We start from the raw sequence: 69,410 nt of genomic DNA, 5'->3' as shown, positions 1-69,410 counted from the left end.
TAGTCTTCGGAAAAATCCCCCTCATTTGGTGGTACGAATTGATACTGCAGTGCCATAACCAAGCCTAGGGGAGAAGGAGAGGCAAGAAGGACAGTATTGTACACCAGGCGAGTTACGTAACAGAAATGAGTTTAGGTAGCAACCGAGCAAAGTTCCTTCCACTGAATTCACGTGGCACGCTAAGTCTAACTTTGTTTGATTTAGTTGATAACCCGGGGTAACTACGGTACTGAAACTTTGTCGAAACTTCTGTGGGCTCTTTCTCCTGAATTCTGCTTCTTTTAGTACCACAGCAGCCATTTTACCCCAAATATCCGAATTAGACTGTGTTGTTTCTCTGTGTCATAGAATATAAGAGGGTATATGCTTTCTTTTTTTCTCTTTCTTTCTTTCTTTCTTTCTTTCTTACTCCTTCTTTCTTTCTTTTTGTTTCTTTCTCTCTCCCTCCCACTTTCTTTCTTTCCTCCCTCTTTTTCTTTTTTCTTTTTATTTCTTCCTTTCCCTCTTTCTTTCTTTCTTCCTTGCTCCTTCCTTCTTTCTTTATTTCTTTATTTCTTTCTCTCTCCCTCCCACTTTCTTTCTCTTTTTCTTTCCTCCCTCTTTCTTTTCTTTCTTTCTTCCTCTCCCTTTTTTCTTTCTTTCTTGCTCCTTCTTTCTTTCTCTCCTTCCCTCTTTCTTTCTTTTTGATTCTTTCTCTCCCACTTTCTTTTTTCTTTTTCTTTCCTTCCTCTTTCTTTTCTTTCTTTTTCTTTCTTCCTCTTTCTTTCTTTCTTTTCTTTCTTTCTCTTCTTTCTCTCTCTTTCCTTCTTTCCCTCCCTCCCTTTCTTTCTTTTTCTCTCTCTTTCTCTCTCCCTCTCTCTTTCTTTTTGATTCTTTCTCTCTCCCACTTTTTTCTTTTTTCTTTTTCTTTCCTCCCTCTTTTTTCTTTCTTTTTCTTTCTTCCTCTCTTTCTTTCTTTTCCTTCTTTCTCTCTTTCCTTCTTTCCCTCCCTCCCTCTTTCTTTCTTCTTTCTTTCTCTCTCTCTCTCTTTCTTTCTCTCCCTCCCTCCCTCCCTCCCTCTCTCTTTCTTTCTTTCTTTCTCTTCCCCCCTCTCTTTTTCTTTCTATTTTTATCATGTTTACGTAATGTATGTTGGAGGTGGTGTCCCTTCCAGAGCTATATGTAATTTTAATGTATGCCGATTTGTGTAAAGTGACAATAAATATCCTAAGTTAAGTTCTAATTTTGCACCAGGCTAGGACAAACCCGCTCCCCTGTTACCCTTCCTCCTCTCTTCCAGTTGGGATTCCAAGAGGCGACAAAGCCATTCTCTTTCCCCAGCCCGCTTTTCATCCTTCTGTTTTCTCTGCCTCTCTCTCTCCCCCCCCACCAATCTCTCTTTCAGGGCAGCCTTCCTCGTAGGGTTGTTGTAGGAAAACGGAGGAAGAGGAGCGAAGCACGACGTTTGAACCGCTGAGCCAAAGGCAGGATAGCAAAGGCTGCTTTCTCTCCCCCCCCCCTCAAATTCTCTTCCCCCAACGCGATTTGCTTCTCCTTTAATCTTGCAACGTACCCCGCCCCCCCGGTCCCCATTTGCCTCCGCAACCCCCAGCTGCATTTCCACCCCCGGTTCTCCCTGCCCTCGAAGCTTGAATCGCCGGAGTGGGAGCTCCCAGGTCACCTGCGGGCACCCGGTGCGCCCTTTGGGAATTTGGACAGGGGTTTGTGCGCTCGGAACACACGACGCCCATTGCCAACAAGGCCGGGAAACCTTCGTGCCTGGAGCGGCAGGGATGCTCCGAAAAATCAGTCCAAACAGCCGCCCCGTCCCCCAAGTTTGACTAAAGCCCCGGGGATTGGGGGGGGGGGGAGATCTCCGAGGCGGCGGAGGCTGTTGGGATGCGCTCTCCCCGCCGCCCCTCCTGTCCCTGGGCTGACGGTACCTGTGGCCGGAGAGTTCGCTTTCTCGTCGCTGCAGCTTCCAAGCGGCGCTTCCTGCTTCTAGCCTCTCGCCTGAATTGGCTCGGAAGTTTTACAGATGGGGCGGCGCGGCTGCCCTCTTCTGGAAAGAACGCCCCCGTCTGAAGGCCAGGCGGGTCTCCTGCTGAAAAGCCGAACGCTCCCCTGGGTTTTCTCCGGTTGGCATGACATCTGGGATGGAAGAGGAGGGAGGGAGGGAGAGAGAGAAAGAATGAGAGGACAACACACACACACACACACACAGGTGGGGGGAGGAGAGATAGAGAGAGAGAGAGACACAGAGAAAGAGAGAAAGTCAGAGAGATCAAGAATAAAGAAAAGAGAAAGAATGAGAAAGAATGAGAGGACAACAGTGTGTGTGTGTATGTGTGTGTGAGAGAGAGAAAGACAGAGAAAGTCAGAGATCAAGAACAAAGAAGAGAAGGAAAAAGAGAAAGAACGAGAGGACAACAGAGAGAGAGGGGGGGAGGGAGGGAGGAAGGGAGAGACAGACACACAGAGAAAGACAGAGAAAGTCAGAGTTCGAGGACGAAGAAGAGAGGAAAAAGAGAAAGAGAGGATAGAGAGAGAGAGAGGAAGGGAGGGAGAGAAAGAGAGAGACCCACAGAAAGACAGAGAGAGAGAACACAAAAAGAAGAAAACGGGGAAAGAGGGAAGGAGAGAAAGGGACAAAGGAGAGAGGAAAAACAGAGAGGGGGGAGGGAGACAGAGAGAGAGGGAGGGAGATAGAGAGAGAGAGAAAGAAAGAGGGAACACAAAAAGAAGAAAAACAGGGAGAGAGGGAGAGTGAGAGGACAAAGGAGAGAGGAAAAACAGATTGGGAAAGAGAGAGAGAGGAAGAAGAAAGGAGAGAGGGAGTGAGAACACAAAAATTAAAAAAAACAGAGAGGGAGAGAGGACAAAGGAGAGAGGAAAAACAGAGAGAGAGGGGGAGGGAGAGAGGGAGAAAATAGTGGACTATTATATTCAACAAATGACCAGAGTTGGAATTTTTAAAATGCAGATCTGGGTATTTCGATCTTTGACTTGAGTTTCAAGAGTTCTTCCCTCTCTCTTCAAAGGTAATGAAATCCTAAATGTTTCTATACCTTGCATGATATTAAATGGACAAAAATAATGTAAGCTGAAACGATTGTGTGTGTGCTTTTTTTCCTTCTTATCTGGGGGAATTTTTTTTTGCAGTAGAATCTGGCAAGAATTTGAGCACGAAACCGAAACCTTCGGGCTTTTAGGAAACCCTGTAGCACCGCCTCTTCGCTTCTCAACCAGGCATGAGGTGCGGAAGAAGGAATTGAGCGACTGGATGGCACTCGGCCAAGCCACATAAGTTTCCTCTGTATAAAGCAGGGGGGGGGAGGGAAGGAGGGAGGCCACCTGAGGTGGTGTGTTGCATGCCACCAAGTGCCCCGATGACAATGGGTATCACTGTTACATGCTTCATCCATAGCTGTGTAATTTCGATGCCCAGGTCGTGATATTTCATGATTTTTTTCTAGTTCTTTTTCTTTGACTCTGGCATCTCCAGGAACAGCGATATCAATAAACTGTGTGTGTGGAATGATTGTGGTTGTGTTTAAGAGTCTGACAGCCCAAGGACAGAAACTATTTTTAAACCTATTATTTGTTCGGCTGGCTCTGCTTCGATGTCTTCTGCCCGATGGTAGAAGGGCGAAGTGACACTGACCAGGATATCTGAATGATCTTTCCCAGAGATGGATAGCAATTAACATCCTGGGCAGAGTTATGTTAAGAAAAAGTTTTGCTCAAAGTGAAGGTTTCCCCTGAATCTGCCAGCAGGAAATAAAAGGTTTATTTATTCCGTTAGAATACCTCCTTCCTGGTTTCCCTTTTTGTTTACCTTCCATTGTTATTTACCCAGCCATTAAGAGGTAGTTATTTTGAGTCCACAGATGCTTTGCAGGAGATTAAGCTAATGCATATATATAAAAAAGCGGTAATTTGGGGATATGTGGGAGGGGTGGTGGTTTTCATGTAAGGGAAATTCCTGTTATATGATGCCTGTAGGTTTTGCTGGGTGAGCAGAGCAGAGCAGAGCTCAAGACGGATGATTTTACGATTTTACTTATAACGGCTGCGGCATCTCCATGGACACGTGATTTGCATTTGGGTGCTCGATAGCTGTCTCACATTTATGACGGTTGCCGCGTCCCGGGGTTACGTGACCATCTTTTGTGACCTTCTGAAAGCAAAGTCCATGGGGAATCCAGACTCCCTTAACAACTGTGTTGCTAATTTAACAACCGCAGTGATTCGCCTAACAAATGTGGCAAGAGCATTTGTAAAATAGGGCAAAATTCACTTAACAGCATAAATGTTGGGCTCGATTGTGATCGTAAGTTGAATACCTGTATTCATCCCTTCCTTTCCAGGACGTAATATGCTACCTCTCTTCCACAGAATGTAGGAGGATAACAACAACAAATTATAAATACTGGAGCATCATTTGAACACCAGTTCAAGCATTGACCAAATACCCATCAGTCAATTGCAGAAGGCAGCTTTGCTTGGAAAAGTTTACATCTTATGATAACAGCTTTAACACCATCAAGTGACACATCTGCCTATTTCAAGTCCTTGGGAAGGACTTGATAGTTGGATAAAAATGTCAACTCCAGTCTAAACATCTGGCTGACTGTGAGTGTGCCACAAACCATAATCATAGAATAATTGAAGGCCAAGACTAGTCTAAAGGCCTGGTAGCTGTGACTTCACATTCTAGTCAATAGCAATAGCAATAGCAATAGCAGTTCGACTTATATACCGCTTCATAGGGCTTTCAGCCCTCTCTAAGCGGTTTACAGAGTCAGCATATGGCCCCCACAGTCTGGGTCCTCATTTCACCCACCTCGGAAGGATGGAAGGCTGAGTCAACCTTGAGCCGGTGAGATTAGAACCGCTGAACTGCAGATAACAGTCAGCTGAAGTGGCCTGCAGTACTGCACCCTAACCACTGCGCCACCTCGGCTCATGTCAACAGATGATAATATTTTATTGATTAATCATTATCACTATTACAATTACTACAATGGCATGACAAAATAGCAATGATGGCGTATTGGGAGATCTGCAAGAATTTCCATTGGCCTGTAAGCAGGAACCGATGGGACCGCTAATTCGATCCAGAAATAGAAAACGAAGAGTGCTCTGGAACTTTAAAATTAAAATAGACAAGCACTTGTCATATCACAAGCCAGACTTAACAATTGTCGATAAGAAAAATAAAAAAAAGTATGCCTAGTGGATGTGACAATACCTGGAAACAGCAGAATAGAAGATAAAAAAATGATCACAAAGGATCACGAAAAGACAAAATCCTGCAAATAGAAATAGAATGATGGTGACAAAGATAGAATCAATAGTAATAAGTGCCTTAGGTGCAATCCTGAAACATTTGGAGCACCACTTGAACACTGTTGGCATTGACACAATCCCCATCAGTCAATTGCAAAAGGCATTTTTACTAGGAACAGCTTACATCCCACAATGATACCTTTAACACTCAAACAACATCTGCCTGTCAGAGACCTTGGTGGATAAAAATGCCAAATCCAGTGTAAACACCTGGCTGACTATGCAACCAACTCTGATACGAATACTTTATTGATTAACCATTAGGCAAATATACAAAATACAAATGAACAGTAATATGAGAGTATCTTTGAAAATAAAGGGCATAAATAAAATAAAATGGAAATCGTATTTCTGTGCCACTGCTACAATTTATAACAATCAGACCCACATATTCTCAGTTATACTGTTTCGTTCAGATAAATAGCAATAGCAATAGCAATAGCAGTTAGACTTATATACCGCTTCATAGGGCTTTCAGCCCTCTCTAAGCGGTTTACAGAGTCAGCATATTGCCCCCAACAACAATCCGGGTCCTCATTTTACCCACCTCGGAAGGATGGAAGGCTGAGTCAACCCTGAGCCGGTGAGATTTGAACAGCCGAACTGCAGAACTGCAGTCAGCTGAAGTGGCTGCAGTACTGCACTCTAACCACTGCGCCACCTTGGCTCTTATAAAGGGCCATATTATATGTAATTTTTGATCAACTGGAGAGGGAGGGGGCAATATTTTTTTTCTGATAAGATGGAAGCAATTTGTGCACGTTATGAGTTTTCCGATCATAGAATCTATATTTCATTTAATCAAATTTCAGCATTGCAAAATTTTGTTCCAGCTAAGAATTGAACTTGGTTCTTCAGTGATTGTAGCGCCTATGCTATGAATCAAAGGTTGGATGGGATTAAAAAAAAAACACCTATATTTTGCTTATTAAATTAAATTAAAACTAAATCTAATGGGGGATCCCGTCTGGTCATGGATTTAATAATTTCCCCTCCCCCCATCGGTCACATTAAAAAAATATGTCATTCCTAAAAACAACAATCCTTCAATTTGCAGTAATTTTTGGAACTGCATCCAACGATTTGAAAGCTGCCATTTTTTTTTTTTTACATTGCCGGGCCAATAATGATTTATGAGTTTTCAGGGTCTGTCTTCTTCGGCTTGACAGCTGCAATTACAATATTCTGGGTGTCTTTCTTAACATCTGACGGAAGTTTCTTCAGTGTGAAGAAAGAGGAAATAAGCGAAATTACTACTGACAAAATGCAGCCGATGATGGGGAAACGATTCCAATAAAAATATTCGGCAATCATCACTGAGGATCCCAGGAAATCTGGTAGCCTCCGTAAAACCATTTTCTTTTTGGACTGGGAGGTCATTATTGATTTCAGATGTCGGAGTACTACTTTGATTCGCTTGGCAAGTTTGGAGAGAGACGGGTCGTCCACGCCAAATTTATGGCAGCACCAGGAACCAAACATGATGAGAATCACAAGGCCCCCCAAGAATGCAATTCCTGGGACGGGGATCCCAGCTATAAACCCGGAGAAAATGGTGAGCACCCAGATCATTTTCTTCATGTTGCCTGCCTTCACCTCCAAAATAGGAGAAATGACAGCAAGAATCTTCTTCCACAAGAACTCGCTCATCAAAGTTTCCCACAGATGGGGGAAATCAAAGTGGTGGGGATCCATGTTGGACACGGCAAAGACGTGAGCTTCTTTCACCCATTTATTTTTCAAGGACTTCCTGAAGGTGAGCAAGAGGCTCTCTTCACCGTCCTGAGATGGTTGTCGCTTCTTAGCTTCCTCCAATTGCAGGTCTGCCTTGGTTTGAACCAGACAAAACTCTTTGTCCATTTTTTGGATCTTAAGCGCAAGCGGCAAAGAAGTGGCCTGGCAAATCTGAGGGTCTACTATGATGAAGTAATGGAAGTCCTTTAAGTCTACCTTCTGGCCATCAGCATCTTTCCCCTGAAGTAATTCTTTGTTCCAGGTGATCTCTGAAAACTTGACCCCAGCAAATTCTAGATTTGGGACATTTACTTTTGTAGCAACCTCAGTTGCAGCTGCATCGGGATGCAGGTTCTTCAGGTTGTCAATGAGGGAGGACTTCCCAGACTTTGGTTCTCCTACCACAGCAACGTTGAGAGTAAAATCTTCAAACGACTTGCTCGGTTCGTCCACAATGAGAGAGAGGGCCTCAGTAAGCTTCCCTTCAGAAATAGCTGCCTCAAATTGTTCCCTACATGAGGATCCGAATGTACCATAATCATGTCCAGAACTGCAAAAGGGGGAAAGTGAAAAGGTTGTAAACCTCAAACATTTCCATTGTTTGGAGCAGAACCATGTTCGGGGGACTCAGAAGAGTCAAGATGGCGGCCATGACCATTCCATCAAAAGCTTCCCCCCCTTTTTATATATGCGTTGCCTGGGCTAAGCCTGTAAAAAAAAAAAGGGGGGGGGGCTTTGATCACATGATAGTAGCCGCCATCTTGACTTTCTGAACCTCTCCCTGAGGATGAATGCTCTTGGCTTGGTGATGTTATAGGTCATGGTTGCCCAATCCTTTGGCTTGCCTGGGCCTTATTGAGTGAAGAATTGTCTTGAGCTGTATACAACACACGCACACACATAAAACATTTATATATATTATATATAAGTATATAACACACACACACACATATTATAAAGATATGTGTGTGTACACACACACACACACACACACACACAGAGATATGTATAGCAATAGCAATAGCAGTAGACTTATATACCGCTTCTTCATAGGGCTTTCAGCCCTCTCTAAGCGGTTTACAGAGAGTCAGCATATTGCCCCCAACAATCTGGGTCCTCATTTTACCCACCTCGGAAGGATGGAAGGCTGAGTCAACCCTGAGCCGGTGAGATTTGAACCGCTGAACTGCTGATCTAGCAGTAGCCTGCAGTGCTGCATTTAACCACTGTGCCACCTTGGCTCTTGTATGTATGTATGTATGTATGTATGTATGTATGTATGTATGTATGTATGTACGTACGTACATACGGGAACTAAAATGTCTGATTCCCCCTCTCTCTCATCTCTCTCTCTCTCATCAAATTTGTCTACATCTACCTATTCATCTCTTTCTCCAATCTTCCTCCCCTTTCTCTTCCTATTATCTATCTATCTATCTATCTATCTATCTATCTATCTATCTATCTATCTATCTTTCTTTCTTTCTTTCTTTCTTTCTTTCTTTCTTTCTTTCTTTCTTTCTTTCTTTCCTTCCTTCCTTCCTTCTCTCTCACTCTCTTTCATCTATCAATCAATCATCTATCATGTATATCTTCTATCTATTTATCTATCTATCTATCTATCTATCTATCTATCTATCTATCTATCTATTTCTTTCCTTCCTTCCTTCCTTCCTTCCTTCCCTCCCTCCCTCCCTCTTTCATCAATGAATCTATCTATCTACTATCATGTATATCATCTTCTATCTATCTATCTATCTATCTATCTATCTATCTATCTATCTATCTATCTATCTATCTATCTATCTTATCTATCTATCTATCTATCTATCTATCTATCTATCATCTATCTATCATCTATCTATCTATCTATCATCTATCATCTACAGTATCTATTGCTTTTTTTATTAAACAATTGAGACTCTGAGACACATAACAAGTGATTAATACTGCACAGTTAAAAGCAACAACAAAAAACAATAGGCAGCTGGGACCCTACATGCCAATTGTCCCACTCTAGGTTGGAATTCCTTTCAACCTGGCCTAAGGAAACTCCATAAGTAGGCAAGCAAGTCTGGAAATAAGCCAAAGAAACTCAGTTCAAAAATTATCCTTTACCTGCTCCCAGGTAGAAATATTTCGGAGTCACTTTCAGCCATGGTCTTTTTCTTTTTTCTTTTGGTCCCTCCTGCTCTTTTTCTTTGCTTTCTTTTTTTATCTTCCCTCTATCCAAAGTTGTGCCTCCTTCTTTCTCCTCTTTCAATTCACGTTGTTTCTGCAGAAATTAAAAGGGCAACAACACCCAGAGGCAATAAAAGGTTTTTTTTCTTAAAAAAAAATAAGATATTGTACAAGTACAGAAAAGTACACTTATTTGTCCATTGGAAAACTGAAATATTTGTTTCGCCAAGATGCCATCAAATCTGAACAGACCGTGTTTGGGTGCCACTTGTTTCCCCTCCAAGGATCTTCAGAAAACCCTCACAATTCCTCAGGCCCCTAGAAATCTAGAGTGCCTACGACAACCTGAAACAAAAAAATGATGCAACGCAACAAATGACAGATAGCCATGTCTTGTGTATCTAGGCCAACCATCACCAGCTCTGAATCAGAGCTCAAATTACCTGGGCCAAATCCATGGGTTGCATGGAGGCCATGGAATCCCATGTCAACTTGGACCCAATTCTAAGATGGGATGTCCTTCAAAACCAAAAGACCTAGAGGGAAGTCCCCCCCATCCCCCAATCAACTCTATACACCAGCAATAGTCCAGGTTTCTCCTCATAATCCAGATTTAAGCACAGACCCTTACATTAATACTTACCTCCAGGGCAGTGTTGTTGGTCACTGGTTGGGTGTCCCAAATGGTCTCATCTACACATCCTCTCCAGTCCTAATGCCTTGGCTGATGTAAGTTTTCAACTCTGGATGGGCAGGTTTTCTTGATGTTTTGTTCTGAAATCATCATGAAATCTTGCAAGATTTGTGTGTGTGTGAAGAAGAGAGATACCTGAGCTCTTGCATAAAGTTGTTGATAGCAAACAAAAAAAAACGGTTGATGATCTTTACCCAATAGAACATTTGGTTACTCAAGTCTTCCTTTCTCCACCTCTGACTATTTTCTTCTTTCATTTCTCAACTTCCCTTTTTTTGGGTTAATATAAAGAAATATAGCATGATTGTACCAGAGGTGGGTTCCTACCAGTTGGCACCTATTCGGTAGAACCTACCGAAACTACCAAACCTACCGAACCGGTTAGAAGAGGTTCTACCAGTGGACCCGGAAAGCAGGCCACACCTACAGAAGAGGTTCCAAATTTTTTTGAAACCCACCACTGGTCCTTGGATATGATTATTCTACACTATCATGCTCCTATTTATAAAACTCAGTGCCTCTGTGAAAGGTAAGGATGACTACTGCGTTTGTGGTGCAATCAGAACATTCCGTGTGTTGAAGTTGTTTTAACGCAAACCAAAGATGCCTTTTAAAAAAACAAGTTGACATCCTATTCTTATGCAGGCCAGGGCTGTGTGTGAGGTAATTTAAGGTGGTTCTGACAAGTGTCGTCGGCATCTTCATATCCGGTCACATGGGCGGCAAGCCACTCCCATCCAGTCACATGGGCGGCAAGCCACTCCCACAAAGGAGGCCACACCCACAAAGTAGGTTCGAACAATTTTTGAAACCCACCACTGGATTGTATGCTGCCCAGGGTCACCTGGTATGAAAGGGACAGCTATATTTAGCAATAGCAATAGCAGTAGACTTATATACCGCTTCATAGGCCTTTCAGGCCTCTCTAAGCGGTTTACAGAGAGTCAGCATATTGCCCCCAACAATCTGGGTCCTCATTTTACCCACCTCGGAAGGATGGAAGGCTGAGTCAACCCTGAGCCGGTGAGATTTGAACCGCTGACCTGCTGATCTAGCAGTAGCCTGCAGTGCTGCATTTAACCACTGCGCCACCTTGGCTCTTAATAAATAGCAACAGCACTTAGACTTATATACCGCTTCCATAGTGCTTTATAGCACTCTCTGAGTGGTTTATAACACCCCCCCAACAACCTGAGCTGTCATTTTATGTGATTAATAAGTGAATAAGTCAATAAAATATGTGTCTTCTTTTCCATTCCTTTTGGCCTTTGTCCAAGCTACTATACTTTTTCCTGGCATCATCAGAAGTCTTTCTGAATGACATTCCTCTTCTCTTTCCCCCATTTTGTAATGTTATCGTTTTAACTTCTCTATCCCTTGTTTCTTCTCCTGAAGGCTCCACCTCCATCTCTCTTATGGCCTCTGTGGTGAGATCCGAGGTGGCGCAGTGGTTAGAGTGCAGTACTGCAGGCCACTTCAGCTGACTGCTATCTGCAGTTCGGCGGTTCAAATCTCACCGGCTCAAGGTTGACTCAGCCGTCCATCCTTTCGAGGTGGGTGAAATGAGGACCCAGACTGGGGGGGGGGGGGGCGATATGCTGACTCTGTAAACCGCTTAGAGAGGGCTGAAAGCCGAATGCAGAAAAAGAGTGGCAGCCAAGAAAATTAATAGAAAGTTATAAGAAAAGTGGGCATGGAATCAAATTAAATATGGTTTATGTCAACTTTAGTCCCTACTGTGTCACAGTTCACTCTAGGGTAGAAAGAGGAGAGGCCCTTTCACACTCAGTGCTGTTGATAATGTAGATTGGGTCATCCATCCTTGGGGGACGGGATATTCTTACCCTCCCAGGAGTACCAGAGAGACTCAAATCAATCAATCAGAATAGAGCTGGAAGGGGCCTTGGAGGCCTTCTAGTCCAATCCCCTGCTCAAGCAGACCTTATACCATTTCACCCATCCCAATTTTGTCTACTCCCCACAAGGTGTTTCTTATTCTTCCGAAAGGTCGCTTAGCATTCATAACAGTAGATCCATCCTGGAAGTCTCAGGCATGGAGGTGAAGGAGCTGGGTGCACAGAATACGGTCTAACTATGCCTCTCATTGTCCCTGTAAGAGCCGTGGTGACACAGTGGTTAGAATGCAGCATTGCAGGCAAACACTGTCAGGAACGCAATGGGTTAATTCAGCCTCCCAACCTTCCAAGGTCAGTAAAATGAGGAGCCAGATTGTTGGGGCAATGTGCTAATTCTCTAAACCACTTAGACAGTGCTGTAAAGCATTATGGAGCAGTATATAAGTCTAAACGCAATTGCTATTCTTTACTCTCCTGAAAGCATCTTTTTCTTCCACAACATCCATGCACAGTTTCATTTGTGGCCTATGAATTCTTTAACCACTTCTCACCTCATTGTTTCCGACATCTCACCGACTCTATCCAACCACAACTTTATCAAACCTTCTCTTCCACTTGACCAATCCACCCTTCCCTCTCTTAGATGTCTTTTGTGATTCTATTTATCCTCATCCATTCCCTCTGTAGGACTAACTGTGCAACACGCATTTGCACTGCTCGTTCAGTTTTGTAGTGTGGTACACTAGGACCACAATTCTTTCTTGAAGACAGTCGTATAGTAGAATTGTAGCCATCAGAGGAGACAAGTCCAAATATTTCTGCAAATTTTGTAAAGGGGGAGCAGAGTCAAGACTAAATTGGGTCCTTTGTACAAATTAAATACAATCTGAAACTAGGGATAATTCCCTCACTGAAAATGGGTGATCTCTGGGCAGGTTTTACCAGCTCAGGTGTCAGGCGGCCTTGTGTCAGAGGTAGATTCCTACCAGTTTGGACCGGTTCAGCCGATCCAGTAGTTGTTTGATGGCCTGTATGAAGGACTGGTCCCTGGCCTCTCCAGCTGCTGCTGCTCTGGCCCACATGCCCTCCAGGGTCCTTCACTTCAGGAACCCTTCCTGCCAAACCTAAAAGACGCACCATCACTCTCTCTCCTTGCTCTGACTTCCGTTATACTTTATGTCCATAAAAAGCCCACATGCTGAACTGGAAGTCATTTGAAGGAGTTTTGCCATGTTCCTCTCCAATTGCCTATGTGCCAAAGTTGTGTAGCCAGCCATGAGACCTAGGAAAAATAAGCTCTGCCCTTGTCATTTGCACACAACACACTTTCCTTCTCCTCTGGCACTTCATCCTTCTACACATCCCTTCCATTCCTGTCAAAGGCACCTGGTCCCATGTTTCCCACTTGCAACCCAAACCATTTTTGTTGTTGTTGTGATGTGCCTTCTTCCTGTCTTCAGAGCAGAGAGACTCCGGCCCTTCATTTCAACTGAATCAAGCCAGGATTGTGGGTGACCAGGAAAGAGTTTTTCGACCTTGGTAACTTGAAGATGTAGACTTCAACTCCCAGAATTCCCCAATCAGCCTGTGCGGACTTCAACAACCAGCCTGCTGGCTGAGCAATTCTGGGAGTTCTTTATTATAATAATAACGAATACAATATCCCAAGCAGTATTCATCGAGTATTTTAATGATATTTTTAAAACAATTTGTGAATTTTTGAGCTTAAGAGCAAAACCACCATTTAATTTATAATTGTTAAAATAGAAAGAAATAAGAAGAAAAGAAAACAGCAAAAGGAAACAATCTCCTGAAACAATAGAGAGAAACATTTAGTTTGCGACTTCCTTTAAAAACATCTATTGATAGAGATGCTTATTTGCTCTTAGGAAGATTAAGCAAACGCTTCAGTTGGAGAATAATTAAAACAAGCCGGACAATGGGTGATTGGAGAAAAGGACTCTAACTAGACATTGAAATATATTATTATTTGCTTCCCCCTGTTCTCATTTGGAAGAAATGCTCTTCTTCATAGGAGGCTGGATGGCTCCTTGTATCTTTCACTGGGACTTTCACCACTTAAGAAACTGTGCTCGAACGTTTCGGCTATCTTCCATAACACGGTCAAGAAATTTGTTCAGGAAATAATATGTAAAAGCAAATGAACTCACTCCACCAAACAAACAAAGATATTTGGCAGATGATGGCATTATCCAGAGACCAGACTTCGCCAAGAGACAAAGTACCAGCTGTGCATTGACTGTACTGACTAATGGTCTTTTCTGGATCCCCGATTTCAGCTCTTCAAACCCTTTTCCCGTCTGAAGTGCCAGGAAACGGAGGGAGCTCTGGTCTAAGCCAAACACTTTCCAGAAACATTTCAGTGCAACCATCAGGATTCCAAGATCACAAGCTTGAGAGAGACCCACAACAGGAACTGCTCCACAAATGCAAGATACCATCGCCAACTTCTTTATATACGGTTGCATTTTAATCTTTTTGTCCATCAAATTATTTTCTGAAAAAACCTGCCCAGCCAGGGTTAAAAGGTGTTTCTTGTAATCAGGAAGTTCGGCGGCCATTTCTTCTCGCAGGAGAGGGAATTCATACATGTGTGCATGCAGGTTGGATACCAGAAAGACTCTCGCAGGGAGCTCAGCTGACTCTTTCAAATTATCTTCACAATAATTCCTGATGGTCTCCAGGGTTTTCTCCATGTTGAAATTCCTTTTCCTCCTTTCACTTTCGATACTGATATCCATTTTGCTACGTACATAGTAAAACTTCTTTCTCATTCTTTGTATTTCCTTTGCCAGGAAAGCATCGTTTTCAGTAAAGCGGTCGGTGACAATCATGATAAAGACATCATATCTTTCAAACTGGACCTTCTCGAAATATTCAGCTGCCTTTGAATTACGCGCTCTGATCTCTGGTAACTCCCATATCGTAATATTGGGAAAAGAGGGGTGGGGATATGCCCTTAGCACTTTGGTTTCCTCTAATCTCCCGACCTCGGCTGCTTCAGCATCACCATCATTTATGCCCCGGAAGGCATTAATGAAGGAGGATTTACCAGCACCTCCTTTTCCAACAACTGCAATATTGAGTGGCAGGTTTTGCATTTCATTTAGCGATCCTTGGTATTCAGCTGCTGCTTGGGGGATATTGCCTTGATTTAAATCACTCTTTAAATCTTCAAATTCTCTCCTTACATCGTCTCTTGGAAATATATTGCCCATAGTTGCATTTATTCTGCGCAGGTTATCTGGAAATGAAGAAAGAGACTGTGATTCTCCTCTGTTGTGTCATCCCTGCACATTCCCTATAGTCCCTAATAAGATCACCTCATCTTCTGAGTTCATTCTGTCCATAGGGGATTAAATTAAACCTGGGGTACATTTCTGCACCATCTGCATATCATTGGCTTTTGCAACTGCAGGAAATCAGGAGTCCAGGCGGTATAGATAAATATATCTATAAGGATCTGAATTACTACAGGTCAAAGCGAGTTGGTGGTAGATAAGATTCAATATGGTGGATTATGTTTACTCCTCAGTTATTCTTGTTAGGTATAATTACAGACTGTACAGTTATAGAGCCTAATTTGATTCTGAATTTAACAACGGCAGCAAGACTGTTGGTGGCGCAGTACTGGAAGAAGGAAGAATTGCCTACTATTCAAGAATGGACGTTAAAAGTAACAAACCTAGCAGAGATGGCTAAAATATTGGCATATCTTAAGGACCACTCAGATGAGAAATACAAGCTGGAATGGAGAAGATGGATTGATTACATTCAAAATAAATATGGGATTAAGAAACTCCAGATAGCTTATGAATGACTGAACAAGGAATGTTACAACTCATCTAAAGTTAGCTTTACAAAAGGGGAGTTAAAAGTGCAAGCGAGGGATGATGCTAAAGTTAGTTAGTTTATTTTAGTATATGGTTGTTAAATGTTTATACCCTGTATTTGCTATGGGAGGTTGTGGGGGGGGGGAGAGGGGATGTGGGGTTGGGGGGAGGGAAGGTATATATTTGTAAAGCTCTTTAAAACTTTCAATAAAAAAAAAAGATTCAACAGAATTCGAGGTGGGCTGGACTTAGGTCTATTGTGGGCATGAAGGGACTCGAGGCTGATAACTCACGTGACATGCCCCCTCCCTCAGGCTCAGCCTGGTCATCTCCTTCAGGTTTTGTCTGAGGATTGCCAGTCTGGATGGGGCACAAGATCAACCTTGTGAAATTGCTTCCAAGGCCATTCGTGTTGTTGCTTATGACCTCTTAAGCCCTATATGGCATGGGGTTGAGTTACCTCCAGAACCCTCTTCATCTTCTCCCATCAACCCATCCCACCCAATCAGGCACGTTGTAGACCTGCCAGCTAAAGAATGTCCCAGAGGTTCTTTTCAAAGGGCAACTGGGAAGAAGCTTCTTCAGTTCTGACTGAATGGTGAGGAAGGGAAGGATTGATATCCTTTGCAATCATCTGGTTGTTAGTACTCTGAAGTTCTCATTAACTCAGACTCTTTGAGAGCACTTGGGGGTTTATCTGTGCCCTCAGGTTCACCTGAAGCAGGCCAATGGGTGTGGAACCTCCTTGGAACTGCTAAAAGGATTGTGTTGTAGATAGGAGATAGGTGATGTCACATCCTTCCTCCTCTGTTGGCCGACTTTCCTCTGTATCCAACTTATGGTCTACTGACAAGAGCTGTTAGGGAACAAACACCCAACCTCCATCAACCATGAGTTTCCAAAGGCCTGGCTAGCGTGTCTGGAGCAGAAACATATCAGCCAGCCTGTAATTGGGTTGATGTACCTGGCCACCTTTCCCTGCTTGATTTGAATAGGAACATTGGCAACTCAAGAGGGAGGACCATGCTTCCAACCCACAAACCCTCCCATCCACCCCTCTGGCACCTGCAACATCAACAGTCCCACATGAGCTGTGAAAGTGGCAACCTGAGAAGGAGGTCAATCACACGACCCAGCATGGGACACGAATGATGAGTTTTCCTCCTGCAGTGGCAGTGGAAATCTTTCCATTGTAAGTTGCAGCTGCTATTCTGGCAAACCCCTTGCTCATAATTGAGTCCTTTGATCGGCCACTTTCCAGGTCAGCTGGAAGGATTCTAACAGACCTGGCTGAAGCCCCCCAACAGCAGAATCTTCTCACACCCAGGAGTCAGCTTAGGGATGGATACCTCTTAGAAGAGGTATCCTATCACAGATAGAATCCTGGTAGCCCAACCTGTAGCCACCTCACTCTTGTGTGCATCTGAATCCCCAGAATGCATGCAAATCCACCTCTTGCTTCGTTGGGGGATAGTTTTGGGGTTATTTTGTCAAAAAATAACTCAGCTGAGAGATAAAAAATGGGGAGGGGGGCAAGCTGGACTTTCACCCATCTGTGTGCCCCATCCTTCATCGTACATGGGCAATTTGGGGCTGGGAACGTTCAGTTGGTCAGGTCAGAAAACAGATTTGACAAGACTGCTGGAAACTCTGCTTGGTTTAGCTACTGAATTTTGGAAGCCTGTTGGAAGCTTCCCTCCCTCCCTCTTGCACCTAGGACAGTGGAAGTGAGATTAATTTCTCTGCTGCTTCAATAATCCCTCCCCTGCTTCCTATCCAACCTGTGATTCCCATTAAAGCATCCCTGAGAAATGTAATCCCATTCACAAGAACCTTTGGGATTCAAGCTTATTTCCTCCCTGCTTGAAGAGAGCTCTTGCTGTTCTCAGCCAAGGGACATTCAAACACTTTTGTCTCACTTCCACAAAGTATTTGTTCTTCAGTTTGTAAATGACTTGACATGTGTTACAGTGGATAAATTGCAATTTAGTCCAGTGGCTTTTAGCAGCTTCTCTAGCATTCCGCCATCAATTTCATTAACCAAAACCTGCATTCAAAGCTTTATTTAAAATTCTTTTTTATTTAAAGAAGAGATGCAAAAACAATTTGTGCATAGACAGATAATAACTGAAGTTATGGAATTAATGGTTATAACATTAATGAGACATATCAAGCAGAGCATATTGTTTCTTTCCATGATATTTTTCAAAAACCGCTGTGAAATAGGCAGCTTCAAATTCTCATCAAAATCTCTTATTGTTTTGGTATTTAGAATTGTTACAAATAGAACAGAAAAGAAAGAGAAGGAGAAAAAAGCCACCACCCTCAAGCAATACAGATCAATGTTTAATTTCTGAGTTCCCAGGGAGATACGCGCAGGGATACTCCTGTGCCCCCTGGAGGATCAAGCACACATTCCAATCAAAGGAATTCTTAAACACAAGAAAACAAGCTTTCCTAAAAGGGGATTGAAACATTATTATTTTCTCCCACCAGTTTCGTTTGGATGAAATGCTGGATTGTTTCCTTCAGAGGAGGTTTTGGGAGGTGTCTTTAAACTTTCTCTGGGATTCTGGTTGCTGAAGAAGTTTTGCTCGAACATTTCGGGCGTCTTCCACAGCATCATCAAGAAAGTTGTTCAGAAAATAATACGTGACTACGTATGAACTCGCACCACCAAACACAGACCCGATAAGAGGTATAACATCAAGAACCATTTCCACCATCGATACGGCGACCCAGAGAGATGACTTCATCAAGAGAGAAAAAACCAATTCTGCATTGATTGTGTTGGCTAAGGGGGTTTTCTTGATAGCCGACCTCAGCTCTTGAAATTCTTTTCCCGTCTGAAGTGCCAGAAATCGGAGGGACTGGTCATCTAAGCCAAACACCCTGCAGAAACGTCTCAGAACATCTATCAAAATTCCGACATCACAAGCCATAGAGAGACCCGGAACAGGCACCGCTCCACAAGCACAAGATATCAAGGCTACCTTCTTTATATAAGATTTCATTAGCTCTTTTTTCCTCATCAATTCATTTTCTGAGAAAATCTGAACAGCCAGTGTTAAAATATCTTTCTTGTGGTCAGGCAGTTCAGCGACTATTCTCCCGTGCAGGAGAGGGAAATCATACATGTGTACCTCCCGGTTGGATACCAGAAACACACTTGAGGAAACCCCAACTGCCTTTTCCAAACTATCTTCACAATATTTCCTCATAGACGCCAAGGTGTCTTGCAAATTGAAATTCCTTTTCCTCTTTTCATTGTTGATAGTGACATCAATTTTGCTACACACATAGTAAAACTTCTTCTTCATTCTTTGGATTTCCTTTGCCAGCATAGCATTGCTTTCAGTAAAACGGTCAGAAATAACCATAATAAAGACATCATATCTTTCAAATTGGACGTTCTTCAGATATTCCGCTGCCTTAACCTTATAGGTTCCGATCCCTGGGAGGTCCCATATTTTTATATTAGGGAATGAAGGGTGAGGATAGGCCTTTAGCTCCCTGGTTTCTTTCCCTGGCCCAACCTCGGCTGCTTCATTATCATCATCACTTACACCTCGGAAGGCATTGACAAAAGAGGATTTCCCAACACCGGCATCTCCAGTAACTGCGATATTAAGGGGCAGACTCATCGTTTCATTTAACTCTTTTTGGTATTCTGCTGCTACTTTGGGGATATTGCCTTGATTCAAATCGCTCTTTAAATCTTCGAATTCTCTCCTTACAAGATCCTTAGTAATGTTATTGCCCATCGTTACTCTTTGTTCTGTGCAGATTATCTGGAAAGGAAAAGAGAGAATGGGATGTTTCTCAGCTACTTCAGGCACTTTGAACTTTTGGTTCTAGAAGACCCCTGAGAATACCATGAAAACAAACCAATGGATCATAAAAAGAATAAACCCAGAATTCTCAATGAGGCACAAAGGTCCAGGTTCAAATTATCCTGGAAACATGATGCAACGAGCCAGCTCTCTGCTGATGGCTCTGATGCTGGGAAAAATGGAAGGGAAGATGAGAAGAGGACAGCCAGCAGCCAAAGACGGAATTAAATTACAGTGAAGAATTAAATAGAATAAATTGCTATGAAGAATTTCATAGATCTTCTCTTTGATGTCTACGCACCTTTAGTTACCAAATCTTGGCAGCCTGGTGGTGATTTCAATCCCTCCCTCCCTCTTGCACCCAAGACAGTTAAGGAAGAATCAGTTCAAGTTTCTTTCTAATGTTTTCTTCCTTTCTGAAGTACTCTGGAGTACTTTCAGACTTGCAAGATTACTATATGTTAATGTAACGTTACCGTGAAATAGCATAAGCCATTTGATCATGTTTCCTAGCTGGTCTAAATCCTAAAGGTCCTAAATTTATCCACTGTGCACTGATGTCACAGTGGTTAAAGTGCAGTATTGCAGGCAAATTCTGCCCACAGCCTAAAGTTGAATTCTGACTGCATTCAAGGTTGAACTCATCCTTCCATCCTTCCAAGATCAGTAAAATGAGGACCCTGTCAGGGTTCCAAGTAACATACCCATAGCAAACAAACCTCCAAGGCAGGTAAATTCCTCAAAGAATAGGTTTATTGGATATGCCATATTGGCACAGGCAGGTGAAAACCGACTCTGAATATTCCCATGGTTTTCACCTAATTAAAAGCGCCCCTTTCTCAAAACAACCAGCCACATGGTCCAATCAGGTTACTGTCCAGTTACTAGGTGACTCCAGTCCCTTCCTTTTGAGCATCTGCAGGAATATCCTTGGTTTTCAAGAGAAAGTGTTTTGCTTTGACTAAAACACCCCAACTATCTCTATTCCTCCCCTTCCTCTCCCTCTTCTGCAGTGTGTCAGCACTGAAGTCCCCAAATGGCCTCAGTCAGGCCAGCTTCAGGGTTGACAGACCCACAATTATTGGGGGCACTTTGCAAATAATGCTTCTACCTTGTAAACCGCCAAGAGATCTAAACTGCTATAAAGCTCCATGGGGTGATAAATAAGCCTAAATTCTCTTGCTATCGCTGAAGCTGAAATCAGTCTTGGAAATCTGGAAGTACTTCACTTCTTGCTCCCCTTTTTGCCAAAGAACTAGAGAGGGTCCCTCTTGTGCCTCTTGCTCTGTTTACATTCCTACTGCTGGCTACGTTGCCTTTCATCCGTCTGTTCTTTCTATTGTGTGTTAAAGTCAAGTTGTAATCCTATACTATGACAACTGGTGCCTTTCATAACTGCAACACCAAATCAGGAGGGGAGGGTATGAAAAGTCAGTCAATAGAGGTGGAAGCTTTCCAGAATGTTCTCCTTCCTAGGCAGAAAAAACCAACACCACCACACGCTTGACACCACTCAAAGTCCCTGAGCTCCTCCTCCTCCTCCTCCTCCTCCTTTTCTTCTTCTCCTCCTTTTCTTCTTCTCCTCCTTTTCTTCTCCTCCTCCTTTTCTTCTCCTCCTCCTTTTCTTCTTCTTCTTCTTCTTCTTCTTCTTCTTCTTCTTCTTCTTCTTCTTCTTCTTCTTCTTCTTCTTCTTCTTCTTCTTCTTCTTCTTCTTTGATACATATTCCATTGCTTTCCTTCCTCGATAAAATATCTGCCTGGCACAAACGTAACCCAATCTCTTTATTAACTGCACTCAATGCCAACCCAAAATCCAGTGTAAACCTAAAGAAGATACCATCAAATGTGGGGGAGAAAAGGCTGCTGCTTCTTCGGCTGATTCCCCCAAACCATCCTCAAAAAATATTTGGGCTCAGAATTGAACTGGGGCCTTTCATCATTGCAACACCAATTCTGCCAGGATCAAGGTCCAAAGTGTGGGGGGAGGGAGAGATGAAAAGCCAACCAGGAGAGTGAGAAGCTTTCCAGATGTTCTCCTCCCCAGTCAGACAAAGCCAACTTCTCCTCTTGATATCACTCTAAATCCCTGGGGATTTTTTCTTCTTTTCTTCTTCTTCTTCTTCTTCTTCTTCTTCTTCTTCTTCTTCTTCTTCTTCTTCTTCTTCTTCTTCTTCTTCTTCTTCTTCTTCTTCTTCTTCTTCTTCTTCTTCTCCTCCTCCTCCTCCTCCTCCTCCTCCTCCTCCTCCACCTCCTCCTCCTCCTCCTCCTCCTCCTCCTCCTCTCTCTCTCTCTCTCTCTCACACACACACACACACATGAAATCCCCAGGGATATATACATACATACATACACACACACATACACACACACACACACAAACACGCACAGATCTTCTCTTCTCTTCCTGGCTTATCGATAAAATCACTGGCACAAACGTGATGTGAGCTAGTTATTAACTACAGGTAGGCCTCAACGTACAACCATAATTGAGCCCAGAATTTATGTTGCTAAGTGAGACATTTGTGAAGTGAGTTTTGCCCTGGCTTGCGACTTTCCTTGCCGCAATTGTTAAGTGAATCACTCCAGTTGATAAGTGAATAAGTAACCTGGTTGTTAAGTGGCTCTGGCTTCCTTATTGACTTGGCTTGTTGGCAGGTTGCCAAAGGGGATCGTATGACCTCGGGACGCAGCAATGGTCATAAGTAGGAACCAGTTGCCAAGCGTCTGAATTTTGATCACACGATGAGGGGGGAGGCGTCAAAGCTCGTGTGAAAAACACTTGTAAATCATTTGTTTCAGGGCTGTTGTAACTTTGAAAGGTCACTAGAGTAGAATAACAGAGTTGGAAGGGACCTTGGAGGTCTTCTAGTCCAACCCCCTGATCAGGCAGGAAACCCTATACATTGCCCAATCTCTTCTTAAAAACCTCCAGTGTTGGAAGCATTCACAATTTCTGGAGGCAAGTTGTTCCACTGATTAATTATTCTCACTGTCAGGAAATGTCTCCTAAGTTCTAAGTTGCTTCTCTCCTTGATCAGTTTCCACCCATTGCTTCTTGTTCTGCCCTCAGGTGCTTTGGAGAATAGTTTCTCCCTCTTCTTTGTGCAGCCCCTGAGATATTGGGACACTGCTATCATGTCTCCCCTAGTCCTTCTTTTCATTAAATGAACTGTCGTAAGTCAAGGACTACCTGTACACCAAAAAAATAGCAATAGCAATAGCAGTTAGACTTATATACCGCTTCATAGGGCTTTCAGCCCTCTCTAAGCGGTTTACAGAGTCAGCGTATCGACTCCACAGTCCGGGTCCTCATTTTACCCACCTCGGAAGGATGGAAGGCTGAGTCAACCTTGAGCCGGTGAGATTAGAACCGTCGAACTGCAGATAACAGTCAGCTGAAGTGGCCTGCAGCACTGCACCCTAACCACTGCGCCACCTCGGCTAATGTAAACCCGAAGAAGGCATCATTAAGCGAGAGGGAGAAAACTCTGTTGCACCTCCCGCTGATTCCCCAGCGCCATCCATAAAAAAAAAACACCTTTGGGTTCAGAAACAAGGGGCAAAGGGTGCGTGCATTCCCTAAACGGGTTTTCAGCCGTTCGCAGATTCCTAGGCAAAATGCGGACATTCTTTAGCAGAAAGGAAATTATACTGAAAGCTCCTTTATGGGAAGATCAGCAGGAGGCGAGAAGAAAATAGAATGTGAAAAGCAAGGAGTACAGAACCTACAACAGCTATACCTAGAGAGGGGAAAGCTATACAGACGCTTACTTGCTTTTATCAAACGAGTAATTCTCAAAGGTCTCTACGCAGGCTGCGGTGGATCCCTTTTCAAAAATAGCCAGACTCCTCGGGTCAGAAGGACGGCATCTCTCTTACATACCCTTCGGTTCCCTTGTTTCGTCAAATAATAATAAACGTTCCTCCCATTTTGCATGGCTGAAATTCTGCCCATCGAATCCGAGCTCCCTATAGGGCCCAGCATGAAAAGCAGCTGATTTTCAGGAAAAGCAAACTACCTTTGGACGGTGGTCAGTTTCGTTCTTTGCAAAAATTCGGCAGACACTGAAAAACAAACAAATGTGTTTTTTTTTCCAAACTTGGCAACTTTTCAGCTGGGTGGACGTCCACAACAGGAATGTGTGTTGCTGTCGGTTTGGCCTGGATCGGGCAAACTGGTAGAAGTGGTGGCGGGGGGCTCTGCCCACCTGCCCGGATGCTTCTGCGCATGCAGGAGTGCGCCTGAACCGGTAGTAAAAAAAATGGCAACCCACCACTGCACCACTGGTCCACACGTAGAATTCCCCAGCCAAGGAGTTTGGTGCATATAAATACTTGTTTTTTTTTTCTATCAGGAGTCATTCTCAGATGGGTCAAGGCAAGCTGTAGTTGATCTCTGCCCCGAACCACAAGACTTCTCAGAGAGGACTGGATCCCATTTATATGCAACCTTTTAAGTCAGCACTTCTTGAAAATAATCAAACGTTCCTCTCATTTTTCATCACATGCAGCCCTGCCTGTCAGTCTCGCACCCAGAGCCCATTTCCATAATCCGGAGCTATGCAGGAAAGAGAGGGGAAGAGGGCCGTAGAACAAGTTCCTTGATTGTAGCACCTCAATTACGGGCAGAAGGATTTCATCCAACGAGGTCGAAGAAAGTATTGTGAAATGTGCCAAACAAAACAGATAAGGAAAAGAATTCCTCTCCCCCAAAAATCTAAATATAAAGATTTAATTTCTGACTTCCCATAGAAACCGCTGCAGACAGAGATAGTTAATTGCTCTTAGGATAATGAAGCACATTCTTCAATCCGTGAATTATTAAAAGAAGAAGCAGGTAGATAGTTCTAATAAGGCATTGAAGCGTATTATTTTTCCTCCTTTTATTTGGATGAAATGTTTGACTGTCTCCTTCAAGAGGGGATGTCTGATCCCTCAACGTTTGCGTGAAAATTTGGGGTGTCTTCCACAGCATCTTCAAGAAACTTGTTCAGAAAATGATGCATGGCACCAAATGAACTCACTCCACCCAACACAGACCCAACAACAGGTGTAAAATCCAAAACCATTTCCACAACCGACGCATCTACCCAAACTGATGACTTACCCAAATAAGAAAGTACCAACTCCCTATTGATCACTAACGGGGTTTTCTTGACAGCATATTCTTTTCCCGTCTCAAGGGCCAGAAAACTGGCTGCCTGCTCATCCCAAAAGGTATTGACAAAGGAGGATTTACCAGCCCCTGCCTGACCAGTAACTGCAATCATAAGGGGCAGATATTTCATTTCATCTAAACATTCTTGGGAGTTACTCTTTAATAGCAGTAGCAATAGCAGTTAGACTTATATACCGCTTCATAGGGCTTGCAGCCCTCTCTAAGCGGTTTACAGAGTCAGCATATTGCCCCCAACAACAATCCGGGTCCTCATTTTACCCACCTCGGAAGGATGGAAGGCTGAGTCAACCCTGAGCCGGTGAGATTTGAACAGCCGAACTGCAGAACTGCAGTCAGCTGAAGTAGCCTGCAGTGCTGCATTTAACCACTGCGCCACCTTGGCTCTTAAGTCTTTAAGTCTTTGTATTCTCTGATTATAGGATCGTTACTGCCCATCCTTGCTCTTTGTTTGCTGCAGAATATCTGGAAAGGAAAAGCCAAGGTGGCGCAGTGGTTAAATGCAGCACTGCAGGCTACTGCTAGATCAGCAGGTCAGCGGTTCAAATCTCACCGGCTCAGGGTTGACTCAGCCTTCCATCCTTCCGAGGTGGGTAAAATGAGGACCCAGATTGTTGGGGGCAATATGCTGACTCTCTGTAAACCGCTTAGAGAGGCCTGAAAGGCCTATGAAGCGGTATATAAGTCTACTGCTATTGCTATAAAAGAGACCCTGGGATGTTTCTCACCTATGTCGGGCACTTTGAACCTTTGGGGCTGGAGAAGATCCTGGGGAACACTGTGGACAGCCAAGAATACCAACCAATGGATCATTGGTTTGCAACCATCGTAAATGGAGGGTCAGTTGTCAAACATCCAAATGTAAATCATGTGAGCATGGGGATGCTACAATGGTCATAAGTGTGGGGAAGTGGTCATAAGTCACTTCTTTCCAGTGCCGTTGTAACTTTGAATCCTTAGTGACCACTAAGTGACCTGTTGCAAGTTGAGGACTACCTGTGCTGGGTCTGTTGGTGGCTAGGTGGCTGAAATAAGCCCAAGGGGTGAGTATGTGGGCTTGTGGGTGTGGGTCAGAGGTGGGTTCCTACCGTTTCGTACCAGTTCGGTAGAACCAGTTCGTCAAATCTACTGAAGCGGTTAGAAGAGGTTCTACCAGTGGACCCGGAAAGCAGACCACACCTACAGAAGAGGTTCCAAAATTTTTTGAAACCCACCACTGGTGTGGGTGTGTGAAGAGTGGGCCCTCTGGAATTTGGGGAATCAACTCAATGGGATATTGAAACGTACTTAAGAAATATTTGCTTTTCTAACAGGAGTATTTCTACAACTGCCCTTGGAAGCAGGGAAGAAGGTATCAATTTCCATTTGCATTTACGTTCATGGAGCAGGTGAATCTGGGAGTATGGTATCTAGTATAGCATGAGTAGAGTAGATGTGTGGGGACTCCTATATACTTGATTCGCTTGTAAAATCACAAAAGACATCTAAGAGAGGGAAGGGTGGATTGGTCAAGTGGAAGAGAAGGTTTGATAAAGTTGTGGTTGGATGGAGTTGGTGAGATGTTGGAAACAATGAGGTGAGAAGTGGTTAAAGAATTCATAGGCCACAAATAAAACAGTGCATGGATGTCGTGGAAGAAAAGGATGCTTTCAAGAGAGTAAAGAATAGCAATTGCGCTTAGACTTATATACTGCTTCACAATGCTTTACAGCACTCTCTAAGTGGTTTATAGAGTTAGCACATTGCCCCAACAATCTGGCTCCTCATTTTACTGACCTTGGAAGGTTGGGAGGCTGAATTAACCCATTGCGTTCCTGACAGTGTTTGCCTGCAATGTTGCATTCTAACCACTGTGTCACCTCGGCTCTTACAGGGACAATAGGAGGCATAGTTAGACCGTATTCTGTGCACCCAGCTCCTTCACCTCCATGCCTGAGACTTCCATGGTGGATCTACTGTTATGAATGGTAAGGGACCTTTCGGAAGACTAAAAAACACCTTGGGGGGAGTAGACAAAATTGTGATGGGTGAAATGGTATAAGGTCTGCTTGAGCAGGGGATTGGACTAGAAGGCCTCCAAGGCCCCTTCCAGCTCTATTCTGATTGATTGATTGATTTGAGTCTCTCTGGTACTCCTGGGAGGGTAAGAATATCCCTTCCCCCAAGGATGGATCACCCAATCTACATTAGTCAACACCATTGAGTGTGAAAGGGCCTCTCCTCTTTCTACCCCAGAGTGAATTGTGACACAGTAGGGAGTAACGTTGACTTAAACTGTATTTAATTTGATCCCATGCACACTTTTCTTACAATCTTCTTTTAATTTTCTTGGCTGCCACTCTTTTTCTGCATTCGGCATGAAAGTGAGGACCCCAGAAAGGAATAATGAGGCTTTTCATCTGCAGGACTTTCCTTTCAGTTTGAACATTTCCCAATGCTTTCTTCGAGCACTTTGGATGAAATTCTTCTGCCTGTAATTGAGGTGCTACAATCAAGGAACTTGTTCTACTGCCCTCTCTTCCCCTCTCTTTCCTGGATAGCTCCAGATTATGGAAATGGGTTCGGGGTGTGAGACTGACAGGCAGGGCTGCATGTGATGAAAAATGAGAGGAACATTTGTTGCAAGAAGTGCCCACTTCAAAGATTGTGTGTAAATGGGATCCAGTCCTCTGTGAGAAGTCTGGCGATTTGGGGCTAAGATCAACTACAGCTTGCCTTGATCCCTCTGAGAACGATTCCTGATAGAAAAACAAGCATTTATATTCACCAAACCGTCTGGCTGGGGAATTCTACAACATCCACCCACTTGAAAAATTTCAAATTTTGAAAAAAAAACACCACTTCTTTGTTTTACAGCGTCTGCCAAATTCTTGCAAAGAACGAAACTGACGGCCATACAAAAGTAGTTTCTTTTTCTTGGAAATGAGCTGCTTTTAATGCTGGGCCTGTAGAGGGCTCGGATTTTGATAGGCTGGAATTCACTCATGAAAAAGGGGGGGAACATTTTTATTATTTGACAAAACAACGCAAAAGGAAGTGAAAGGTATATAAGAGAGATGCAGTCCTTCTGACCTGAGGAGTCTGGCTATTTTTGAAAAGGGATCCACCGCAGCCTGCGTAGAGACCTTTGAGAATTACTCATTTGATAAAAGTAAGTAAGCATTGGGGTATATACTCTTCCCCTCTGTAGGCTTAGCTATGGCGGATTTTGTACTCTTTGCTTTTAAATTCTATTCCCTCTTTAGTTTTTGCTGATCTTCCTATAAAGGAGCCTTCAATGTAATTTCTTTTCTACTGAGCAATGTGTACACTGTTTCTAGGAATCATCTAATTGCAGAATAACCTCTAGGGTTAAGGAAATCCATGCAGCCTTCAACCCTCATTTCTGGACCCAAAGTTTTTTGACCCAAAGTTTTTTGACCCAAAGTTTTTTGTGGTTCTGGGGAATCAGTCGGAGAAGCAGCAGCCTTTTCTCCCCCACATTTGATGGCATCTTCTTTGGGTTTACCCTGGATTTTGGGTTGGAGTTGAGTGCAGGTAATAAATAGATTGGGTTATGTTTTTATCAGGCAGATATTTTATCGATAAGAAAGGAAAGCAATGGAATATATATAAAGAAGAAGATGAAGAGGAGGAGGAGGAGGAGGAGGAGGAGGAGGAGGAGGACGACGACCACCTCGGGGGTTTTGAGTAGTGTCAAGGGGTTTGCTTTTTTCTGCCTAGGAAGGAGAACATTCTGGAAAGCTTTCCCCCCTCTATTGACTGACTTTTCATACCCTCCCCTCCTGCTTTGGACATTCATCTAGGTAAATTGGCGTTGCAGTTATGAAAGGCACCAGTTGTCATAGTATACGATTACAACTTGATCTTATCACACAATAGAAAGAACAGACGGATGAAAGGCAACATAGCCAGCAGTAGGAATGTAAATGGAGGCACAAGAGGGACCCTCTCTAGTTCTTTGGCAAAAAGGGGAACGAAAAGTGAAGTACTTCCAGATTTGCAAGACTGACTTCAGCTTCAGCGATAGCAAGAGCATTTAGGCTTATTTATCACCCCGTGGAGCTTTATAGCAGTTTAGATCTCTTGGCGGTTTACAAGGTAGAAGCATTATTTGCAAAGTGCCCCCAATAATGTGGGTCTGTCAACCCTGAAGCTGGCCTGACTGAGGCCATTTTGGGACTTCAGTGCTGACACACTGCAGAAGAGGGAGAGGAAGGGGGCAGTAGAGATAGCTGGGGTGTTTTAGCTCCCCTGCATTTAATGATGCTTTCTTTGGGTTTAAAGTGGATTTTTGGAGCTGGGTTTAATATTAATAATAACTGGACCAGGCAGTAATTAGCAGAATACCACTGAAAAGGACAGGGGGGGGGGCGGAGTCCAAAAGAAACCAGCATGATTGCATAAAAAACCCTGATAAACTGAAAGAGAAAAAGAACAAGTAGAAAGAAGGACACATAAATAACACGGAATCCTAGCATAGGCCAATATCTGCAAAGATGAAGTGAAGAAAGCTAAGGCTCAGAATAAAGTAAGACTTGCCACAAATGTCAAAATATTATTAATAAAAAGTTTCTTTCACCATGTAAAAAAAAAACAAGAAAAATGTAAAAGAAACTATAATTTCACCAATGGGGGAAGATGGCAAGGAGGTGATGGGTAGTAGGGAGAAAGATGAAGTGCTTAATTCATTTTCTGTATCTGTCTATGCAAAAGGAAAAAAAAAATAGTCCAATGTACCAAAAGCAGTAAAAATAGATTAGTCTTTTACAGTCAAAAGGCAAGGAAATGATAAGAGAACATCTATTCACTCACCAGGACCAGATGAATTGCATCCAAGGGTTCTGAAGGAGCTCAGATCCACTGAAACATATCTTTCACAGACCTTCGAGAACTGGGGAGCTACCAGTGGACTGGAAAAGGGCTGATGTGGTTCCCATCTTCAGAAAGGGAAGAAATTAACCACTGAACTCTATCTTTCAAAGACCCTGGAGCAATGGGGAGCTACCAGAGGACTGAAAAAGGGCTGATGTGTTTCCCATCTTCAAAAAATGGAAGAAATGGATCCAGGAAACTGCAGACCAATCATCTTGATATTAATACAAGGGAAGATCTGGGAAAGGATAATCAGGCAATGGATCTGCATACAATTAGCAACAAGCGTCAGAGCGCAAAAAGCAAATAGAACAGAACAGAACAGAATGGAATGGAATACCTTGGGGAGTCTTCTAGTCTTGCTCAATCTGGAGAACTTCTACTATTTCAGACAAGGGACTTTCCAGTCTCTTCATAAAAACCTCCAGTGATGGAGCAGGGGGCTAAGCTATTCTCCCAAACAACTGGAGGTAGGAACAAAGAATAAAAGATGGAAACTAATCAAGGAGAGAGCCAACCTAGAACTAAGTAGAAATTTCATGACAGCGAGAACAATTAATCAGTGGAATGACTTGCCCCAAGAACTTGTAGGTCTTCCCTCACTGGAGCCTTCTAACAAGACATTGGACAACCATTTGTCTGGAATGGTATAGGGTCTCCTGCTGGGTCATGGGGTTGGACTAGGAGATCGCCAAGGTTCCTTCTAACACTTATTCCCTTTTCTTGACTGTCCCCAGTATTCACAGGGCTCTTCTCCAACTGTAAAGTTCAAAATGCCAGGCAGATGAGAAATATCCAAATGTCTTTTTCTCTTTTTCAGATACACAGCAGAGACCAAAGAGCAACTATGAGCAATAATGTTACAAAAGATAATGTAAGTGCAGAATTTGAAGACTTAAAGAGAGATTTGGATAAAGGCAGTGTCCATGAAGTGGCAGCTGAATACCAAAAACGTTTAAATGAAATGCATAATCTGCCCCTTAATATCGCAGTTACTGGAGATTCTGGTGCTGGGAAATCCTCCTTTGTCAATGCTATCCGGGGTGTAATGGATGATGATGATGAGGCAGCCGAGGTTGGAGTAACACAAACAACCATGGAGTCAAAGGGATATCCTCACCCTAAGTTCCCCAATATAAAAATATGGGACCTTCCAGGAATCGGAACACCTCAATTTAAGGCAGCAGAATATCTAAAGCAAGTCAACTTTGAAACATATGATGTCTTTATTATTGTTATCTCTGATCGCTTCACTGAAAATAATGCTTTGCTGGCAAAGGAAATACAAAGAACGACTAAGAAGTTTTACTTTATACGTAGCAAAATAGATCTCAGTATCGAAGGTGAAAAGAGGAAAAGGAATTTCAACAAGGAAAAAACCCTGGAGACCATCAGGAATTATTGCCAAGGTTCTTTGAAAATCCCAGGTGAGCCTCCTGAAAGAGTATTTCTGATATCCAGCTGGGAGGTAAAAGAGTATGATTTCCCTCTTCTGCAAGAGACAATAGCTGCTGAACTTCCTGAACACCAGAAAGATGTTTTAACACGGGCTATGCATATTTTCTCAGAAAAAGAATTGATGAGGAAAAAAGAGGCAATGAAATCCTATATAGTGACTGTAACGTTCATATCTTGTGCTTGTGGAGTAGTGCCTATCCCGGGTCTCTCTATGGCTTGTGATGTTGGAATTTTGCTAAATGCTCTGAGTGATTTCCGTAGGGTGTTTGGCTTAGATGACCGGTCCCTCCGCTTTCTGGCACGTCAGACGGGAAAAGAATATGAAGAGCTGAAGTCGGCTATCAAGAAAACCCCATTAGCCAACGCAATCAATAGAGATTTGGTACTTTCTCTCTTGAGTAAGTCATCTATCTGGGCTAGCGTATCGCTGGTGGAAACGGTTCTTTATTTTATACCTGTTATGGGGTCTGTGTTTGGTGGTGCAAGTTCATTCGTTGTCACGTATATTTTTTTGAACAGATTTCTTGACGATGCTGTGGAAGACGCCCAAAATGTTCTAGCAAAAATTCTTAAATGATCAGAGTCCCAGGGAAAGATCCAAGGCAGCCCCAACCTCCCCTCTGAAGGAGACCGACAAACCTTTCATCCAAATGAGAGCAGGGGAAGAACATAAAAATAGGCTCCAAATATTAGAACTACCTATTTGCTTCCTTTTTAAAACAATTCTCTGATTGAAATACGTGCTTGATCACCCTAAGAAGAAATAAGCATCTCTGGCTGCAGATTATTCCATGAGAAGGCAAAACTTCAAGATTTATCTCTATGGTTTGGAGGATGGTTTTTCTTTTCTTGTTTTTTCACTGTTTCTTTTTCTTTCTGCTGTATTTGTAACAATTATAAATAATAAAAGAGGAGACACTATGGTAGTATTATGGTAGTACTTACTATGGTAGTAAGTTGAAACAGTCATAATTCTTTTTTTTAATGTTGAAAAGAACTCAATGTACTCTGCTTATCTTATTATTGTTATATTGTGCATTAATTGTATAGCTTCAATAATTATCTGTCAATCTACAATATTCTTTTTGGAAATATGTATCTTGTTGAAATAAAAAATAAACAAAGTTTAATTCAGGAATCAGCTAATCAAATTTAATCAAATTAAATCACTAATAAAACTGCTAGAAGCTGCTGGACTAAACTGCATTTTATCTGTTCTAAGATTTCTCAACTCATTTACAAACTGAAGAGCAAATACTTGGAGGGACTGAGAACTAAGATGTCTGGATGTTCCTTGGCTCATAATAGGAGAGGCGAAGGCTCTCTTAAGACAGGAGGAATAATCTTGAATCATAAAGACTTTTGGGAACGGAATGACTAGACAGCCATTTCTGAGAGCTGGTGTAATGGGAGCTTCAGATTGGACAGGGAAGGGAAGGGAAACATTATTGAAGCAGGAGGAAAAGGAGCTTCAACTGATTCCAACTTAAATGTTCTGGTGCAAGAAGGAGGGAGTGAGGGAAAGTCCCATCAGCTTCCAAGATTCAGTAGCTACATCAAGTAAAATTCCCGTCATTCTTGTGAAACCTGTTTTTTGACCTGGCCAACTGGACATGCCCAGCCTAAAATTGGCCAGGTTCAATGAAGTATAGGGAAGAAAGGTGGGTGAGTGTCAGGTTCCAAGTAATGCATCCAACGTAAACAGTCACACTTGACAGTGAGATTCCTACCTGGCACTCCTCAGCTCACCTGTGCTCTCAGTGCAGATTGAAGGGAATCCCCCAACCAAGCAGGAGGTAGATTTGCATACATCTGGGGACTGAGAAGTGAAGTGGCTACAGGCTGGGCTTCCAGGACTGTCCATGGATGGATGGGGTGTAAGTGAGTTGATGTGCCTTTCCCTACCTGATTTAAACAGGAAGACTGGCAACCCAGGAGGGAGGACCAGGCTTCCCACCTCTACGCCCTCCCTCCCACCCCTCTGGCACCTGGAATGTCAACCGTCCCATATAAGCTGTGAAAGTGGCAACCTGAGAAGGAGGTCAATGCTACTACCAAGTGTGGGACAGGAAAGACTACAGTCTGGCTACACAACTTTGGCACATAGGCAATTGCAGAGGAAAATGGCAAAACTGCAATGCCAATTTACCTAGATGAATGTCCAAATCAGGAGGGGAGGGTATGAAAAGTCAGTCAATAGAGGGGGAAGCCTTCCACAAGCTTCTCCTTCCTAGGCAGAAAAAACAACACCCCCCCCTGACACCACTCAAAACCCCTGAGCTGCTGCTGCTCCTCTTCTTCCTCTTCTCCTTCTTCTTCTTTATATATATTCCATTGCTTTCCTTTCTTATCGATAAAATGTCTGCCTGATAAAAACATAACCCAATCTATTTATTACCTGCACTCAACTCCAACCCATAAGTCATTTTTTGCAGTTAAGATGAAAGTTCAAAGGGCCACCAGATGAATAGTTGTAAGTTGAGGACTACGAAACTGCACATGCTGCACTTACGGGTATATAAGGGCGACATAAGGGAGACATAAGGGCGATTCGATCCTTACTCTCTTACAATCTAGTAAAAGAAATTTGGATATAAATTGTAAATTGTGACTTGGGAAAAAGACCTATAAATTTTATTAACACATTTTTATTTAGATCTTATTATAAAGGTGTAAGGTTTTTTTTTTGGGGGGGGGGCTCTGATGAGAGGAGATGGGGCATAAATAGTAAATGATTTTTACCCAATTATAATAACAACAAGGAAATGTCAATGGTCATTGTTTAACAATATATACATGGTGTAGTATTGGCAAAAGTAACTTGGATATAAATCGTAAACAGTGAGTTCAAAGTGCGGAGAGAAGTCTATAAACACATTATAAAGGAGATAAAAAGAAGACTGACACCACAATTGGCAAGAGAGATAAGACTGTTTTGTTACTGGAACGATACAGGTTGACAATGAAAGTTGATAAGAAAAAAATTGTTGATTTTGGTGATTAATAAGTAGGAATTTTGTAACTCTTGGATTGTCTTAGATTGTTATCAAATGTTTATTCGCTAACAATTAATTAATTGGATCCAAGAAAGGAATAATGAGGCTTTTCATGTGCAGGACTTTCCTTTCAATTTGAACATTTCACAATGCTTTCTTCGAGCTCTTTGGATGAAATTCTTCTGCCTGTAATTGAGGTGCTACAATCAAGGGACTTGTTCTACTGCCCTCTTCCCCTCTCTTTCCTGGATAGCTCCGGATTATGGAAATGGGTTCTGGGTGCGAGACTGACAGGCAGGGCTGCATGTGATGAAAAATGAGAGGAACGTTTTTTGCAAGAAGTGCCCACTTCAAAGATTGTTTGTAAATGGGATCCAGTCCTCTGTGAGAAGTCTGGCGATTTGGGGCAAAGATCAACTACAGCTTGCCTTGATCCCTCTGAGAACGACTCCTGATAGAAAAACAAGCATTTATCTTCACCAAACCTTCTGGCTGGGGAATTCTACGACATCCACCCACTTGAAAAGTTGCCAATTTTGAAAAAAACAACAACACTTCTTTGTTTTACAGCGTCTGCCAAATTTTTGCAAAGAAGGAAACTGAGGGCCATCCAAAAGTAGTTTCTTTTTCTTGGAAATCAGCTGCTTTTAATGCTGGGACTGTAGAGGGCTCGGATTTTGATAGGCTGGAATTCACTCATGAAAAAGGAGGGGAACATTTTTATTATTTGACGAAACAACGCACAAGGAAATGAAGGGTATGTAAGAGAGATGCCGTCCTTCTTACCCGAGGACTCTGGCTATTTTTGAAAAGGGATCCACTGCAGCCTGCATAGAGACCTTTGAGAATTACTCGTTTGATAAAAGTAAATAAGCATTGGGGTATATACTCTTCCCCTCTGTAGGCTTAGCTATGGCGGATTTAAATTCTATTCCCTCTTTAGTTTTTGCTTATCTTCCTATAAAGGAGCCTTCAATGTAATTTCTTTTCTACTGAGGAATGTGTACACTGTTTCTAGGAATCATCTAATTGCAGAATAACTTCTAGGGTTAAGGAAATCCATGCAGCCTTCAACCCTCATTTCTGGACCCAAAGTTTTTTGTGGTTCTGGGGAATCAGTTGGAGAAGCAGCAGCCTTTTCTCCCCCACATTTGATGGCATCTTCTTTGGGTTTACCCTGGATTTTGGGTTGGAGTTGAGTGCAGGTAATAAATAGATTGGGTTATGTTTTTATCAGGCAGATATTTTATCAATAAGAAAGGAAAACAATGGAATATATATAAAGAAGAAGATGAAGAGGAGGAGGAGGAGGAGGAGGAGGAGGAGGAGGAGGAGGAGGAGGAGGAGCACAAGCAGCAGCAGCTCAAGGGTTTTGAGTGGTGTCAAGGTTATTTTTTTCTGCCAAGCAATTGGAAAATTCTGGAAAGCTTCCCCCTCTATTGACTGACTTTTCATACCCTCCCCTCCTGCTTTGGATATTCATCCAGGTATATTGGCATTGCAGTTATCACCCCATGGAGCTTTATAGCAGTTTAGATCTCTTGGTGGTTTACAAGTTAGGAGCATTATTTGTAAAGTGCCCCCAATAATGTGGATCTGTCAACCCTGAAGCTGGCCTGATTGAGGCCATTTTGGGACCTCAGTGCTGACACACTGCAGAAGAGGGAGAGGAAGGGGAGGAGTAGAGAGAGTTGGGGTGTTTTAGTCAAAGCAAAACACTTTCTCTTGAAAACCAAGGATATTCCTGCAGATGCTCAAAAGGAAGGGACTGGAGTCACCTAGTAACTGGACAGTAACTTGATTAGACCATGTGGCTGGTTGTTTTGAGAAAGGAGCATACTTTTAATTAGGTGAAAACTGTGGGAATATTCAGAATCTGTTTTCACCAGCCTGTGGCAATATGGCATATCCAATAAACCTATTCTTTGAGGAATTTACCTGCATCCCCGTTTTGTTTGCTATGGGTATGTTACTTGGAACCCTGACAAGGTTCTCATTTTACTGATCTTGGAAGGATGGAAGGATGAGTCAACCTTGAACCCAGTCAGGATCCAACTTTAGGCTGTGGGCAGAATTTGCCTGCAATACTGCACTTTAACCACTGTGACTCCAGGGCACAGTGGTTAAATTTAGGACCTTTAGGATTTAGACCAGCTAGGAAACTTGATAAGATGGTTTATGCTATTTCACGGTAAGGTTACATTAACATACAGCAGGGACATGCAGTCAGGGGAGGCAGGGGAGGCAGAGCCTCACCACTGTCATCATGAAAAGAAAAACAATGTGAAAGGAAAAAGGCTGAGCTAGTTGCTGCCAGAGTCACAGTGGATGACTCTGCTTAGTGCTTAACTGTGTAAAAAAGCCTCTAAAAAGTGCCCTCTACAGGGGGCGGCAGGAGAACGAGGTGCCTCATTTAGTCTGACTTTATCATCACTCGAGCAGAGCTAAGCAAGGGTTAAAGCTGAAAAATTCCTGACGAAGATGAGGCACGTCCTGTAGAGGGCGTTTTTTAGAGACTTTTTTAAACAGTTAAGCAGAGTCATCCACGGTGACTCTGGCAGGGCTGTAGGAAACAGCAGGAATCTTTTATTATTTCCAAGAAGTACCATATATGCCACTCAAGAGTGTATAAGTGGGATTTGGATCATTTTACCTTGAAGAATCTGGACACTTTGGGCAGAGATTAACCCCAGTATTTGTTGGTATCCTTGAGAACTACTCCTTTTAGAAAAGGAAGTATGTGTTTTTGTACTCTCCACCCTCTGCCCAGCTGGGGAATTATGGGTGTTGGTGTCTACAAATCTGGATAGTTTCCAAGTTTGAGAAATAATGTTCATTCTTCTATGTCTGTTAGAGGTACTCCTCAACTTAAGACCACAACTGGGGTCAGAATTGCTGTTGCTAAGCAAGGAGGTGGCTAAGTGAGGCATGTCTAACTTTACAGGATTTCTTGCCATAGTTATTAAGTGAAGCACTGCAATTGTTTAGTGAGTCACATGGCCATTAAGTGAATCTGGCTCCCCTCCCCCATTCCATTTCTGGGGGGGGGGGGCAGCTGAGCAACTGGGATTTCAAGTGGCAACCACATGGCCCAGAATGCTTCATGCATCATAAATATATATGCCCATCGCCAGGTGCCCGGATTGGGCTGATGTGACTGTGGGGATGCTGTGATGGTTGTAAGTGTGAGGACTGGTCATAAGTCACTTTTTCCAGTTAAGATGAAAGTTCGAAGGGCCACTAGATGAATGGTTTTAAGTTGAGGACTACGTCTATGTGAAAAAAATGAAAGGGAGGGCCACCCAACGCTGTTTTCTTTTTCCTGTAAAGCAGGTGTTTTTCACTCTGCTACCTGTAGGAACCCTGGACTTTGATTGGACCCTGTGCCTGATAGGAAACGGCAGGAACATTTTATTACTTCCAAGATGTATCACATATGCCACATAAGATTATATAAACTGCACGTGCTGCACTTAAGGGTGATATAAGGGCGATATAAGGGCGATATAAAGGCGATTCGTCCTTTCCCTCTGAGGAGTCCAGATTCTTTGGCCAGAGATCGGTCAGCCTGCGTGGAAATCCTTGACAGCTGCTCCTCTTAGAAAAAGCAAGTAGTCATTTGGATATAAATTGTAAATTGTGACTTGGGAAAAAGACCTATAAATTTTATTAACAACTTTTTATTTAGATCTTGTTATAAAGGTGTAAGGTTTTTTTTGGTGGGTGGGGCTCTGATGAGAGGAGATGGGGCATAAATAGTAAATGATTTTTAGCCAATTATAATAACAAGGAAATGTCAATGGACATTGTTTAACAATATATACATGCTATGGTATTGGCAAAAGTAACTTGGATATAAATCCTAAACAGTGAGTTCAAAATACGGAGAGAAATCTATAAAAACCTTATAAAGGAAAGGAAAAACCTTATAAAAAGAAGACTGACACCACAATTGGCAAGAGAGATAAGACTGTTTTATTACTGGAAAGTTCACTTGACAATGAAAGTTGATAATAAAAAATTAGTTGATTTCGGTGATTAATAAGTAGGAATTTTGTAACTCTTGGATTGTCTTAGATTATTATCTAATGTTTATTCGCTAACAATTAATTAACTATAATAACAATAAGGAAATGATAATGGATGCAGCTTAATGATATATACATGTGTGGTAATCTAGTAAAAGAAATTTGCAAATTGTGACTTGGGAGAAAGACCTATAAAATTTTATTAACAATTTTTTATTTAGATCTTGTTATAAAGTGTAAGATTGTTTTTTTGGGGGGGTGGGTGGGAAGTGTCTGACGAGAGGAGATGGGACACCTTGGTAAGATATGAAAAATGTGGGATAGACAGTATCACCCCAAATGGATTTGTAACTGGCTGATCAACTGCAAAGATCGCATAAGAGGCACAGGTGGGCCTCCTGCAAAAATATTTCTGGAATAAACCAAATAAATGGTGTTTCTTGTTTTTTCAATTTTTCTTACCTCCCCCAATTCTATTTGTAACAATTATAAATAATCAAAGAGAAGGGACTGTGGTACTAAGTAGAAAATTCATAAACCTTTTTTTTTAAAAATGCTGAAAAGAACCCAATGTACTTTGCTTACCTTGTTAATGTTATACTGTGCATTAATTGTATAGCTTCAATAATTATCTGTCAATCCACAACATTCTTTTTGGAAATATATATCTTCTTGAAATAAAAAAAATAAACACAGTTCCAATTCAGGACTCAGCTAGTCAAATTTATGGGTCGAACCACTAGAGAAACTGCTAGAAGCCATGGACTAAACTGCATTTTATCTACTGTGTTGTTGTTAGTTACGAAGTCATGTCCAATCCATCACGGCCCCATGGACATCATTCCTCCAGGCCTTTCTGTCCTCTACCATCCTCTGGAGTCCATTCAAGCTCACGCCAACTGCTTCAGTGACTCCATCCAGCCACCTGATTCTCTGCCGTCCCCTTCTTCTTCCGTCCCCTTCTTCTTTTGCCTTCCATCTTTCCCAGCATGAGGCTCTTCTCCAGTGAGTCCTTCCTTCTCATTAGGTGGCCAGAGTATTTGAGTTTCCTCTTCAGGATCTGGCCTTCTAAAGAGCAGTCAAGGTTGATCTTCTCTAGGACTGACCGTTTTATCCGCTGTAACATTTGTTAATTCATTTACAAACTGAGGAGCAAATACTTGGAGGGACGGAGGACTAACATGTCTTGATGTCCCTTGGCTCAGAATAGGAGAGGTGAAGGCTCTCTTAAGGCAGGAGGAATAAGCTCGAATCAAAAAGACTTTTCAGAAGGGGAATGACGAGATAGCCATTTTTCAGAGATGCTGTAATGAAAGCTACAGGTTGCACAGGGGAGGGAAGGGAAACATTATTGAAGAAGGAGGGAAAGGAGCTTCAACTGATTCCAACTTAAATGTCCTGGTGCAAGAAGGCGGGAGAATGGGAGGCAAAGTCCCATCAGGTTTCCAAGATTCAGTAACTAGACCAAATAGAGTTACACATTATTCTTGTGAATCTTGTTTTTAGCCTGGCCAGCTGGAGTTGCCCAGCCCAAAATTGGCCAGGCTCAATGAAGGGTGAGGCAAACAATTGGTTGAGAGTCCAGCGTGGAACCTCCAGCTGATCTCTCAATGAAGTTATTTTTCAATACAGATTGAGTGGAATCCCCTAACAAATCCCCTTCCACACCCATTGGCACACTTCAGGTGACCCTGAGGGCACAGATAAACTTCCAAGAGGCCCCAAGGGGTCTCAGAGCTAACCAGACCTTCAGAGTGGTAACAACCAAATGGCTGCAAAGGGTATCAATCCTTCCATTCCTCACCAATCAATCAGAAGTGAAGAAGCTTCTTGGATGAGAGGTGAAATATTTTCAGGGAAAACCAAGGGAATCCTTTCTAAAATAACCTTTGGGCCGATCTTTAGCTGACAGGCCTACAAAATCCCTGATTGGGTGGGATGGGCTGATGGGATGAGATGAAGATGGTTTCATAGGTAACCTAACCCCATGCCATGTAGTGTCAAGCTTCCAAGTAATACTGCATTTTTCAGAGTATAAGACGCTCCGAGGTATAAGACACATCCAGATTTTGGGGAGGAAAACAAGGGAAAAATATCTTATTCCAAATAAGCTGGAATACACCAAATAAATGAGATGAAGAGTGGGAAGTAGAGGAGAGAGGTAGAAGAAAGGGATGGGAGAGTGGTGGGGAGGAAGAGGAGGAGAGAAATGAGGAGTGGAAACAGAGGGAGGAGAAAGAGAGAGGAAGGGGAAGCTGAGAAGGGCAGGATGACAGAGGGAAGAAAGGAGGTAGGGAGGGGGAGGAGAGAGAGAGAGACGAAAGTGATGGATAAGATACAAATACGGTGTATGGAGAGCAGAAGAGCCAATAATTGGTTTTTGGGAGGTTGGTAAAATGAATTGACGTAAACATTTAATAATACAATATGATGTTGGTTATGTAATAGAATACATGTGATTATATGTTATGAAAATGAAAAAAATAAAAAACTTTATTAAAAAAACCCTCCACCTCCAACCACCTCCAGTCACATCCTCAGTTCCCATGGGAAAGAAAGTTGTTTAGACCAGTGGTCCCCAACCCCCGGTCCGCGGACCGGTGCCGGGCCGTGGAGTACCTGGCACCGGGCCGCAGAAGCCGGGTGTTCGCTGTCCCAGGCGGCCCCGCTGTGGGGAAATGGAAGCCCCGAGAACAAAACAGGCATCAACGCAGAGAACGGGAGCCTCGCAGAAACAGCCCTTCGGGTGCTTCCTCTGCAGCCGGAAGCTTCAGCGGCCAAGGCGGCTCCGCTTGAAGAGGCTCTTCGAAGCTTTTTCCGGCGCCGAGAGGAGGGCTAACCCGCCCTCCCTAGCCAGGGCTCTGGCTTTGCCACATGCGATGCTCGGCATGGCTTGCGAACCCCGGCAGCTCTGCTTTCCGGCTGCAGCGAAAGCGACAAGGCACCTGCCGAGCGGCCCCAGCCCAGTTGGCAGCGGGCATACGGTCCCAGCCCAGCCAGCCTCATCGCAGCGAGGGGCTCTTGGGGAAGCCGCCTTGCTCGCCCCCCGACCGGCTAATTTGCAGGGCGAGGCTTCCCCGGATGCAGTCCTGGCGACTTCCCTTCGGCTCGTCGGAGCTGCCCCGCGGCCAAGAAGTAGCCGGGAGGGCGGTCACGGCTCCCCTGGGTGAGGCCTGACCGTGTCTCGGGAGGCACCCACGCGAGCACGGCTCAGCCGGCAGTTGGGCGGGCCTCCGGAAGCGCCGGCGTTCCTCTTCAGTGGGATCGCCGAGAGGCCGAGGGCAGAGCCACTTCCTTCCTCCCCATGGAGCCCACCGTGGGGAGGGGGCGAGGAGGGAACCGCCGCCCGTCCCGGCAGGTGGGGGCGGCGGTTCACCGGGGAGACGATCCGGAGGTAAGCACGGCTGACGACCATGCCCGCACACCCACCTCCTTGCGGGCCACTTTGGCCTCGGCGTGCCGGAACTTGGACACCCTGAACAGGCTCATGCACCTTTCCCCGCACCTCTGAAGGACGCCGACCAATGACCGCCCTCTGGGCTAGTGCCCAGAACTGCTTCGCGGGAGCCCTGTGGGCAGAGGGGGTGGGCAGGCAGGGGCGCAGGGTCGCGAACAACGCCCCCCCACCCCTGCGCGCGCTCAGCGGGCCACGGTAAAATTATCAAAGGCTGACTGGTCCGCGGCGATAAAAAGGTTGGGGACCACTGGTTTAGACTACAACATTCCCCCTTATCTCTACAAGCCCCCTTCCTGCTACCAGACTGTGCAAGCCTGAAGCAGTGCTAAACCCCTAAATAGAATGCCTGGAAAAAGCACAGAATAAGAATAAGAAATGGCTACACTAAGAGATGGCTACACTTATGCCAGATTCAGGGTCAACATGTAGGCATTTTAGAGGCGATAACCAACAATTTGAATGGGCCTGGAAGGAATTTCACAAGGTTGCTATTGTGCCCAATCCAGACTAGCAATCCTCAAGCACAGCCTGAAGGAGATGACCAAAGGGTCGGGTTGTGTGGTGTGTGTGTGTGTGTGTGTGTGTGTGTGTGTGTGTGTGTGTGTCTGTGCCAAATGATCTCAAGTCCCTTCATGCCCACAATAGATCTAAGTCCAGCCCACCTTGAATTCCATTTATCTACCATAAACTCACTTTGACTGCTAGTAGTTCAAATCCTTGTAGAGAGCTTTAGCATACAATAAACCTATATATTTATCTAAACCGCTTGGACTCCTGATTTCCTGCACTTGGCAAAGCCAATGATATGGAGATGGGGCACAAATGTCCTCTTCCATTGTACATTTAGGTTTCCCTCATCAGAAGATGAGGTGGTCTTACTAGGGACTATAGGGAATGTGAAGGGAGACATGACACAACAGAGGAGAATCACAATCTCTCTCTTCATTTCCAGATAACCTGCACAGAAGAAAAATCAACTATGGGCAATATATTTCCAAAAGACGATGTAAGGAGAGAATTTGAAGATTTAAAGAGTGATTTGAATCAAGGCAAAATCCCCCAAGCAGCAGCTGAATACCAAGGATATCTAAATGAAATGCAAAACCTGCCACTCAACATTGCAGTTGTTGGAAAAGGAGGTGCTGGTAAATCCTCCTTCATTAATGCCTTCTGGGGCATAAATGATGGTGATGCTGAAGCAGCCGAGGTCTGGACAGTAGAGGAAGCCAAAGTGCCAAGGGCATATCCCCACCCTTCTTTTCCCAATATTACGATATGGGAGTTACCAGAGATCAGAGCGCATAATTCAAAGGCAGCTGAATATTTCGAGAAGGTCCAGTTTGAAAGATATGATGTCTTTATCCTGATTGTCACCGACCGCTTTACTGAAAACGATGCTTTCCTGGCAAAGGAAATACAAAGAATGAGAAAGAAGTTTTACTATGTACGTAGCAAAATAGATATCAGTATTGAAGGTGAAAGGAGGAAAAGGAATTTCAACATGGAGAAAACCCTGGAGACCATCAGGAATTATTGTGAAGATAATTTGAAAGAGTCAGCTGAGCTCCCTGCGAGAGTCTTTCTGATATCCAACCTGCATGCACACATGTATGAATTCCCTCTCTTGAGAGAGACAATGGCCACCGAACTTCCTGATTACAAGAAACACCTTTTAACCCTGGCTGGGCAGGTTTTCTCAGAAGATAATTTGATGGACAAAAAGATTAAAATGAAATCATATATAAAGAAGTTGGCGATGGTTTCTTGCTTTTTTGGAGCAGTTCCTGTTGTGGGTCTCTCTCTAGTTTGTGATCTTGGAATCCTGATGGTTGCACTGTACTATTTCTGGAAGTTGTTTGGCTTAGACCAGAGCTCCCTCCATTTCCCGGCACTTCAGACGGGAAAAGGGTTTGAAGAGCTGAAATCGGGGATCCAGAAAAGACCATTAGTCAGTACAGTCAAGGCACAGCTGGTATTTTATCTCCTGGTGAAGTCTGCTCTCTGGCTAATGCTCCCATTTGTGAAATATTTGGAGATCTCTCTTTGTGAAACTCTGCGGGTTGTGAAACTGGTTCTTGATTACAAGCCTAGTGCTGAGTCTGTGTTCTATGGAGTGAGTTCATATGCTGTCACATATTATTTTCTGAACAAATTTTTTGACAATGTGGTGGAGGATGCCCACAATATTCGAGAAAAGCTTCTTAAGTGATCAAAGTCCCGGTGAAAGACCCAAGAAGCCATCCTCCCCTCTTTGAAGGAGAGAATTTCATCCCAATGAGAAGAAGGGGACGAAAATAATAATATGCTTCTATAGTCGATTAGAACTTTCTATTTGCTTGCTTGTTATTCTCCGATTGCAATATGTGCTTGGGCTATCAGCCTAAGGGGCAAATATGTCTCTTTGCCTGCAGAGATCTCCATGGAAAATTAGAAATTAAGCATTTATCCATATCGTTTCACTACCTTTTTTCCCCATGTGTAACAATTATCACTAATAAAAGAGTCGGGTTGATCCTTCCCAATTTGTCTGGCTTCACTTTCCTGTCTCATAAGAGCCTGATATTGATTTGATGGCCTGCAGTGTCCAGATATCAATAACAAGGGGCTGGCCCAGCCTCCCAAACTTTCAACCTTAGTAGAAATCCAAGATTTGGACATGGTTATATTTTCCAAAGCCAAGGGTCCTTTCTAATTCTCCTGAGCGAAGGCCCTTCTCCTCGGACATGTATTGTTCCAATTGTGCTGACTTTCTCGGTTGCTCTTCCCTACCAAAATCTAAATCAGCTTTGCAGCTTCGTGTTACACCAAATGACCAGGTGGATAATTTTTTAAAATAAAGTTCTTATTTTATCTTAATACAAACAGCCCACTAAGCGTCTGGGCACAAATATTTTGCACAATAACAATTAAATTTTACAATCACATCCATTATTTACCTATTCTGACTTAATGCCAATATCTTACATATTTGATATTATAACAATCCTCTTTCTTAATTTATTTAGCTCTTTTAGTTATGCTAACTCTAATTAATACATTTTAACGTCAAATTTTTATATTTATTCTCTAACCATCGATAAAATGCTTCCCATATAGTATAACAATCAGTTTGTTTTCTCTCTTTAATTGCCGCTGTTAATCTGTTCATTTCTGCACATTCTAATATTTTCCTAATCACATTCTCCTCTGTAGGAAACGCTTCGCTTTTCTAATTTTGTGCAAATACGATCCTAGCTGCTGTTATAACATAAATAATCAAATATACATTTTCTTTTCGATAAGTTTCTCATAAAATCCCCAATAGGTATATTTCCAGTTTTAAGTCTATGTGTTGTTGTATCATCTTTTTGAGCCACATATGTATTTTAGTCCAATATTTTCTCGCTTCCACACATCTCCACCACATATGATAGTACGTGCCGGGGGTTTGGTAGCATTTCCAAAATTTAGCCGATTTATCCTTGAACAACTTGGCCAGTCTTGTCAGTGGCAAATGCCATCTATAAAACATCTTATACAAATTCTCTTTATATGCAGTTGACATTGTTAACTTCTAAATTCTATCCCCAAATTGCTGCCATTTGGCTAGTTCTATTGTATAACCAATTTTTTTTAACCAGGTGGGTAATTTTGACGTGGTCCAAAGACTAACTAAGGCTGAGTATAAATAAGAGATCAAACCCACAAAGGGGATCCAGAGATTCCCGGATTTTGCCATTTTTTGCAGTAAGAAGGAATTGCCATCTTTTCTTTGGGTTGCCATATTTGCACAGACTCTTCGCGGTTATTCTGGCTACTTACCTAAAAGGAGAAACAAGGTAACTGGTATGAATCCATTCTATTTATCCTCATCCGTTCCCTCTATAGGACTAAGTGTGCGACACGCATTTGCACTGCTCCTTCAGTTTTGTAGTGTGGTACACTAGGACCATTATTCTTTCTTGAAGACAGTCGTATAGTAGAATTGTAGCCATCAGCGGAGACAAGTCCAAATATTTCTGCAAATTTTGTAAAGAGAGAGCAGAGTGAAGGCTAAATTGGGTGCTTTGTACAAATTAAATAATCTAAAACTAGGGATAATTCCCTCACTGAAAATGGGTGATCTCTGGGCAGGTTTTACCAACTCGGGTGTCAGGAGGCCTTGTATCAGAGGTAGATTCCTACCGGTTTGGACCGTGAAAACAAACCAATAGATCATAAAAATAATCAATCCAGAATTCTCAAACGAGGCGGAAAGGTCCAGGTTCAAATTATCCTACTTTGGAAATATGATGCAACGAGCCAGCTCTCTGCTGATGGCTCTGATGCTGGGAAAAATGGAAGGGAAGATGAGAAGAGGACAGCCAGCAGCCAAAAAGGGAATTAAATTACGGTGAAGAATTAAATAGAATAAATTGCTATGAAGAATTTCATAGATCTCTGCTTCTCTTTCATGTCTACGCACCTTTAGTTACCAAATCTTGGCAGCCTGGTGGTGATTTCAATCCCTCCCTCCCTCTTGCACCCAAGACAGTTAAGGAAGAATCAGTTCAAGTTTCTTTCTAATGTTCTCTTCTTTTCTGAAGTACTCTGGAGTACTTTCAGACTCGCAAGATTACTATATGTTAATGTAACGTTACCGTGAAATAGCATAAGCCATTTGATCATGTTTCCTAGCTGGTCTAAATCCTAAAGGTCCTAAATTTAACCACTGTGCACTGGTGTCACAGTGGTTAAAGTGCAGTATTGCAGGCAAATTCTGCCCACAGCCTAAAGTTGAATTCTGACTGCGTTCAAGGTTGAACTCATCCTTCCATCCTTCCAAGATCAGTAAAATGAGGACCCTGTCAGGATTCCAAGTAACATACCCATAGCAAACAAACCTCCAAGGCAGGTAAATTCCTCAAAGAATAGGTTTGTTGGATATGCCATATTGGCACAGGCTGGTGAAAACCAACTCTGAATATTCCCATGGTTTTCACCTAATTAAAAGCGCCCCTTTCTCCAAACATCCAGTCACATGGTCCAATCAGGTTACTGTCCAGTTACTAGGTGACTCCAGTCCCTTCCTTTTGAGCATCTGCAGGAATATCCTTGGTTTTCAAGAGAAAGTGTTTTGCTTTGACTAAAACACCCCAACTATCTCTACGGCTCTCTTCCTCTCCCTCTTCTGCAGTGTGTCAGCACTGAAGTCCCAAAATGGCCTCAGTCAGGCCAGCTTCAGGGTTGACAGATCCACATTATTGGGGGCACCTTGCAAATAATGCTTCTACCTTGTAAACCGCCAAGAGATCTAAACTGCTATAAAGCTCCATGGGGTGATGAATAAGCCTAAATGCTCTTGTTATCGCTGAAGCTGAAATCAGTGTTGCAAATCTGGAAGTACTTCACTTTTCGTTCCCCTTTTTGCCAAAGAACTAGAGAGGGTCCCTCTTGTGCCTCCATTTAAATTCCTACTGCTGGCTATGTTGCCTTTCATCCGTCTGTTCTTTCTATTGTGTGATGAGGTCAAGATGTAATCGTATACTATGACAACTGGTGCCTTTCATAACTGCAACACCAATTTACCTAGATGAATGTCCAAAGCAGGAGGGGAGGGTATGAAAAGTCAGTCAATAGAGGGGGGAAAGCTTTCCAGAATGTTCTCCTTCCTAGGCAGAAAACAAAAACGCCCCCCCCCGACACCACTCAAAAGCCCTGAGCTGCTGCTGCTGCTCCTCCTCCTCCTCCTCTTCCTCCTCCTCCTCTTTTTCTTCTTCTTTATATATATTCCATTGCTTTCCTTTCTTATTGATAAAATATCTGCCTGATAAAAACATAACCCAATCTATTTATTACCTGCACTCAACTCCAACCCAAAATCCAGGGTAAACCCAAAGAAGATACCATCAAATGTGGGGGAGAAAAGGCTGCAGCTTCTCCGACTGATTCCCCTGAACCACAAAAAACTTTGGGTCAAAAAACTTCGGCTCCAGAAATGAGGGTTGAAGGCTGCATGGATTTCCTTAACCCTAGAGGTTATTCTGCAATTAGATGATTCCTAGAAACAGTGTACACATTGCTCAGTAGAAAAGAAATTATATTGAAGGCTCCTTTATGGGAAGATCAGCAAAAACTGAAGAGGGAATAGAATTTAAAAGCAAAGAGTACAAAATCCACCATAGCTAAGCCTACAGAGGGGAAGAGTATATACCTCAATGCTTACTTGCTTTTATCAAGCAAATAATTCTCAAAGGTCTCTGCGCAGGTTATGGTGGATTCCTTTTCAAAAATAGCCAGACTCCTCAGGTCAGAAGGACTGCATCTCTCTTATATACCCTTCATTTCCTTGTGTGTTGTTTTGTCAAATAATAAAAATGTTCCTCCCATTTTTTATGAATGAACTCCAAGTTTCCTACAGTCCCAGCATTAAAAGCAGCTGATTTCCAGTAAAAAGAAACTACTTTTGGATGGCCCTCAGTTTCGTTCTTTGCAAGAATTTGGCAGACACTGTAAAACAAAGAAATGTGTTTTTTTTTTTCAAAATTGGCAACTTTTCAAGTGGGTGGATGTTGTAGAATTCTCCAGTCAGAAAGTTTGGTGAATATAAATGCTTGTTTTTCTATCAGGAGTCGTTCTCAGAGGGATCAAGGCAAGCTGTAGTTGATCTTTGCCCCAAATCGCCAGACTTCTCAGAGAGGACTGGATCCCATTCTGCCCACCTAGTCACATGGCTGACAAGCACTCCCACAAAGCAGGCCACACTACAGAAGAGGTTCTAAAAAAAATTGAAACCCACCACTGAGCAGAACCCTAGCTAAATACTAACAGAAGTAAGAGTTTCCAAGCCCCACTGTTTCTTTTTTATCATTCAAAGAAGTTGCTACCTTCCGTATTTACAGCTCGGCTTAGGAATGTTTACAGTTCTTTTCTGATTCACATGGCTGCCACGATACAATGGCCAATATTTTTCTCCTCTTTTTAAACCCGTCTGCTAATGCCTGAAGCACCTGGCATTTCCCTGCCAAAGTCTATTATTCCCTTTCCTGGAACCTCTTTGTGCATTTCTCTTGTGTCTTCAGGGACGACAAACTTCTTCCTTGTTCCGGCTTCGTACGAGAAGCCATGCCAGAAAGCTGCGTTTAAGGCTAAACCGAGTTCTTCTTCGTACTGCAGGCCGAGGGGAAATTTCCCTAGTTTTTAATTGGCTTATGAATAAATAGAGGCTTTTTTAAGCGAAAGAATTTGTTGTGACCCAGCTCCCCAAATACGCAAACCCCCTGTAGTTGAAGCAATGATTCCTATATTTAGGAGCGCCAGCAGCACTGGAAAAAAGTTTTTTTTTTCTCACCGCAGACTAACATGTCTGTCCGGCAGGGAGATGAATAGTTGTCTGCCACACCTATTCATCTCTGCTCCCTACCTTTCATCCCCAGAGCTAGGGTGGGGCTTCGCTAGCAGCGGTGGCTCTTCCGTCCCAAGGATCAGCCCATGGATTTCTACTGCTCTCCTCTCCTCTGCCTTCTGTGCATCAGGCATTGGACCCAGCTGTTCCTCCTCTTCCTCATCAGTCACCCACCCACAGAGAGCTGGCTGATGACTCTCCATTTGTGGGCTGACAGATGGCCCAGGCTATGTCTCTGTCTGTCTGTCTGTCTGTCTTCTGTCTGTCTGTCTGTCTCTCTCTGTGTGTGTCTCTACTCTGTCTCTCTGTCTCTGTCTGTCTCTGCCTCTGTCTCTCTCTCTCTGACAGCTGCATTCCCTCTTCGCCCTTGGCGCTCTCAGGTTGCCTTGATGCTGACCCTGACTCCCACGTCTCCTCCTTCTCTGATTAGGCTGCGGCCCAACAGGCCACAACAGAATTACGCAAAAGTTGTGACTTGTGTCTTTGCCTGCTAGGAGCAACATTTCTGTAACACATACCAGTAGGAGCAAGCTCGGTCGGTCGATCATGAACACTCAGAGTCACTTTGGAAGAGATGGACAGCAAATGAATTTAAAAAATAAACAAACATTCTGTCTCCCTGCTCTGACTTCCCTTACATTTTACGACTACCAAGCCTATCTACAAGCCATTTGAAGGTTAATTTTCCTATGTGCCAAAATTGTGCACCCGGCAGGGAACCTAGGAAAAATAAACTCTGCCCTGACACACAACACTTTTCCTCTCCTCTGGCAGTTCATCCTTCTGCACATCCCTTCCACTCCTGACCCCTGGTCTCATTTCTCCCACTTCCAACCCAAACCTGCTTTTCTTATGCTGTGCCTTCTTCCGTTCTTCAGAGCAATTCATTTCAACTGAATCAAGCCAGAGTTATACAATACAATACAATAGCAGAGTTGGAAGGGACCGTGGAGGTCTTCTAGTCCAACCCCCTGCCTAGTTGTGGGTGACCAGGAAAGAGTTTTTCAGCCTAGGCAAACTTGAAGATGTAGACTTCAACTCCCAGAATTCCCCAATCAGCCTGTGTGGACTTCAACAACCAGCCTGCTGGCTGAGCAATTCTGGGAGTTCTTTATTATAATAATAACGAATACAATATCCCAAGCAGTATTCATCGAGTATTTTAATGATATTTTTAAAACAATTTGGGAATTTTTGAGCTTAAGAGCAAAACCACCATTTTATTTATAATTGTTAAAATAGAAAGAAAAAAGAGGACAAAGAAAGAAAGACAAAGAAGAAGGAAAAGTAAGGGGAAGTCTTATTTTCGGGGGGGGGGGGAAAAGAGTACTTCAGTTGGAGAATAATTAAAGCAAGCAGAAAAATAGGTGATTGGAGAAAAGTTTTCTAATTAGACATTGAAATACATTATTATTTGCTTCCCCCTGTTCTCATTTGGAAGAAATGCTCTTCTTCAAAGGGGGCTGGATGGCTAATTGGATCTTTCACTGGGACTTTCACCACTTAAGAAACTGTGCTCGAACGTTTCGGCCATCTTCCATAACACGGTCAAGAAATTTGTTCAGGAAATAATATGTAAAAGCAAATGAACTCACTCCACCAAACACCATCCCCAGATATTTGGCAGATGATGGCATTATCCAGAGACCAGACTTCGCCAAGAGACAAAGTACCAGCTGTGCATTGACTATATTGACTAATGGTCTTTTCTGGATCCCTGATTTCAGTTCTTCAAACCCTTTTCCTGTCTGAAGTGCCAGGAAACGGAGGGAGCTCTGGTCTAAGCCAAACACTTTCCGGAAACATTTCAGTGCAACCATCAGGATTCCAAGATCACAAGCTTGAGAGAGACCCACAACAGGAACTGCTCCACAAAAGCAAGATACCATCGCAAACTTCTTTATATATGATTTCATTTTAACCTTTTTGTCCATCAAATTATTTTCTGAGAAAACCTGCCCAGCCAGGGTTAAAAGGTGTTTCTTGTAATCAGGAAGTTCGGCGGCCATTTCTTCTCGCAGGAGAGGGAATTCATACATGTGTGCATGCAGGTTGGATACCAGAAAGACTCTCGCAGGGAGCTCAGATGATTCTTTCAAATTATCTTCACAATAATTCCTGATGGTCTCCAGGGTTTTCTCCATGTTGAAATTCCTTTTCCTCCTTTCACCTTCAATACTGATATCCATTTTGCTACGTACATAGTAAAACTTCTTTCTCATTCTTTGTATTTCCTTTGCCAGGAAAGCATCGTTTTCAGTAAAGCGGTCGGTGACAATCATGATAAAGACATCATATCTTTCAAACTGGACCTTCTCAAAATATTCAGCTGCCTTTGAATTACGCGCTCTGATCTCTGGTAACTCCCATATCGTAATATTGGGAAAAGAGGGGTGGGAATGTGCCCTTAGCACTTTGGTTTCCTCTACTCTCCCGACCTCGGCTGCTTCAGCATCACCATCATTTATGCCCCGGAAGGCATTAATGAAGGAGGATTTACCAGCACCTCCTTTTCCAACAACTGCAATATTGAGTGGCAGGTTTTGCATTTCATTTAGATATCCTTGGTATTCAGCTGCTGCTTTGGGGATTTTGCCTTGATTTAAATCACTCTTTAAATCTTCAAATTCTCTCCTTACATCGTCTTTTGGAAATATATTGCCCATAGTTGCATTTATTCTGCGCAGGTTATCTGGAAATGAAGAAAGAGACTGTGATTCTCCTCTGTTGTGTCATCCCTGCACATTCCCTATAGTCCCTAATAAGACCACCTCATCTTCTGAGTTCATTCTGTCCATAGGGGATTAAATTAAACCTGGGGTACATTTCTGCACCATCTGCATATCATTGGCTTTTGCAACTGCAGGAAATCAGGAGTCCAGGCTGTATAGATAAATATATCTATAAGGATCTGAATTACTACAGGTCAAAGCGAGTTGGTGGTAGATAAGATTCAATATGGTGGATTATGCAAAATATTCTTAAAAAGAGGATAAAGTTTACTCCTCGGTTATTCTTGTTCGGTATAACTACAGACTGTACAGTTATAGAGCCTAATTTGATTCTGAATTTAACAACGGCAGCAAGACTGTTGGTGGCGCAGTACTGGAAGAAGGAAGAATTGCCGACTATTCAAGAATGGACATTAAAAGTAACAAACCTAGCAGAGATGGCTAAAATATTGGCATATCTTAAGGACCACTCAGATGAGAAATGCAAGCTGGAATGGAGAAGATGGATTGATTACATTCAAAATAAATATGGGATTAAGAAACTCCAGATAGCTTATGAATGACTGAACAAGGAATGTTACAACTCATCTAAAGTTAGCTTTACAAAAGGGGAGTTAAAGTGCAAGCGAGGGATGATGCTAAAGTTAGTTAGTTTATTTTAGTATATGGTTGTTAAATGTTTATACCCTGTATTTGCTATGGGAGGTTGTGGGGGGGGGGAGAGGGGATGTGGGGTTAAGAGCCAAGGTGGCGCAGTGGTTAAATGCAGCACTGCAGGCTACTGCTAGATCAGCAGTTCAGCGGTTCAAATCTCACCGGCTCAGGGTTGACTCAGCCTTCCATCCTTCCGAGGTGGGTAAAATGAGGACCCAGATTGTTGGGGGCAATATGCTGACTCTCTGTAAACCGCTTAGAGAGGGCTGAAAGGCCTATGAAGCGGTATATAAGTCTACTGCTATTGCTATTGCTATTGCTATTGGGGAGAGGGAAGGTATATATTTGTAAAACTCTTTAAAACTTTCAATAAAAAAAAAGATTCAACAGAATTCGAGGTGGGCTGGACTTAGGTCTATTGTGGGCATGAAGGGACTCGAGGCTGATAACTCACGTGACACGCCCCCTCCCTCAGGCTCAGCCTGGTCATCTCCTTCAGGTTTTGTCTGAGGATTGCCAGTCTGGATGGGGCACAAGAGCAACCTTGTGAAATTGCTCCCAGGGCCATTCGTGTTGTTGCTTATGACCTCTTAAGCCCTATATGGCATGGGGCTGAGTTACCTACAGAACCCTCTTCATCTTCTCCCATCAACCCATCCCACCCAATCAGGCACGTTGTAGACCTGCCAGCTAAAGAATGTCCCAAAGGTTCTTTTCAAAGGGCAACTGGGCTTCCTTGGTTTTCCTGTAAGATGTTTACCTCTCATCCAAGAAGCTTCCTCGGTTCTGACTGAATGGTGAGGAAGGGAAGGATTGATATCCTTTGCAATCATCTGGTGGTTAGTACTCTGAAGTTCTCATTAACTCAGACTCTTTGAGGGCACTTGGGGGTTTATCTGTGCCCTCAGGGTCACCTGAAGCAGGCCAATGGGTGTGGAACCTTCTTGGAACTGCTAAAAGGATTGTGTTGTAGATAGGAGATAGGTGACGTCACATCCTTCCTCCTCTGTTGGCCGACTTTCCTCTGTATCCAACTTATGGTCTACTGGCAAGAGCTGTTAGGGAACAAACACCCAACTTCCATCAACCATGAGTTTCCAAAGGCCTGGCTAGCGTGTCTGGAGCAGAAACATATCAGCCAGGCTGTAATTGGGTTGATGTACCTGGCCACCTTTCCCTGCTTGATTTGAATAGAAACACTGGCAACTCAAGGGGGAGGACCATGCTTCCAACCCACAAACCCTCCCATCCACCCCTCTGGCACCTGCAACGTCAACAGTCCCACATGAGCTGTGAAAGTGGCAACCTGAGAAGGAGGTCAATCACACTACCCAGCATGGGACACGAATGATGAGTTTTCCCCCTGCAGTGGCAGTGGAAATCTTCCCATTGTAAGTTGCAGCTGCTATTCTGGCAAACCCCATGCTCATAATTGAGTCCTTTGATCGGCCACTTTCCAGGTCAGCTGGAAGGATTCTAACAGACCTGGCTGAAGCCCCCCAACAGCAGAATCTTCTCATACCCAGGAGTCAGCTTAGGGATGGATACCTCTTAGAAGAGGTATCCTATCACAGATAGAATCCTGGTAGCCCAACCTGTAGCCACCTCACTTTTGCGTGCATCTGAGTCCCCAGATGCATGCAAATCCACCTCTTGCTTCATTGGGGGATTGTTTTGGGGTTATTTTGTCAAAAAATAACTCAGCTGAGAAATAAAAAATGGGGAGGGGGGCAAGCTGGACTTTCACCCATCTGTGTGCCCCATCCTTCATCGTACATGGGCAATTTGGGGCTGGGAACGTTCAGTTGGTCAGGTCAGAAAACAGATTTGACAAGACTGCTGGAAACTCTGCTTGGTTTAGCTACTGAATTTTGGAAGCCTGTTGGAAGCTTCCCTCCCTCCCTCTTGCACCTAGGACAGTGGAAGTGAGATTAATTTCTCTGCTGCTTCAATAATCCCTCCCCTGCTTCCTATCCAACCTGTGATTCCCATTAAAGCATCCCTGAGAAATGTAATCCCATTCACAAGAACCTTTGGGATTCAAGCTTATTTCCTCCCTGCTTGAAGCGAGCTCTTGCTGTTCTCAGCCAAGGGACATTCAAACACTTCTGTCTCACTTCCACAAAGTATTTGTTCTCCAGTTTGTAAATGACTTGACATATGTTACAGAGGATAAATTGCAATTTAGTCCAGTGGCTTTTAGCAGCTTCTCTAGCATTCCGCCGTCAATTTCATTAACCAAAACCTGCATTCAAAGCTTTATTTAAAATTCTTTTTATTTAAAGAAGAGATGTAACTGCAAAAACAATTTGTGCACAGACAGATAATAACTGAAGTTATGGAATTAATGGTTATAACATTAATGAGACATATCAAGCAGAACATATTGTTTCTTTCCATGATATTTTTCAAAAACCGCTGTGAAATAGGCAGCTTCAAATTCTCATCAAAATCTCTTATTGTTTTGGTATTTAGAATTGTTACAAATAGAAGAGAAAAGAAAGAGAAGGAGAAAAAAGCCACCACCCTCAAGCAATAGAGATCAATGTTTAATTTCTGAGTTCCCAGGGAGATAACCGCAGACAGGGATACTCCTTTGCCCCCTGGAGGATCAAGCACACACTCCAATCAAGGAATTCTTAAACACAAGAAAACAAGCTTTCCTAAAAGGGGATTGAAACATTATTATTTTCTTCCACCAGTTTCGTTTGGATGAAATGCTGGATTGTTTCCTTCAGAGGAGATTTTGGGAGGTGTCTTTAAACTTTCTCTGGGATTCTGGTTGCTGAAGAAGTTTTGCTCGAACATTTCGGGCGTCTTCCACAGCATCATCAAGAAAGCTGTTCAGAAAATAATACGTGACTACGTATGAACTCGCACCACCAAAAACAGACCCGATAAGAGGTATAACATCAAGAACCATTTCCACCATCGATACGGCGACCCAGAGAGATGACTTCATCAAGAGAGAAAAAACCAATTCTGCATTGATTGCGTTGGCTAAGGGGGTTTTCTTGATAGCCGACCTCAGCTCTTGAAATTCTTTTCCCGTCTGAAGTGCCAGAAATCGGAGGGACCGGTCATCTAAGCCAAACACCCTGCAGAAACGTTTCAGAACATCTATCAAAATTCCGACATCACAAGCCATAGAGAGACCCGGAACAGGCACCGCTCCACAAGCACAAGATATCAAGGCTACTTTCTTTACATAAGATTTCATTAGCTCTTTTTTCCTCATCAATTCATTTTCTGAGAAAATATGCACAGCCAGTGTTAAAATATCTTTCTTGTGGTCAGACAGTTCAGCGACTATTCTCCCGTGCAGGAGAGGGAAATCATACATGTGTACCTCCCTGTTGGATACCAGAAACACACTTGAGGAAACCCCAATTGCCTTTTCCAAACTATCTTCACAATATTTCCTCATAGACGCCAAGGTGTCTTCCAAATTGAAATTCCTTTTCCTCTTTTCATTGTTGATAGTGACATCAATTCTGCTACACACATAGTAAAACTTCTTCTTCATTCTTTGGATTTCCTTTGCCAGCATAGCATTGTTTTCAGTAAAACGATCAGAAGTAACCATAATAAAGACATCATATGTTTCAAATTGGACGTTCTTCAGATATTCCGCTGCCTTAACCTTATAGGTTCCGATCCCTGGGAGGTCCCATATTTTTATATTAGGGAATGAAGGGTGAGGATAGGCCTTTAGCTCCCTGGTTTCTTTCCCTGGCCCAACCTCGGCTGCTTCATTATCATCATCACTTACACCTCGGAAGGCATTGACAAAAGAGGATTTCCCAACACCGGCATCTCCAGTAACTGCGATATTAAGGGGCAGACTCATCGTTTCATTTAACTCTTTTTGGTATTCTGCTGCCACTTTGGGGATATTGCCTTGATTCAAATCGCTCTTTAAATCTTCGAATTCTCTCCTTACAAGATCCTTAGTAATGTTATTGCCCATCGTTGCTCTTTGTTCTGTGCAGATTATCTGGAAAGGAAAAGAGAGAATGGGATGTTTCTCAGCTACTTCAGGCACTTTGAATTTTTGGTTCTAGAAGACCCCTGAGAATACTGTGAAAACAAACCAATGGATCATAAAAAGAATAAACCCAGAATTCTCAATGAGGCACAAAGGTCCAGGTTCAAATTATCCTGGAAATATGATGCAAAGACCCAGCTCTCTGCTGATGGCTCTGATGCTGGGAAAAATGGAAGGGAAGATGAGAAGAGGACAGCCAGCAGCCAAAGACGGAATTAAATTACAGTGAAGAATTAAATAGAATAAATTGCTATGAAGAATTTCATAGATCTCTGCTTCTCTTTCATGTCTACGCACCTTTAGTTACCAAATCTTGGCAGCCTGGTGGTGATTTCAATCCCTCCCTCCCTCTTGCACCCAAGACAGTTAAGGAAGAATCAGTTCAAGTTTCTTTCTAATGTTCTCTTCCTTTATGAAGTACTCTGGAGTACATTCAGACTTGCAAGATTACTGTATGTTAATGTAACGTTACCGTGAAATAGCATAAGCCATTTGATCATGTTTCCTAGCTGGTCTAAATCCTAAAGGTCCTAAATTTATCCACTGTGCACTGGTGTCACAGTGGTTAAAGTTCAGTATTGCAGGCAAATTCTGCCCACAGCCTAAAGTTGAATTCTGACTGCGTTCAAGGTTGAACTCATCCTTCCATCCTTCCAAGATCAGTAAAATGAGGACCCTGTCAGGGTTCCAAGTAACATACCCATAGCAAACAAACCTCCAAGGGAGGTAAATTCCTCAAAGAATAGGTTTATTGGATATGCCATATTGGCACAGGCTGGTGAAAACCAACTCTGAATATTCCCATGGTTTTCACCTAATTAAAAGCGCCCCTTTCTCCAAACATCCAGTCACATGGTCCAATCAGGTTACTGTCCAGTTACTAGGTGACTCCAGTCCCTTCCTTTTGAGCATCTGCAGGAATATCCTTGGTTTTCAAGAGAAAGTATTTTGCTTTGACTAAAACACCCCAACTATCTCTATTCCTCCCCTTCCTCTCCCTCTTCTGCAGTGTGTCAGCACTGAAGTCCCAAAATGGCCTCAGTCAGGCCAGCTTCAGGGTTGACAGACCCACATTATTGGGGGCACTTTGCAAATAATGCTTCTACCTTGTAAACCGCCAAGAGATCTAAACTGCTATAAAGCTCCATGGGGTGATAAATAAGCCTAAATTCTCTTGCTATCGCTGAAGCTGAAATCAGTCTTGGAAATCTGGAAGTACTTCACTTCTTGCTCCCCTTTTTGCCAAAGAACTAGAGAGGGTCCCTCTTGTGCCTCTTGCTCTGTTTACATTCCTACTGCTGGCTACGTTGCCTTTCATCCGTCTGTTCTTTCTATTGTGTGTTAAAGTCAAGTTGTAATCGTATACTATGACAACTGGTGCCTTTCATAACTGCAACACCAAATCAGGAGGGGAGGGTATGAAAAGTCAGTCAATAGAGGTGGAAGCTTTCCAGAATGTTCTCCTTCCTAGGCAGAAAAAACCAACACCACCACACGCTTGACACCACTCAAAGTCCCTGAGCTCCTCCTCCTCCTCCTCCTTTTCTTCTTCTTCTTCTTCTTCTTCTTCTTCTTCTTCTTCTTCTTCTTCTTCTTCTTCTTCATCTTCATCTTCATCTTCATCATCATCTTCTTCTTCTTCTTCTTCTTCTTCTTCTTCTTCTTCTTCTTCTTCTTCTTCTTCTTCTTCTTCTTCTTTGATACATATTCCATTGCTTTCCTTCCTCATCGATAAAATATCTGCCTGGCACAAGCGTAACCCAATCTCTTTATTAACTGCACTCAATGCCAACCCAAAATCCAGTGTAAACCTAAAGAAGATACCATCAAATGTGGGGGAGAAAAGGCTGCTGCTTCTTCGGCTGATTCCCCCAAACCATCCTCAAAAAATATTTGGGCTCAGAATTGAACTGGGTCCTTTCATCATTGCAACACCAATTCTGCCAGGATCAAGGTCCAAAGTGTGGGGGGAGGGAGAGATGAAAAGCCAACCAGGAGAGTGAGAAGCTTTCCAGATGTTCTCCTCCCCAGTCAGACAAAGCCAACTTCTCCTCTTGATATCACTCTAAATCCCTGGGGATTTTTTCTTCTTTTCTTCTTCTTCTTCTTCTTCTTCTTCTTCTTCTTCTTCTTCTTCTTCTTCTTCTTCTTCTTCTTCTTCTTCTTCTTCTTCTTCTTCTTCTTCTTCTTCTTCTTCTCTCCTCCTCCTCCTCCTCCTCCTCCTCCTCCTCCTCCTCCTCTCTCTCTCTCTCTCTCTCTCTCTCTCTCTCTCTCTCACACACACACACACACACACACACACACGAAATCCCCAGGGATATATACATACATACATACACACAGACATACACACACACACAAACACGCACAGATCTTCTCTTCTCTTCCTGGCTTATCGATAAAATCACTGGCACAAACGTGATGTGAGCTAGTTATTAACTACAGGTAGGCCTCAACGTACAACCATAATTGAGCCCAGAATTTATGTTGCTAAGTGAGACATTTGTGAAGTGAGTTTTGCCCTGGCTTGCGACTTTCCTTGCCGCAATTGTTAAGTGAATCACTCCAGTTGATAAGTGAATAAGTAACCTGGTTGTTAAGTGGCTCTGGCTTCCTTATTGACTTGGCTTGTTGGCAGGTTGCCAAAGGGGATCGTATGACCTCGGGACGCAGCAATGGTCATAAGTAGGAACCAGTTGCCAAGCGTCTGAATTTTGATCACACGATGAGGGGGGAGGCGTCAAAGCTCGTGTGAAAAACACTTGTAAATCATTTGTTTCAGGGCTGTTGTAACTTTGAAAGGTCACTAGAGTAGAATAACAGAGTTGGAAGGGACCTTGGAGGTCTTCTAGTCCAACCCCCTGATCAGGCAGGAAACCCTATACATTGCCCAATCTCTTCTTAAAAACCTCCAGTGTTGGAAGCATTCACAACTTCTGGAGGCAAGTTGTTCCACTGATTCATTGTTCTCACTGTCAGGAAATGTCTCCTAAGTTCTAAGTTGCTCCTCTCCTTGATCAGTTTCCACCCATTGCTTCTTGTTCTGCCCTCAGGTGCTTTGGAGAATAGTTTCTCCCTCTTCTTTGTGCAGCCCCTGAGATATTGGGACACTGCTATCATGTCTCCCCTAGTCCTTCTTTTCATTAAATGAACTGTCGTAAGTCAAGGACTACCTGTACACCAAAAAAATAGCAATAGCAATAGCAGTTAGACTTATATACCGCTTCACAGGGCTTTCAGCCCTCTCTAAGCGGTTTACAGAGTCAGCATATCGCCCCCACAGTCTGGGTCCTTATTTCATCCACCTCGGAAGGATGGAAGGCTGAATCAACCTTGAGCCGGTGAGATTAGAACCGTCGAACTGCAGATAACAGTCAGCTGAAGTGGCCTGCAGCACTGCACCCTAACCACTGCGCCACTTCGGCTAATGTAAACCCGAAGAAGGCATCATTAAGCGAGAGGGAGAAAACTTTGCTGCACCTCCCGCTGATTCCCCAGCGCCATCCATAAAAAAAACACACCTTTGGGTTCAGAAACGAGGGGAAAAGGGTTCGTGCATTCCCTAAACGGGTTTTCAGCCGTTTGCAGATTCCCAGGCAAAATGCGGACATTCTTTAGCAGAAAGGAAATTATACTGAAAGCTCCTTTATAGGAAGATCAGCAGGAGGCGAGAAGAAAATAGAATGTGAAAAGCAAGGAGTACAGAACCTACAACAGCTATACCTAGAGAGGGGAAAGCTATACAAATGCTTACTTGCTTTTATCAAATGAGTAATTCTCAAAGGTCTCTACGCAGGCTGCGGTGGATCCCTTTTCAAAAATAGCCAGACTCCTCGGGTCAAAAGGACGGCATCTCTCTTATATCCCCTTCGGTTCCCTTGTTTCGTCAAATAATAAACGTTCCTCCCATTTTGCATGGCTGAAATGCTGCCCATCGAATCCGAGCTCCCTATAGGGCCCAGCATGAAAAGCAGCTGATTTGCAGGAAAAGGAAACTACCTTTGGACTGTGGTCAGTTTCGTTCTTTGCAAAAATTCGGCAGACACTGAAAAACAAACAAATGTGTTTTTTTTCCCAAACTTGGCAACTTTTCAGCTGGGTGGACGTCCACACCAGAAGTGCGTTGCTGTCGGTTTGGCCTGGATTGGGCAAACTGGTAGAAGTGGTGGCGGGAGGCTCTGCCCACCTGCCCGATGCTTCTGCGCATGCAGGAGTGCGCCTGAACCGGTAGTAAAAAAAATGGCAACCCACCACTGCACCACTGGTCCACACGTAGAATTCCCCAGCCAAGGAGTTTGGTGCATATAAATACTTGTTTTTTTTTCTATCAGGAGTCATTCTCAGATGGGTCAAGGCAAGCTGTAGTTGATCTCTGCCTCAAACCTCAAGACTTCTCAGAGAGGACTGGATCCCATTTATATGCAATCTTTTAAGTCAGCACTTCTTGAACATAATCAAAGGTTCCTCTCATTTTTCATCACATGCAGCCCTGCCTGTCAGTCTCGCACCCAGAACCCATTTCCATAATCCGGAGCTATGCAGGAAAGAGAGGGGAAGAGGGCAGTAGAACAAATTCCTTGATTGTAGCACCTCAATTATGGGCAGAAGGATTTCATCCAACGAGGTCGAAGAAAGTATTGTGAAATGTGCCAAACAAAACAGATAAGGAAAAGAATTCCTCTCCCCCAAAAATCTAAATATAAAGATTTAATTTCTGACTTCCCATAGAAACCGCTGCAGACAGAGATAGTTAATTGCTCTTAGGATAATGAAGCACATTCTTCAATCCGTGAATTATTAAAAGAAGAAGCAGGTAGATAGTTCTAATAAGGCATTGAAGCATATTATTTTTCCTCCTTTTATTTGGATGAAATGTTTGACTGTCTCCTTCAAGAGGGGATGTCTGATCCCTCAACGTTTGCGTGAAAATTTGGGGTGTCTTCCACAGCATCTTCAAGAAACTTGTTCAGAAAATGATGCATGGCACCAAATGAACTCACTCCACCCAACACAGACCCAACAACAGATGTAAAATCCAAAGCCATTTCCACAACCGATGCAGCTACTCAAACTGATAACTTACCCAAATAAGAAAGTACCAACTCCCTATTGATCACTAACAGGGTTTTCTTGACAGCATATTTGTTTCCTGTCTCAAGGGCCAGAAACCTGGCTGCCTGCTCATCCCAAAAGGTATTAACAAAGGAGGATTTACCAGCCCCTGCTTGACCAGTAACTGCAATCATAAGGGGCAGATATTTCATTTAAACATTCTTGGGAGTTACTCTTTAATAGCAGTAGCAATAGCAGTTAGACTTATATACTGCTTCATAGGGCTTTCAGCCCTCTCTAAGCGGTTTACAGAGTCAGCATATTGCCCCCAACAACAATCCGGGTCCTCATTTTACCCACCTCGGAAGGATGGAAGGCTGAGTCAACCCTGAGCTGGTGAGATTTGAACAGCCGAACTGCAGAACTGCAGTCAGCTGAAGTAGCCTGCAGTGCTGCATTTAACCACTGCGCCACCTCGGCTCTTAAGTCTTTAAGTCTTCGTATTCTCTGATTATAGGATCGTTACTGCCCATCGTTGCTCTTTGTTTGCTGCAGAATATCTGGAAAGGAAAAGAGACCCTGGGATGTTTCTCACCTATGTTGGAAACTTTGAACCTTTGGGGCTGGAGAAGATCCTGGGGAACACTGTGGACAGCCAAGAATACCAACCAATGGATCATTGGTTTGCAACCATCGTAAATGGAGGGTCAGTTGTCAAACATCCAAATGTAAATCATGTGAGCGTGGGGATGCTACAATGGTCATAAGTGTGGGGAAGTGGTCATAAGTCACTTCTTTCCAGTGCCGTTGTAACTTTGAATCCTTAGTGACCACTAAGTGACCTGTTGCAAGTTGAGGACTACCTGTGCTGGGTCTGCTGGTGGCTAGGTGGCTGAAACAAGCCCAAGGGGTGAGTATGTGGGCTTGTGGGTGTGGGTCAGAGGTGGGTTCCTACCGGTTCGTACCAGTTCGGTAGAACCAGTTCGTCAAATCTACTGAAGCGGTTAGAAGAGGTTCCACCAGTGGACCCGGAAAGCAGACCACACCTACAGAAGAGGTTCCAAAATTTTTTGAAACCCACCACTGGTGTGGGTGTGTGAAGAGTGGGCCCTCTGGAATTTGGGGAATCAACTCAATGGGATATTGAAACGTACTTAAGAAATATTTGCTTTTCTAACAGGAGTATTTCTACAACTGCCCTTGGAAGCAGGGAAGAAGGTATCAATTTCCATTTGCATTTACGTTCATGGAGCAGGTGAATCTGGGAGTATGGTATCTAGTATAGCATGAGTAGAATAGATGTGTGGGGACTCCTATATACTTGATTCGCTTGTAAAATCACAAAAGACATCTAAGAGAGGGAAGGGTGGATTGGTCAAGTGGAAGAGAAGGTTTGATAAAGTTGTGGTTGGGTAGAGTCGATGAGATGTTGGAAACAATGAGGTGAGAAGTGATTAAAGAATTCATAGGCCACATATAAAACAGTGCATGGATGTCGTGGAAGAAAAAGATGCTTTCAAGAGAGTAAAGAATAGCAATTGCGCTTAGACTTATATACTGCTCCATAATGCTTTACAGCACTCTCTAAGTGGTTTATAGAGTTAGCACATTGCCCCAACAATCTGGGTCCTCATTTTACTGACCTTGGAAGGTTGGGAGGCTGAATTAACCCATTGTGTTCCTGACAGTGTTTGCCTGCAATGCTGCATTCTAACCACTGTGTCACCACGGCTCTTACAGGGACAATGGGAGGCATAGTTAGACCGTATTCTGCGCACCCAGCTCCTTCACCTCCATGCCTGAGACTTCCATGGTGGATCTACTTTTATGAATGCTAAGGGACCTTTCGGAAGACTAAGAAACACCTTGGGGGGAGTAGACAAAATTGGGATGGGTGAAATGGTATAAGGTCTGCTTGAGCAGGGGATTGGACTAGAAGGCCTCCAAGGCCCCTTCCAGCTCTATTCTGATTGGTTGATTGATTTGAGTCTCTCTGGTACTCCTGGGAGGGTAAGAATATCCCGTCCCCCAAGGATGGATCACCCAATCTACATTAGTCAACAGCATTGAGTGTGAAAGGGCCTCTCCTCTTTCTACCCCAGAGTGAACTGTGACACAGTAGGGACTAAAGTTGACATAAACTGTATTTAATTTGATTCCATGCCCACTTTTCTTACAACCTTCTATTAATTTTCTTGGCTGCCACTCTTTTTCTGCATTCGGCATGAAAGTGAGGACCACAGAAAGGAATAATGAGGCTTTTCATCTGCAGGACTTTCCTTTCAATTTGAACATTTCCCAATGCTTTCTTCGAGCTCTTTGGATGAAATTCTTCTGCCTGTAATTGAGGTGCTACAATCAAGGAACTTGTTCTACTGCCCTCTCTTCCCCTCTCTTTCCTGGATAGCTCCGGATTATGGAAATGGGTTCAGGGTGTGAGACTGACAGGCAGGGCTGCATGTGATGAAAAATGAGAGGAACATTTGTTGCAAGAAGTGCCCACTTCAAAGATTGTGTGTAGATGGGATCCAGTCCTCTGTGAGAAGTCTGGCGATTTGGGGCTAAGATCAACTACAGCTTGCCTTGATCCCTCTGAGAACGACTCCTGATAGAAAAACAAGCATTTATCTTCACCAAACCATCTGGCTGGGGAATTCTACGACATCCACCCACTTGAAAAGTTGCCAATTTTGAAAAAAACAACAACACTTCTTTGTTTTACAGCGTCTGCCAAATTTTTGCAAAGAAGGAAACTGAGGGCCATCCAAAAGTAGTTTCTTTTTCTTGGAAATCAGCTGCTTTTAATGCTGGGCCTGTAGAGGGCTCGGATTTTGATAGGCTGGAATTCACTCATGAAAAAGGAGGGGAACATTTTTATTATTTGACAAAACAACGCACAAGGAAATGAAGGGTATGTAAGAGAGATGCCGTCCTTCTTACCCGAGGACTCTGGCTATTTTTGAAAAGGGATCCACAGCAACCTGCGTAGAGACCTTTGAGAATTACTCGTTTGATAAAAGTAAGTAAGCATTGGGGTATATACTCTTCCCCTCTGTAGGCTTAGCTATGGTGGATTTTGTACTCGTTGCTTTTAAATTCTATTCCCTCTTTAGTTTTTGCTGATCTTCCCATAAAGGAGCCTTCAATGTAATTTCTTTTCTACTGTGGAATGTGTACACTGTTTCTATGAATCATCTAATTGCAGAATAATCTCTAGGGTTAAGGAAATCCATGCAGCCTTCAACCCTCATTTCTGGACCCGAAGTTTTTTGACCCAAAGTTTTTTGTGGTTCTGGGGAATCAGTCGGAGAAGCAGCAGCCTTTTCTCCCCCACATTTGATGGTATCTTCTTTGGGTTTACCCTGGATTTTGGGTTGGAGTTGAGTGCAGGTAATAAATAGATTGGGTTATGTTTTTATCAGGCAGATATTTTATCGATAAGAAAGGAAAGCAATGGAATATATATAAAGAAGAAGAAGGAGAAGAGGAAGAAGAGGAGCAGCAGCAGCTCAGGGGTTTTGAGTGGTGTCAGGGGGGTGGGTGTTGTTTTTTTCTGCCTAGGAAGGAGAAGCTTGTGGAAGGCTTCCCCCTCTATTGACTGACTTTTCATACCCTCCCCTCCTGATTTGGACATTCATCCAGGTAAATTGGCGTTGCAGTTATGAAAGGCACCAGTTGTCATAGTATACGATTACAACTTGATCTTATCACACAATAGAAAGAACAGACGGATGAAAGGCAATGTAACCAGCATTAGGAATGTAAACAGAGCAAGAGGCACAAGAGGGACCCTCTCTAGTTCTTTGACAAAAAGGGGAACGAGAAGTGAAGTACTTCCAGATTTGCAAGACTGATTTCAGCTTCAGCGATAGCAAGAGCATTTAGGCTTATTTATCACCCCATGGAGCTTTATAGCAGTTTAGATCTCTTGGCGGTTTACAAGCTGGAAGCATTATTTGCAAAGTGCCCCCAATAATGTTTGTCTGTCAACCCTGAAGCTGGCCTGACTGAGGCCATTTTGGGACTTCAGTCCTGACACACTGCAGAAGAGGCAGAGGAAGGGGACAGTAGAGATAGTTGGGGTGTTTTAGTCAAAGCAAAACACTTTCTCTTGAAAACCAAGGATATTCCTGCAGATGCTCAAAAGGAAGGGACTGAAGTCACCTAGCAACCTGACAGTAATCTGATTGGACCATGTGGCTGGTTGTTTTGAGAAAGGGGCATACTTTTAATTAGGTGAAAAACGTGGGAATGTTCAGAGTGCCAATATGGCATATCCAACAAACCTATTCTTTGAGGAATTTACCTCCCTTGGAGGTTTGTTTGCTATGGGTATATTACTTGGAACCCTGACAGGGTCCTCATTTTACTGATCTTGGAAGGATGGAAGGATGACTCAACCTTGAATGCAGTCAGAATTCAACTTTAGACTGTGGGCAGAATTTGCCTGCAATACTGCACTTTAACCACTGTGACACCAGTGCACAGTGGTTAAATTTAGGACCTTTAGGATTTAGACCAGCTAGGAAACATGATCAAATGGCTTATGCTATTTTACGGTAAGGTTACATTAACATATAGTAAACTTGCAAGTCTGAAAGTACTCAAGAGTACTTCAGAAAGGAAGAGAACATTAGAAAGAAACTTGAACTGATTCTTCCTTAACTGCCTAGGGTGAAAGAGGGAGGGAGGGATTGAAATCCCTAAGAGCCAAGGTGGCGCAGTGGTTAAAAAGCAGCACTGCAGGCTACTGCTAGATCAGCAGGTCAGCGGTTCAAATCTCACCGGCTCAGGGTTGACTCAGCCTTCCATCCTTCCGAGGTGGGTAAAATGAGGACCCAGATTGTTGGGGGCAATATGCTGACTCTCTGTAAACCGCTTAGAGAGGCCTGAAAGGCCTATGAAGCGGTATATAAGTCTACTGCTATTGCTATTACTGCTATTGAAATCACCACCAGGCTGCCAAGATTTGGTAACTAAAGGTGCGTAGACATGAAAGACAAGCAGAGAATTTCAATTTCCTTTCCTTTCCAAAGTCACCCTCCCTCTCCAGTAAACTGATGTTATGCCATCAAATAATTTTCATACTGTAGTACTGTGATGGCGAACATCTGGCACGCATGCCAGAGGTTGCACACAGAGCCCTCTCTCTGGGCATGTGCACCATCGCAGAGCTGCTCTCGGCAGGCACTGGAGCACTGGAAAATGGCCCCACAAATCACCAAAACCCAGGCTGTTTTGGGGCCATTTTCCGGATTTTTTGGGAGGGGTTTCTAGGCCGTTTTCTGGGCTGTTTTCAGGTTGTTTTCCAGGCCAAAAACAGCCTGAATACGGCCCAGAAAATTGCCAAAAACATCATGCACGTGTTGGCCAGCTGATCTTCGGCATGTGACTGCTGGAAACCCAAAGATCAGTTCGCTGGTGTGTGAACGCACACTGATGAGCTGGTCTTCGGGTTTCTGGCACACGCACATGTGTATGCATGCATGTGCATTCTGGTTTGAGCACTTGGTGCCGAAAAGGTTTGCTAACACTGCCGTGGTACATATATTTTCTTCAAGACTTTCTATCCCTAATCAGTTATTTCATGAGTCCTAATGTTGCACTTGGTTCCACCCCAATTTGATTAACTTTTTGGCTGCTGGCTGTCCTCTTCTCCTCTTCCCTTCCATTTTTCCCAGCATCAGAGCCATCAGCAGAGAGCTGGTCTCTGCATCATGTTTCCAAAGTAGGATAATGGAACCTGGACCTTTCCGCCTCATTTGAGAATTATTGGGTGATTCTTTTTACGATCCATTGGTTTGTTTTCATGGTATTCTCAGAGGTATTCTCCAACCAAAAATTCAAAGTGCCTGAAGTAGCTGAGAAACATCCCATTCTCTCTTTTCCTTTCCAGATAATCTGCACCAAACAAAGAGTAGCTATGGGCAATCTAGTTCTAAAGGATGCTGTAAGGAGAGAATTCGAAGATTTAAAGAGCGATTTGAATCAAGGCAATATCCCCAAAGTAGCAGCAGAATACCAAAAACAGTTAAATGAAATGATGAGTCTGCCCCTTAATATCGCAGTTACTGGAGATGCCGGTGTTGGGAAATCCTCTTTTGTCAATGCCTTCCGAGGTGTAAGTGATGATGATAATGAAGCAGCCGAGGTTGGGCCAGGGAAAGAAACCATGGAGCGAAAGGCCTATCCTCACCCTTCATTCCCTAATATAAAAATATGGGACCTCCCAGGGATCGGAACCTATAAGGTTAAGGCAGCGAAATATCTGAAGAACGTCCAATTTGAAACATATGATGTCTTTATTATGGTTACTTCTGATCGTTTTACTGAAAACAATGCTATGCTGGCAAAGGAAATCCAAAGAATGAAGAAGAAGTTTTACTATGTGTGTAGCAGAATTGATGTCACTATCAACAATGAAAAGGGGAAAAGGAATTTCAATTTGCAAGACACCTTGGCTGCTATGAAGAAATATTGTGAAGATAGTTTGGAAAAGGCAATTGGGGTTTCCTCAAGTGTGTTTCTGGTATCCAACCGGGAGGTACACATGTATGATTTCCCTCTCCTGCACGAGAGAATAGTCGCTGAACTGCCTGACCACAAGAAAGATATTTTAACACTGGCTGTGCATATTTTCTCAGAAAACGAATTGATGAGGAAAAAAGAGCTAATGAAATCTTATATAAAGAAGGTAGCCTTGATATCTTGTGCTTGTGGAGCGGTGCCTGTTCCGGGTCTCTCTATGGCTTGTGATGTCGGAATTTTGATAGATGTTCTGAGACGTTTCTGCAGGGTGTTTGGCTTAGATGACCAGTCCCTCCGATTTCTGGCACTTCAGACGGGAAAAGAATTTCAAGAGCTGAGGTCGGCTATCAAGAAAACCCCCTTAGCCAACGCAATCAATGCAGATTTGGTTTTTTCTCTCTTGATGAAGTCATCTCTCTGGGTCGCCGTATCGATGGTGGAAATGGTTCTTGATGTTATACCTCTTATCGGGTCTGTGTTTGGTGGTGCGAGTTCATACGTAGTCACATGTTATTTTCTGAACAGCTTTCTTGATGATGCTGTGGAAGACGCCCGAAATGTTAGAGCAAAACTTCTTCAGCAACCAGAATCCCAGAGAAAGTTTAAAGACACCTCCCAAAACCTCCTCTGAAGGAAACAATCCAGCATTTCATCCAAACGAAACTGGTGGGAGAAAATAATAATGTTTCAATCCCCTTTTAGGAAAGCTTGTTTTCTTGTGTTTAAGAATTCCTTGATTGGAATGTGTGCTTGATCCTCCAGGGGGCAAAGGAGTATCCCTGTCTGCGGGTATCTCCCTGGGAACTCAGAAATTAAACATTGATCTGTATTGCTTGAGGGTGGCTGCTTTTTCTCCGTCTCTTTCTTTTCTGTTCTATTTGTAACAATTCTAAATACCAAAACAATAAGAGATTTTGATGAGAATTTGAAGCTGCCTATTTCACAGCGGTTTTTGAAAAATATCATGGAAAGAAACAATATGCTCTGCTTGATATGTCTCATTAATGTTATAACCATTAATTCCATAACTTCAGTTATTATCTGTCTATGCACAAATTGTTTTTGCATCTCTTCTTTAAATAAAAAAGAATTTTAAATAAAGCTTTGAATGCAGGTTTTGGTTAATGAAATTGACGGGGGAACGCTGGAGAAGCTGCTAAAAGCCACTGGACTAAATTGCAATTTATCCACTGTAACATATGTCAAGTCATTTACAAACTGAAGAACAAATACTTTGTGGAAGTGAGACAAAAGTGTTTGAATGTCCCTTGGCTGAGAACAGCAAGAGCTCGCTTCAAGCAGGGAGGAAATAAGCTTGAATCCCAAAGGTTCTTGTGAATGGGATTACATTTCTCAGGGATGCTTTAATGGGAATCACAGGTTGGATAGGAAGCAGGGGAGGGATTATTGAAGCAGCAGAGAAATTAATCTCACTTCCACTGTCCTAGGTGCAAGAGGGAGGGAGGGAGGGAAGCTTCCAACAGGCTTCCAAAATTCAGTAGCTAAACCAAGCAGAGTTTCCAGCAGTCTTGTCAAACCTGTTTCCTGACACGACCAACT

General features: G+C 43.2%; 10 protein-coding genes across 10 annotated transcripts in view; 4 read left to right on the top strand and 6 right to left on the bottom strand.

Moving 5' to 3' along the window:
* The window catches only part of LOC106540177 (interferon-inducible GTPase 5), a 3,976-nt gene extending 1,807 nt beyond the window's left edge, over window positions 1-2,169 (bottom strand). The window contains exons 1-2 of the mRNA XM_087727491.1: window positions 1,923-2,169; window positions 1-64 (exon numbers count right to left, since the gene is read on the bottom strand). The exon at window positions 1-64 is cut by the window's left edge and continues 1,807 nt beyond it. Coding sequence (XP_087583617.1) covers window positions 1-56 — 56 coding nt within the window. The 5' untranslated portion in view covers window positions 57-64; window positions 1,923-2,169. The remainder of the gene's footprint in view (window positions 65-1,922) is intronic.
* A 4,071-nt stretch (window positions 2,170-6,240) lies between these two features.
* Window positions 6,241-9,224, bottom strand: LOC106556522 (interferon-inducible GTPase 5-like). Its single transcript, XM_087727988.1, has 2 exons — window positions 9,184-9,224; window positions 6,241-7,615 (listed from the first exon to the last, which is right to left on the bottom strand). The coding sequence occupies exons 1-2, from the start codon at window positions 9,222-9,224 to the stop codon at window positions 6,463-6,465; spliced, it is 1,194 nt and encodes a 397-aa protein (XP_087584114.1). The 3' UTR covers window positions 6,241-6,462.
* Window positions 9,225-13,465: 4,241 nt separating this feature from the next.
* LOC148042973 (interferon-inducible GTPase 5-like) lies at window positions 13,466-15,073 on the bottom strand. The gene is given in 1 exon segment (XM_087727625.1): window positions 13,466-15,073. A coding segment is annotated over 1 exon segment (1,233 nt). The 5' UTR covers window positions 15,036-15,073; the 3' UTR covers window positions 13,466-13,802.
* A 2,959-nt stretch (window positions 15,074-18,032) lies between these two features.
* LOC148042972 (interferon-inducible GTPase 5-like) lies at window positions 18,033-23,391 on the bottom strand. Its single transcript, XM_087727507.1, has 2 exons — window positions 23,259-23,391; window positions 18,033-19,441 (listed from the first exon to the last, which is right to left on the bottom strand). Exon 2 carries the CDS (start codon window positions 19,412-19,414, stop codon window positions 18,179-18,181), a length of 1,236 nt encoding a protein of 411 aa, XP_087583633.1. The 5' UTR covers window positions 19,415-19,441; window positions 23,259-23,391; the 3' UTR covers window positions 18,033-18,178.
* A 3,809-nt stretch (window positions 23,392-27,200) lies between these two features.
* Window positions 27,201-32,131, top strand: LOC148042971 (interferon-gamma-inducible GTPase 10-like). The gene is made up of 2 exons (XM_087728041.1): window positions 27,201-27,810; window positions 30,355-32,131. Exon 2 carries the CDS (start codon window positions 30,382-30,384, stop codon window positions 31,567-31,569), a length of 1,188 nt encoding a protein of 395 aa, XP_087584167.1. The 5' UTR covers window positions 27,201-27,810; window positions 30,355-30,381; the 3' UTR covers window positions 31,570-32,131.
* A 10,235-nt stretch (window positions 32,132-42,366) lies between these two features.
* On the top strand, window positions 42,367-43,990 carry LOC148042970 (interferon-inducible GTPase 5-like). Its single transcript, XM_087728040.1, has one exon. It carries the CDS (start codon window positions 42,453-42,455, stop codon window positions 43,680-43,682), a length of 1,230 nt encoding a protein of 409 aa, XP_087584166.1. The 5' UTR covers window positions 42,367-42,452; the 3' UTR covers window positions 43,683-43,990.
* A 5,995-nt stretch (window positions 43,991-49,985) lies between these two features.
* Window positions 49,986-52,258, bottom strand: LOC148042969 (interferon-gamma-inducible GTPase 10-like). Its single transcript, XM_087728043.1, has one exon. The coding sequence runs from the start codon at window positions 51,500-51,502 to the stop codon at window positions 50,333-50,335; it is 1,170 nt and encodes a 389-aa protein (XP_087584169.1). The 5' UTR covers window positions 51,503-52,258; the 3' UTR covers window positions 49,986-50,332.
* Window positions 52,259-54,474: 2,216 nt separating this feature from the next.
* Window positions 54,475-56,287, bottom strand: LOC106549585 (interferon-inducible GTPase 5-like). Its single transcript, XM_014067280.2, has one exon. The coding sequence runs from the start codon at window positions 56,190-56,192 to the stop codon at window positions 54,957-54,959; it is 1,236 nt and encodes a 411-aa protein (XP_013922755.2). The 5' UTR covers window positions 56,193-56,287; the 3' UTR covers window positions 54,475-54,956.
* A 7,914-nt stretch (window positions 56,288-64,201) lies between these two features.
* LOC148042968 (interferon-inducible GTPase 5-like) lies at window positions 64,202-68,935 on the top strand. The gene is made up of 2 exons (XM_087728039.1): window positions 64,202-64,341; window positions 67,219-68,935. Exon 2 carries the CDS (start codon window positions 67,246-67,248, stop codon window positions 68,479-68,481), a length of 1,236 nt encoding a protein of 411 aa, XP_087584165.1. The 5' UTR covers window positions 64,202-64,341; window positions 67,219-67,245; the 3' UTR covers window positions 68,482-68,935.
* LOC148042967 (interferon-gamma-inducible GTPase 10-like) overlaps window positions 64,202-69,410 on the top strand; it is a 9,750-nt gene continuing 4,541 nt past the window's right edge. Inside the window, exon 1 of the mRNA XM_087728042.1 lies at window positions 64,202-64,341. The gene's annotated coding sequence lies outside the window, so the exon portion shown is untranslated. The remainder of the gene's footprint in view (window positions 64,342-69,410) is intronic.

Source organism: Thamnophis sirtalis, unplaced genomic scaffold (assembly GCF_051295495.1).
Source record: "Thamnophis sirtalis isolate CommonGarterSnake01/CBP01778 unplaced genomic scaffold, rThaSir2_p1.2 scaffold_13, whole genome shotgun sequence".
Taxonomy (NCBI): domain Eukaryota; kingdom Metazoa; phylum Chordata; class Lepidosauria; order Squamata; family Natricidae; genus Thamnophis; species Thamnophis sirtalis.
Note: the sequence above shows the minus strand (reverse complement) of the source record. Positions and strands in the feature narration are given on the sequence as shown.

Coding starts and splice junctions, on each gene's coding strand:
- LOC148042971 (XM_087728041.1), top strand. CDS start 30,382: ATGAGCAATAATGTTACAAAAGATAATGTAAGTGCAGAATTTGAAGAC.
- LOC148042972 (XM_087727507.1), bottom strand. CDS start 19,414: ATGGGCAATAACATTACTAAGGATCTTGTAAGGAGAGAATTCGAAGAT.
- LOC106556522 (XM_087727988.1), bottom strand. CDS start 9,224: ATGGCTGAAAGTGACTCCGAAATATTTCTACCTGGGAGCAG. Junction 7,616..9,183: donor ATATTTCTACCTGGGAGCAG/GTAAAGGATAAT, acceptor CCCCTTTTGCAG/TTCTGGACATGATTATGGTA.
- LOC148042969 (XM_087728043.1), bottom strand. CDS start 51,502: ATGGGCAATATATTTCCAAAAGACGATGTAAGGAGAGAATTTGAAGAT.
- LOC106549585 (XM_014067280.2), bottom strand. CDS start 56,192: ATGGGCAATAACATTACTAAGGATCTTGTAAGGAGAGAATTCGAAGAT.
- LOC148042968 (XM_087728039.1), top strand. CDS start 67,246: ATGGGCAATCTAGTTCTAAAGGATGCTGTAAGGAGAGAATTCGAAGAT.
- LOC148042970 (XM_087728040.1), top strand. CDS start 42,453: ATGGGCAATATATTTCCAAAAGACGATGTAAGGAGAGAATTTGAAGAT.